This window comes from Gossypium hirsutum, chromosome D08 (genome assembly GCF_007990345.1).
Source record: "Gossypium hirsutum isolate 1008001.06 chromosome D08, Gossypium_hirsutum_v2.1, whole genome shotgun sequence".
NCBI lineage: Eukaryota > Viridiplantae > Streptophyta > Magnoliopsida > Malvales > Malvaceae > Gossypium > Gossypium hirsutum.
In genome coordinates, this window is record NC_053444.1 from 574,046 (window position 1) to 644,768 (window position 70,723).

The 70,723-nt window shown below is 32.8% G+C and overlaps 10 protein-coding genes across 12 annotated transcripts; 2 read left to right on the top strand and 8 right to left on the bottom strand.

The window, feature by feature from the left end:
* Positions 1–5,433: 5,433 nt before the first annotated feature.
* LOC107932497 (arogenate dehydratase/prephenate dehydratase 6, chloroplastic) lies at positions 5,434–7,835 on the bottom strand. Its single transcript, XM_016864516.2, has one exon. It carries the CDS (start codon positions 6,965–6,967, stop codon positions 5,666–5,668), a length of 1,302 nt encoding a protein of 433 aa, XP_016720005.2. The 5' UTR covers positions 6,968–7,835; the 3' UTR covers positions 5,434–5,665.
* A 3,325-nt stretch (positions 7,836–11,160) lies between these two features.
* LOC107932413 (probable 2-carboxy-D-arabinitol-1-phosphatase) lies at positions 11,161–14,361 on the top strand. Its single transcript, XM_016864393.2, has 9 exons — positions 11,161–11,577; positions 12,043–12,148; positions 12,308–12,524; positions 12,645–12,763; positions 13,164–13,259; positions 13,334–13,387; positions 13,464–13,562; positions 13,648–13,755; positions 13,849–14,361. Exons 1-9 carry the CDS (start codon positions 11,222–11,224, stop codon positions 14,221–14,223), a joined length of 1,530 nt encoding a protein of 509 aa, XP_016719882.2. The 5' UTR covers positions 11,161–11,221; the 3' UTR covers positions 14,224–14,361.
* A 1,879-nt stretch (positions 14,362–16,240) lies between these two features.
* LOC107932473 (stress-response A/B barrel domain-containing protein At5g22580) lies at positions 16,241–16,875 on the bottom strand. The gene is made up of 2 exons (XM_016864461.2): positions 16,656–16,875; positions 16,241–16,590 (listed from the first exon to the last, which is right to left on the bottom strand). Exons 1-2 carry the CDS (start codon positions 16,772–16,774, stop codon positions 16,392–16,394), a joined length of 318 nt encoding a protein of 105 aa, XP_016719950.1. The 5' UTR covers positions 16,775–16,875; the 3' UTR covers positions 16,241–16,391.
* Positions 16,876–19,162: 2,287 nt separating this feature from the next.
* On the bottom strand, positions 19,163–20,080 carry LOC107932455 (UPF0481 protein At3g47200). The gene has a single exon (XM_016864443.1). The coding sequence runs from the start codon at positions 20,078–20,080 to the stop codon at positions 19,163–19,165; it is 918 nt and encodes a 305-aa protein (XP_016719932.1).
* Positions 20,081–21,243: 1,163 nt separating this feature from the next.
* On the bottom strand, positions 21,244–23,754 carry LOC107932515 (protein LURP-one-related 8). Its single transcript, XM_016864541.2, has 2 exons — positions 22,506–23,754; positions 21,244–21,703 (listed from the first exon to the last, which is right to left on the bottom strand). Exons 1-2 carry the CDS (start codon positions 22,830–22,832, stop codon positions 21,341–21,343), a joined length of 690 nt encoding a protein of 229 aa, XP_016720030.1. The 5' UTR covers positions 22,833–23,754; the 3' UTR covers positions 21,244–21,340.
* Positions 23,755–24,266: 512 nt separating this feature from the next.
* LOC107932516 (uncharacterized) lies at positions 24,267–25,916 on the bottom strand. 2 transcript variants are annotated; one of them, XM_016864542.2, is made up of 3 exons: positions 25,795–25,916; positions 24,638–24,794; positions 24,267–24,520 (listed from the first exon to the last, which is right to left on the bottom strand). In XM_016864542.2, exons 2-3 carry the CDS (start codon positions 24,791–24,793, stop codon positions 24,473–24,475), a joined length of 204 nt encoding a protein of 67 aa, XP_016720031.1. In that variant the 5' UTR covers position 24,794; positions 25,795–25,916; the 3' UTR covers positions 24,267–24,472. The 2 variants fall into 2 exon arrangements, with proteins under 2 accessions (XP_016720031.1, XP_016720032.1); XM_016864543.2 differs by having other exon boundaries at positions 24,638–24,797.
* Positions 25,917–27,574: 1,658 nt separating this feature from the next.
* LOC107932517 (uncharacterized) lies at positions 27,575–29,253 on the bottom strand. 2 transcript variants are annotated; one of them, XM_016864544.2, is made up of 3 exons: positions 29,099–29,253; positions 27,943–28,099; positions 27,575–27,826 (listed from the first exon to the last, which is right to left on the bottom strand). In XM_016864544.2, exons 2-3 carry the CDS (start codon positions 28,096–28,098, stop codon positions 27,779–27,781), a joined length of 204 nt encoding a protein of 67 aa, XP_016720033.2. In that variant the 5' UTR covers position 28,099; positions 29,099–29,253; the 3' UTR covers positions 27,575–27,778. The 2 variants fall into 2 exon arrangements, with proteins under 2 accessions (XP_016720033.2, XP_016720035.2); XM_016864546.2 differs by having other exon boundaries at positions 27,943–28,102; positions 29,099–29,211.
* A 17,851-nt stretch (positions 29,254–47,104) lies between these two features.
* On the bottom strand, positions 47,105–48,880 carry LOC107932513 (60S acidic ribosomal protein P2B). Its single transcript, XM_016864540.2, has 3 exons — positions 48,641–48,880; positions 47,402–47,631; positions 47,105–47,315 (listed from the first exon to the last, which is right to left on the bottom strand). The coding sequence occupies exons 1-3, from the start codon at positions 48,726–48,728 to the stop codon at positions 47,289–47,291; spliced, it is 345 nt and encodes a 114-aa protein (XP_016720029.1). The 5' UTR covers positions 48,729–48,880; the 3' UTR covers positions 47,105–47,288.
* Positions 48,881–49,978: 1,098 nt separating this feature from the next.
* On the bottom strand, positions 49,979–52,587 carry LOC107932512 (60S acidic ribosomal protein P2-1). The gene is made up of 4 exons (XM_041099330.1): positions 52,335–52,587; positions 51,217–51,446; positions 51,064–51,130; positions 49,979–50,134 (listed from the first exon to the last, which is right to left on the bottom strand). The coding sequence occupies exons 1-3, from the start codon at positions 52,420–52,422 to the stop codon at positions 51,104–51,106; spliced, it is 345 nt and encodes a 114-aa protein (XP_040955264.1). The 5' UTR covers positions 52,423–52,587; the 3' UTR covers positions 49,979–50,134; positions 51,064–51,103.
* A 12,554-nt stretch (positions 52,588–65,141) lies between these two features.
* On the top strand, positions 65,142–66,907 carry LOC107932426 (cytochrome P450 94C1). The gene has a single exon (XM_016864408.2). The coding sequence runs from the start codon at positions 65,179–65,181 to the stop codon at positions 66,730–66,732; it is 1,554 nt and encodes a 517-aa protein (XP_016719897.2). The 5' UTR covers positions 65,142–65,178; the 3' UTR covers positions 66,733–66,907.
* Positions 66,908–70,723: the final 3,816 nt, after the last annotated feature.

Genomic DNA, 70,723 nt, shown 5'->3' on the forward strand with positions numbered 1-70,723 from the left:
TCGGGCTGAGCATAAAATACACTAATATCATGAATAAGCCCGACCTGAACCCACTTTGCCTCGGCCCATGATCATTTATAATTGTCATGAAATTTTTGGACTCGAGAAGAAGAAATGATAGTATTCAAATCCTGCTTATAGAAATAAAAAAGGGTTAAATGTGCCATAAATCCCTATGCTTTTTGAATATTTGTAATTTAGTCACTGCAATTCCATTTTCAAGTATTTAATCCCTCTACTTTTCAAATTTCAAAATTCAGGTCTAACTATTAAACATTGTTAATTATTTTTGTTAAATTTGTTGGTTTGACTTTTTGAAAATAATAATAAAAACTTAGTAACCATGTTATTAAAAAAATAATGTTATAATGAAATTGAATTTAACAAAAAAAAATATTTAATAATATTAACAATTGAACTTGAATTTCGAAATTTTAAAAAGTAAAGGAACTAAATCCTTGTAAATGAAAGTACAAAACTAAATTTCAAATTTTCGAATAATACGAAGACTCATGACATAGTTTAACCTTAAAAAATTTCATTAACAATATACCTGATATTAATAATGTGTATATATAGAGGGGCGAATACATAAATTTTTTAGAAAATTTTCGTCTTTTGGATTTCAAGGCGCTTGCTTGCTTCCTCAAATTCGCCTATGTATATATAAACGGAAGTTTGTGGAGTGGAAGAGCCGACCAAGAGGAAATGCCGACGTACGTAAGCGAGAGAGGAGAGGATCGTCACTGGCTTTCAACCACTAAAACTAAAAGCCACCACAAAGCCTACATCTCCACCTACCACACACACCCCATTTTCCTCCTTTCATCATGGTCTTCTCTTCCCTCACCAAACCTTCTTTTTCCCCTTTTTCATTTTATTATTATTTTATTAAGCACCTAATCTAGATTTAGCCTCCATATATTTATTAATAAAAAATTACTCCAAATCCAATTTTCAATTATCATTTCCTTATTATAGTAGTAAAACTTCTTTTCACCCAACTATTCGTTGAGTGGCAATAGAATTAAATTATATATTTTTACGATTTTATCATTTTAATTGTGTATATGTTTATAGTTTTTAAAGAATTAAAGCAAGATTTTATCGTTTTTGAAAGGACTAAAATATAATTTTACCATTATTAATTTAAATTTTTATAAATTATAAAGAGCCTAAATGAAAAATTTTCATTTTAGGGAGCCACTGCATTTGTTAATATGTTTTTTTATTGTTATAAAAAGACCTTTCAAATCTCTCTTAATTTTGATGTTAAATAAATGGCCTACTTTTAAAAAACTGAAGCGATTTAATTCTTATCAATTTCAAAAGTTAGCAACTAAGGACAATTAATCATAAAAACAATATTTCCGGTTGATTGTGCATAATTTTGATTGGTATAATAACAAATTTATCCTTCAAAATTTTCACATTTTGTCAATTTGGTCCTGATTTAACAAATTTAGCCTGCGACATTTGCGTACATGTGTTGAATTTTTTAAAATCAAGACCAAATTGACAAAAAAAATGTAAACGTCGAGGGCTAAATTTGCTTTTATACCAATCATGATTATGTACAATTTACGAAAGACATTAAAGTCTTGATTAATCGTCCTTAATTGCTCACTTTCAAAATTGAGAAGGGTTAAATTGCTTTGATTTTTTAAGAGGGACCCATTTGCTTAAATTCAAAATAAAAAGCAACTAGAGAGGTCTTTTTATCAATTTTTTTTAAAAAAAAGCAACATTTAGTAATTTTCAAACTTGATTTTTATTTTTTATTTTTTTGTCCATAGTAGTTTTGGAGCTTAGCAAATTTATTTAATTTGATCTTTGAATTTGTATTTTGTTAAAATATGATGATGTGACACACTAAGACTATGTCACATTTATTTAAAATCTAAAAAAATATATAAAATAAAAATAAAATTTTTATTAAAAAAAAGTGACAACATAAAATTTCGTGTGAGACAATCTCAAAATACCACATCATCATACATTAACACAATCCAAGTTCAGGGACTAAATTGAGAAAATTTGTCAAGTTCCAAGACTAAATATTTTTTTACCTTTTTCTAAATCCAACTGATAATATATTTTATTAATTGAATTTCAACTTTTAAAATAAATATTAAATATTAAAATACCACATATTTAAATTTAACATAAATTCATTAATGTTGTTATCACTTGTGCTTTAAATTTTAAAATAGATTAAATGGAGGGACTATATTCTTAAACTTAAAAGCAAATTCACTAAATTTCGAAAAATCGAAGAGTACAAAGATTGATGCATAATTAAACCTTTTAAGACATAATTTCTTTAGTTTTGTTTACACTTTGAACTTGAAGAATACTTTTATCAGAGATTATGTAAAATAGATATATAAATTATGGTATGATTTTATCTTAATTAATTTCACAATTGATTTAACTTTTATTGAGTTTTTATTTTCATAAATAAGGTTAAATTATATCACCATGTATTGTTTTTATATAAGTTTTTTATTTAAAAAGTCGATTGAGTATTAGTTCGATTAGTATGAGTATTGTGCCAATGTAGGAGGATTTAAGTTCGAATGCGTTGATACGCATTATCCTCCTATTTATGGGTTAGGGAGGGGCTATGTATAGTTCTAAGTATTGCATCAGAAAAAAAAAACATATATCGATCAAAACCTATTTATATTACTTTTTGATCCCTTAAACAGTCTCTAGTTGGATATGTTTCCCTTAAAGTAGTTGTTTGGAGTAAATTAAAATTTTCTAACTACATATTGATATAAACAATATTCTAGATTATTTGAGAGATAATCTTCCAGTTTAATTTTGTTTATTTGTTTCAGTCGAACTCTGATTAGTCTAAACTATTTTATTATTATTTGACTTATAAATCTAGCTTATAAATAAGCTTTTTTACAACCTTTAGAACTCATAACACTTTTGGAGAATTTTGTATCTACTGATTCTTTATTTTCAGGTTTTGGAGTTTAGTTTTTATCTCCATCTTTTTTATTTTTCGTTCTTTTGTCATTATAGTAAAATTATCTTTACCCATGGTTGAGTTTTTCCACGTTAAATTTGTGTGTTCAAATTCTCAATTTATTCCGCTATTTTTACTTGTTTATTGCTTAATCAGGTCGATTCCCAACATAGATCGATGTATCAGATTAATTCGAAAAGCTGCATACATGATAAGTGCAATTATATTGATAAATTCAACTGTTTGATTGTTAATATACTAATCGTAAAAAGATTATAAAAGTGTGTAAAACTAACATCTGTAAATGAATCTCTCTACAATAATATAACATTAGAATTTTTTAAATGAAAAGAATTTATTTAATTATGTTGGAAATAGAAAATTTTCAATCAATAATAATTAATATAGATCTAGAATTTTATTTTATTTTAGGTTTGGTATAAGTTACCTAAATAATTGAAGGGAAAGGGGACCAAGCTACATTATTAATTAGTTAAGTCTAGTGTCTAATAATACCATAATGCAATGCAAATCTAGGGGACCAAAGCATCTTTATTAATTAGTTTATTTGTATAATAATGAATCGGACCAGTTAAATTGAGAACCAATTGAGATATTGGTCTGAAGAGCGATATCAGATTGATGGACTCACAAATCTGTACGAATCGACTAAATTGGTGGTTGAAACAATTTTTTATATATTTTATGAATATCTTTAATGATTTATTTAATCGGATCGATAAATTGATGACTTGATCGATTTAATTATCAGTCTAATTTTAAAAACCTTAGTTGTGATGCAATTGTAATGCAAATCTAATTTACAAAGAAATAGCTAAATGGTACCACCTAATAAAAAGTATTTAAAATATATAAAAAAAATTATTATTATTTTAATGTGATTATATCAATTAATCCATTTACATAAATTTATAGATTTTCTTATTAAACCAAATTTAAAATATTTTTTTTATATTGCATTTTAAAATTAACCATGACAAGCCTTCACCTACCCACTTGTTGAAGGCTTTGCTTTCTAACTCATCCTTTGTTCTTGGCTAAAAACTCATTATTATTTTTTTAAAAATATTACTTTTTATAAAGTAAATTAATTTTTTATATAAACTTAGTAAAATCTCACATGGTCGATTGAATATTAATTCGATTGGTATGAACATTGTTACCAATGTAAGAGGACACGGGTTTGAATGCGCTGAAACGCATTATTCTCTTATTTATGGGTTGGGGAGTGACTATGGGTAGTTCTAGACATTGTGTCAAAAAATATATATATAATCAGAACTTATAATGAAACTGTTAAAATAAAATAAAATCTCGAATATAATGAGACTTAAACTTAAAATATTTTAAATTTTAATCCATCAAATTTACAATTTTAATCAAAACTTTATTTAATTTTTACATAATTTTTAATGAATATATTTTTTTTACATAAAATTATTTTTATACTCAAATATTTTTTATCAAAACATAAGTTAATACTTATTCAATTGTGTTGACGGACTGAACATTGTATTCAACGCAGTCATAATTCTCCTTCATGATTTGTTTCCTTAACTTGACCCGTTGACTCAGTGGCTTGTTTTTATTTTTAAAAAAAAATATTTTATATTTATATATATTCTATATTAAGTTTAAAATAAATTATACAATATTGAGTGGAAATACGGTAATACAATTTAAATTCGTGCCAATTTGGATTAAATCTTAATTTAGAGTTAGACGAATAATCCGACCTTTGGATAGGGTAATTTTTTTTATTGTCACTACTTTTTTTTTTATTGTATAAAACTAAACTAGCTTAAGGCATGTTGGATCGAATAATAGGAAGTTTAATGTTTTAAGTAAAAGTTTATGTTTGAATTTTCTAAATGGAGAAAATAGGATTGGAAAAGCTTAATGAAGGACGGAGTATAAGTTTATTAAAATCGACCAATTCGCTTAAATCGATTCCAATTAACTTAATTTTATAGTTGAATCAATTTTAATCTTGGTTAGGATAAAATTATCTGTGGGTTATCAATTATTAAATTTATAATCGAATCGTTTAACTTAACCGGTTTAATATATATTTTAAATTACTTTAAATATATAATATAAAAATTGAAAATAAGTCGATTAGTTGACAGTATTGATAAATGTTAAATTATTTTGATTAGGTCGATCAGGTTGTCTATAGTAGAAAGATGGACGGTTAAGTCAGTTAAATATAAAAAATACAACAAACTGATCGATAATGGCATATGAAAGGGAGATAGGCAATCGTTTTGGCCCTTAAAATGAAAATTTTTAAATAAAAATCACAAGTCAATATAACAGTAAAATACGACTTTAACTGATTGCTCACTTCTGACTTATCCTTTATTTAGGAGTCTAATCAGGCCAAACTCAAGATTTAAAAACAAAATAGAAAAGGAAGAAGAATAGAGTTGGGGGATGAGATGATATTCACATTTCAAACACGAAAGAGAAGAACAAACATTGGAAGGACTTAAATTGACTATATTTACCCAACAATATCAACAACAATAATGTCATTTTTGGTTGTTGTTGAATTAAAAATGATGATGATAATAACAAAAAGAAAAAGAAATAAATTAAAAATTAAGTTCAACATATATTTTGGGCATATTATTTTGTTTTTTTTCTTAATTTTTATTTTCATGGGTTTCCCCTGGATGGGCACCAAGGCGTCATATCCATTGGGTAACTGCCTAATACCCTCAAGAAAGAGGTGAATTCTTGAACCTCCGCCAACGCGTTTTGAGCTCTGACCTCCGCCATTGACGCTTCGAAATCCACGTAAAACATGTATTCGAAATGCTTCGCCGTTCCTACATTGGCGTCGTCGACTAACCGGATCGGCCGGTTACGGTGTGGCCGTGACTCGATCTTCGTCAAACTGATGTTCCTAAACGCGAACGCCGACAACACTTTGAAAAGCACGCTGGTTCCTTCTTCGTGTGCGAAGACGATGCTCGTTTTGAACGGCCGGTCCGTGCGTGGAATGATCGGATCACGAGCTAACATAACGAAGCGCGTGACATTGCTTGAATCGTCTTGGATCCCGTCAGCGAGGACGTTGAGTCCGTAGAGTTCGGCGGCGCGTGCGCTCGCTATGGCTGCTGTGTCACGGAGGTTGTTTGTCGCGATATATTCGGCGGCTCCGGCTGTATCATCGACTGCTTCGCGCGTGACGTTGAGGCCGAGTTTGGTGACAGTGTTTTCACACTGTGACAGAGCTTGTGGATGAGAAATGACGCGCGTCAAATACTCTTTCCTAACTCCCGGGAGAGCTAAAAGACAGTGATGGACAGGTAATTGAACTTCACCGACGATATGGAGTCGGTGACGGAGGAGAAGATCATAGTTCCGATGAATCGAACCGCCGAGTGAATTTTCCACCGGTAAAACAGCTCGATCAGCAATCCAAAGCTCAACCGCTTGAAACGCAACTTCAAACTGGTCACAAGGAATAGCTTCACAATTCGGATAAGCTTTTCCCGCCGCAGCTTCCGAGTAAGCACCGGGAACTCCTTGATAAGCCACACGCAACTGTGAACCGTGCATCGGAGCAGGAGACAAATCGGTAATAGTTAACGGCTTCTGTGGAGGCTGTTTAGCAGGTGGCTGAGGCTTGTTCTTCTTATCTAGCGGAACTAAGTTCAGATCCAAGGAAGTTTTATGGCCGTTAACAGCCGCCGCCAGGTGATCGGAGGCGGAGGAAGTGTTCGATTTGTCACCGGAATCTTGATCCTGAGAGAAGACTTTGCTAGACAAAATAGCACACGAGCTTTGCCAATCCACCCGGCTTGAACCGACTCCATTGGGGAATTGAACCGAATCAGAGTGATACACACAACGTACAGGTACAGCTAACCGAACCGGCTTATCAAACCGAGGCTTCGACCGGCGAATTATAAGGTACGAATTAAGATTTTGCACGTGAGAAATTGCCTGCATTTTTTCTTCTCGTTTCCCTTTTATTAAAAATCACACAGAGGAAAGCAAAGGAAAGACGAAGGAAAGGAAAGCGTTAAAATTTTAGTATTAAAAAAAGCTTGTTGTTCTCTTTGGAAGAAGGGAACGTCAAGCTGAGAAGAAAGAAAGGGGGAGAAGGGAATTTATATTAAGAAAAGGGCCTGCCAAGTTGGTTCGGTCAAATCTCACACCTACCCCCTGGCACCTTCTCTTTTTTTATTTTTTTATTTTTCATATTAAAACAAATATGTAAAAAAAATTGTGTCAATATTGGAGTTACGAATGCATAATTGTAAGGTTAAATTTTTTCATAACTCCTTATACTCTTTACAAATTTGAAATTTAGTCCTTGTCCTTTTATTTCCAAGAATTTAATCTTTTAGATTTCAAAATTTAGGTCCAATTATTAATACCGTTAATTTTTTTTGTTGGTATAACATTTTGAAATAAAAATATTATTAACGTGGTAATGAACTTGAATTTAACAAAATAATTTTAACGATATTAACAGTTGGACCTGAATTTTGAAATTTGAAAAGTATAGGGACTAAATTTCAAATTTATGAAGAGTATAAGGACTTATGACATATTTTAACCTTATTGTATTCATATTTGATTTTTATATTTAGAGTTAATTGCATCAGATATCCCTAAATTATGACCATCATTTTAAATTAGTCCTCAAACTTCAGAACGTTCTAATTACATCCCCAAACTATCAAGACTATATCAATCCTGGCATGCCAAATCTTATGTAACTAAATTTAAAATGATAACTTTTTTAAAAAATAAGACATTGCAACATAACTTTTAAAAGTAAAAGCTAATAATAAACTAAAACTGGAAAAATAGAAAATGAATAATAAAACATCCATAAATGCTTTGAAAACCTCAAAACTAATATTTTTACAAAATTCATTTTAACAATATTAATTTTTTCTTAAAATTTTCATTTTAGATTAACAGTTAAATTAATGATTCTGGTAACAGAAGGATTTGATCGAATTAATGTTAGTAATTTGAGGATGTAATTAGAATGATTTTAAATTTGAGGACTAATTTAGAATAAAAATCATAAAAGATTTTGCTAACAAAATATTTCGTATAATAATTTTATTAAAATAATAAATACCTTAAACACAAACCTTTCAAGAAAAAAAAACTCCTTTCTTTAAATATCAATAATATTTTCTTTTGATGTAAGTGTACGTATTTATTGTTTTTACTCAATTCACTTCTTCCGTATATTAGGGTTAATTACATAAAAAGTCTTCAAATTGCGGTTCAACTTCTAAATTAATTCTTGCATCCACCAAGGCATGGATTCGAATCCTGCTATGCATAAACTCTTCCCTTTTTATAGTTTCTCTTGTGGCTCTCGGCCCAATTATGTGGATTTCCCCTAATTTGTAGCTCTTAACACAATCGTATCAACCCTTTCGACTTTCGACACCTCCATGTAAACTCTTCCCTAGAGACACCTCTTTTTCGAGGGACGTCTCTGGACCTTCCCTTGGGAAACACAATACCTTATTTGATGACGATAGTACTGACAACTATTTAAAGGGTTGCATGGTAACATACTCAATATCAATATCGATATCGTACATTTAACTCATTCATCCGCTTAACCATTGCATGGGCAGGGGTGAATATAAGAAGGGCATGCAAGGGTCCTGCCTCCCTCCCCCAAATGCCCAAATGGAATATTGTAATTTAGCCCATTCAAAAATGATAAATTTATGAGTTAATGTATAATAAAATTGCATCTTATTATATGATTATAATAATAATAACCCGACCTGGAATCCGACCTAGGGTTCGACCCTTATTATATAATAAGATTCTACAGATATCTCAATAGGAAATCGGTTTCTTCTTCTCTTCTGCTAGACCAGAATCTTCTCCATCTCAAGGGGGGATCGACTTCTTCTTCTCTATTGCTGGACTAGAATCTCCTCCATCTTCAGATCCGTTGATCCAATATATCAACACACCTCGACAAATAAAAGAAAAAATTGTTCCCTTTAAAAATGATGAAATCATAAACTAACACATGATAAAATTATATTTTGACCTCTAAAAAATTTACAATTCAATTTTGACCCCTAAAAGAACTTCTAGATTCACCCATGATCATAGGCCTTTTACAAGTCTATCCAAATATATTTAAAATATATATGGATTAAAGCGTAAAAATTTGTACCCACTATACAAACATAAAACATATTTAGAATATATGAATCAGATCGTAAATATTTGTATTCTTATTGTATAAGTAACTTGAATCCGACCATTATTCATATGATAAACATACACGTATTCAATTTTTTATTCATATGTTTTAATTATTTAATAATTGAATATATTTTATTATTTAAATAATAATTTGGGTCGAATAAATATTAAAAAAAATTTGGACTTTACATTGTGGTGGGAGACAAGTCCATGTATTGTCTGCCCAAAGATGGGCCAACAGTACTAAGGACCATTCGGGCATCACGTGAGGAGAGGTCCCAACTCCCAAGGCAAAGGCCTACGGATGGGAGAGCCTTTTGTTTTGTTTTTGATTTAATTTGAAAAAAAAAAGAGAATTATTTATTTTATTTATAGTTTAAGGGAATTTGTTTGTTTTTGTTTTCAATTTTTCCTTTAATTTTCATATTTTTATCTTATTATTTTATCGGGTTATGAAAATGTAATTTTACACTTAATTATGTTCACCAATATTTACATAATAACTTATTTAAAAAAATACATATTTATGTATTTTTATAGAAATAAATATTCTTGTTATACGCTATTCAATGTTCAATAGACTATTTTATCAATGCAAAATCGTTGAGCTTCATCGTATCTTTAAGGTTTATTTGTCAATAACTTTTTTGTGCACCAAGATTCGAGCTTGGGTCAAAGCTCGACATTATCTTAAAGATACCAATATTGTTGAACTGAACATAGGGCTTTAAGCTTAGAACTTTGTAACATTTTAATTGAGTCTTTAAAACATCAATATTTTATTAATCGGATCTGTTTATTAGCCTGATCATTAGCTTGAATGTTAAACGCTAACTCAATCTGACATAAATAATATTTAAAACTTGCAAATCAATATATATGTGTATACATATTTAATGAATAATTTGCATATGACGTGTTAAACATTATCAATCTTAAATTCTATTGATACCAACGTAGTTAGTATCATATTGATGGATGTATTGTTTTTATTTTAATACCGATACGTATTGGTATATGTGTGCTTTGATGTATTGTTTTGAGTTTTTTTTAATAATTTTTAAAATTTTTTAATATATACATATAAATATATTTATATTCAAATATGAGTTTTAAATCATTAATTAAGTTTAAGTAAATGATTATATTTTATTTTTAAATGTTACATTAAAAATATTAAAATCTTGCACCCACCATATTGTTTGGTACACTGATGCAAATCGGTATTAGTTCACATTGAAACAATATTAATGGTTACAAAAAAAAACTATTTATTTTTTTTATATGTCAGATTCAAATTATCTAGATAGTAGATACATTCAGATTTACAATCTCATCCATATGATTTAAACATACTCCAAGTCAAAGTCGAATTGGCATTTAATACTAAATTGGCAAAAGAATTGATTGATGAAATATTGATGCTTTGAGGACTCAATTCAGAATGTTCTGAAGTTTAAAGATTAATTTTGAAACTAAAAGGATAGTTTGAGGAATCTTTGATGAAATTCACCTAAGAAAAATTAACTTTATGTTTTTGGTTTAATATACAATTTGGTACATAAATTTGGTTTCAATGTTCAATTTGGTATATATGTCTTTTTTTAGTCTCAAATTGGTACCTAAGTTTGACTTCAATGTTCAATTTAGTATCGAGACCGAATTGAGACAAAAAAAACTCAAGTACCATATTGAACATTGGAGCCAATTTTATGTATTTAACCAAGACAAAAAAAAACTCAAGTATCAAATTGAAAAAAAATCAAGTACCAAAGCGGATATTAAATCCAAACTCAAGTACCAAATTGGACATTTAATCTAAACTCATATACCAAATAATATATTAACTCTTTTTAATCTTTAATAAAAAAAATCTAGGTGGCGGTTTAGCTCGTGAACTCGATAGAAACAACGGTAACCATACAATAAAAAAAAAACTGAAAATCGTAATATAAAAACCAAAATTCTCCAATAATTAAAAATAATAATAAATCCAAAATGATATCCCTCGCAAATGCTCCTCTGCTTCTCAACGGCCGAGACCACCATCTCCCTACAAAGCGTCGAACTCCGTTCACCGTTCGGTCATCGTCGAGCCTCCAAGAGATCGACAAATCGCCGACGACGGCGGAAGATAGTAAGCTGAGATCGGAGCTTTGCGCGTTGGTTCCGTTTCCGCCGATAAAAGCAGCGAAGAGAGTGGTGCTGGTTAGACACGGGCAGAGCACGTGGAACGAGGAAGGTAGGATCCAAGGGAGCTCTAATTTCTCTGTTTTGACTAAGAAAGGTGAAGCTCAGGCTGAGACTTCCCGCCAAATGCTCATCGACGATTCCTTTGATATTTGCTTCTCCAGGTATTTCTTTTCAGTTTCCTTAGATTTAGTGTTCGTGTACTGTTTAAAGTAATAATATAATTTTTATTTAATTTAAAAGTTGACAAATTATTTTAAAATTTACAATGCATAGTAAAACTCTTTGGTCACTTGGGATACTTAAGCAAAATCTAATTTAAATATTTACATTTTATTTGAAATTTATTTTTAAATAATATAAAAAAAGAATGGTAAATGGATGCAGAAAAAAGTGAAGTTCATACATATTTTTGGGCAATTAGGATCATAATCTTCTGAAGAATTAAAATATGAAATTTTATTTTATATGAACACGAAATGTATGATTAGTAAATAGGTAAAAATCAGGATAATTAATTACTGTGTTAATTCAATTGTATAAAAGATTTAATGCATGTTGAGTTCAAATCATAGGATTTCTTTTCTTATGAACTCTTAAAAGGGTTGATTTTCTTTCATATATTTCAGCCCTCTGATTCGGTCAAAAAGAACAGCTGAAATCATATGGGGGACACGAGAAGACGAGATAATAACAGACTCTGATTTAAGAGAAATCGATCTTTATTCATTTCAAGTATGTTTTTTTCTTTTCTTTTTCTTTTTTTGCTTTCAATCATCAAAGTGTGTTTTGTGTTAATTGAAACTCATAATACCAAGTATATAAATATTTGGTTAGGAAAGTTTAATGTCTTGTGATGATAATTTTTTATCTCAGTTTATTGGCGGATTTTAGGGCCTTTTAAAGCATGAAGGGAAAGCCAAGTTCGGCCCGGCTTTTCGGCAATGGCAAGTCGATGCTGCGAATTTCAACATCGATGGTCATTATCCCGTAAGAGAGTTATGGGGGCGTGCTAGGAATTGTTGGACTAAAATCCTTGCTCATGAAAGCAAATCTGTTCTTGTGGTTGCTCACAATGCTGTTAATCAAGCTCTTGTTGCTACAGCAATTGGTAATAGTTACATATATCTGTTACGTAGAGTGGGAGGGAATGTTGGTTCAAATTGGTGTAGACGTAACCGAAGAGAACGGTCGGTTTTTACTTATGTTTTCACCTTTGTTGATGTATCAGGATTGGGAACCGAGTACTTTAGGATTTTACTTCAGAGCAATTGCGGCGTAAGTGTGCTCGATTTCATCCCACATCCCGATGGAGGGTCTCCGCTTATCTGTCTCAATCGTTTAAACCAGGTACAGTACGAAATTACCGATGAATGGCAACTCTATAGCTGTTTTCATGCATATTGTTGGCCACCAAATAGTACTCGGTACCTTTGGCATTCTGATCTCAACATGTATATATCATGATCAATATGTTATGAGCTGAATTTCCGAATTTCCGGGAAGTTTTTTTCGCTTATGTAACTGGATTGGTCTCATTTTACCGGTACTAACTTAAAATTTTATAAATTTTGAAGTCTAAAGCAAATTTTCTCATTTTAGAGGGGGCTAAGGCCCTTGCTTTCCCCCTGCCTTCTCCCCTGATATCATGATCAATAGGTTACGAGCTGAACTTCTGAATTTACGGGAGGTGTTTTTTGTTTATGCAACTGCAATCAGTCTCGTTCTATTTGATTATTATTTGTTGCAGACACCGGGATCACCTGTTGCTACCGGGAGCTCTGCGGGAAGAAGGACCAGTAGACGGATTATACTCGTTTGTCAAGGATCAACACAAGATTCAGAGGTATGCGAACAATAGCTCGGTAGCTTGCCCTTCGGTTCGTACCGAATGAATAGTCTGACTCGATTATTCCACAGGCCACTGTTTCAAAGTTAGGTGATCAACAAATGAACATGCTTGGGGTTATACAGGTATATAAGATTAGTAGCATTTGTCGATTAATTTTCTCGAGTCATATTATTGAACTCGATTCATTGCTCTTAACAGGCCCAGAAAACTGCCGAGCTGCTTCTCGATCTGAAGGTGAGTACCATAATTAGCAGCCCAAACAATGCCAGTGCTCAAACAGCAACTATCATATCCCAAGTAAGCTCTTTGTTTAACTCAGCAAACAAAACAATGCTAGTAAGTTTTCGAGTTCTGTAATTCCGAAAAGCTTTCTACATTGTAGGTACAAGAAGCTGCTGATTGCTTGGGCGCCGATTGTGTTCCTCGGTATGTTGAAATGAAGAATATACCGGACCTTGATGTTGCCGAAATCTTTCAGCCATCGACAAAGGTACGATACTTCGATTTCCATTTACGGAATGAAGAATTAGGAATCTCGATTATCGACTGTTCAATCATTTAATGTCATAGACGATACCTGCAGGACACAACCGATATTTCATATCTACTCCCTGGTTGGTTAAATGGATTAGACGATACAGTCACATCAGCACTACGGGAGCGATCTGGACAAGCCTGGCATTCATTGCTCACCGAACTATCTGACGAATCTGAGGAAGAAAAGATTGTTGTTGCCGTAGCTCACCCCGTAGCGCACATAGCGTTGATAGGACACTGCCTAAACCTTACAGAAGAATGGCTGGGATCATTCCATCTTGATGCAGGGAGTATTAGTGTCGTAGATTTCCCGGACGGTCCAACTGGTAGAGGCATTATCCGGTGCATAAACTACACTGCGCATCTAGGGAGATGGTCTATACCGATTACGAGATCAACGGTGGACGATGATTCATTTTAATTGTCAATATGTACATAGATCCTACATACTTATCTGGTACAAGATACTTTCACTACTGAATTATTGATGATGTATAGGCAGTGTAATTTAAAATAAATATTATAAAATATGAAATATATGACTATTTTAATTTTTTTATATAATTTGTGAATTTCGAAACTTTATCTATAGTATTTTCTTCTAAAATCAAACATAAAATATTCAGGACATAATTAACAAATTTAATTAAGTAATCAACGCTATACAAAGAGATTTACCTTGATTCATATGGGTATTGTTGTTAATGTATGAGAACGTGGGTTTGAATGTATTAAACAACATTATCCTCCTATTTATGGGGTTATTGTGTTAAAAGCATTAGATTTTGTATTTATCTTATTTTATTAAAATAAAACCAGCAACACCTAATCTTTTCATTGTGTAATTGAAGTCTTCTGTTGAAAAAAGAATTTAATTTTTTTAGAAACAAATTAGATGGTTTGGCAAAATTGACATTCTCAAGACTTTGGGGTAATGTTACATTCATACAACCTTCGAATGAAATCCTTCGATCTCTACGCGATGATATTCCTAATGTAGTGTGATCTCGCTTTATATTGATTAGAGTTAACCTCTCTTTTGTATAAAAAAATTTAATCAAGTTGGGTATTAGGTATTTGGTTTTCTTGATTGAAGAAAATGGTCAACCATTTCATTTTTAAAAAATTGGGGTTTTTTTCTGGGTTGATTACAAGTACTCACTTTTTACTCAACAAATAAAAAATTCTATTTTTTTTTAAGAATAAGATGGTTGACCCATTTTTTCAATAAAAAAAAACAAATATTTAATACACAAATTGATTAATCTTAATAACCCTAATATTTTGCTTTCCATTCTGATTTTTTTCTACAAATAAAAAGAAATAAATCTTAAAGTAAGGATTGGGTGTTATTGGTTTTATTTTAATAAGGTAAGATAAATACAAAATCTAAAGCTTAGAACCGTTTATTTTGATTTAATGGCTAAGATCATTTTGGTTCTCATTTTAGAAATGCTCACTATAATTGTCATCATACAAAAATAAGAATAAAAATTTTTCTTTATCAATGTATAAAGAAATTATTCGATTTAAAGCGAACTAAAAAATTTTCTTTATCAATGTATAAAATAATTATTCAATTTAAAACGAACAGAAAGAAATGATGTTTATAAGATTTTTGATGATATTTTTCGATATAAATAATTACATTATAATAGAAAAGGGGGAATGAATTACAAATATAGTGATACATTCTTAAACTCTAATATCAATCTATTTGAACTAAAATGAGTTTTGGCACTAAACTCAAGACATGATCTGCAAATCTCATATTAATCTTACTCAATTTTTAAGTTTATCTCGAAAATCTAACTTAATCAGTTTACAAGTAATTTTCAATTAATTTAAAATTTAAATTTCAATATTCTCTCTAGATTTTGTCGAGAGTCTAAATGCAATGAGTTCACATACCAAGAACCCCTTGTCAAGTAGGGGCGTAACAAAAGGGGGGAGGCAAGGGTCTTTACTCCTATAATTGAAACTTTACATTGATAAGATTTTAATTTAATCATTTAAAAATAGATATTAGCAATTGTATTTTAACTCTTATCAAAATTTATAACATAATTCCAACCCAAAAATTTTCTAACTTTACCTTTGTTGACGGGTGCATGATAAGGTGAATCATGCAAACTTAGTATGGTTGAACACAATCCAATGCTCTAAAGCTTATAGCATTCTCACCCATATATAAGGGCAATTATTGGTGAAAATGAGTACTATGCTTTACGATATAGGTTCAACTCCAATAACGGGCGTTGTGCATGGTTCGCCTTCTCGGACCCTTAATGAGACACTCTCATTTTGCATAGTTATTACCTCTTTGGCACTTGAGATTTTGACAGAGTCAAAAGAAAAAATTCCCACAGAAACAACTTGTTAAGGGATTCACTAGCTTCAAACTGACAAAAAGTAAAAAATCCCTCGACAAATTCAAGAGCCTTGAATACAAATACATGCTCAATTTATATATATATAGGATTAGTTGTATAAATGTCGAATCCATTCATACAAGCCATACACATAGATGCATAGAGAGATATACAATAAGAAATTAAAAACAGTCGTTTACTAATTTCTTCATAAAAATCATGTTGCAGCCTTTACAACAACAGATGGGAAATCAAGCAACACGATCTTGTCAATGGCCGTAGAAAACGTTGCAGAGAATTCAACATGACAGGGGTGACCGACAAACGCAGTGTAACCTTGTTTGTCTTCGAATGTCATTAAAAAAGCATGAGTAAATCCTTGCCCAAGCATCTCTTCACCTTCAATGTCTTGTCCCCTGCAAGAAAAATCAGTAAAAATCATAATGAACCAAAAAAAACCAAAAAAAATTTCTTTCTTTACCATTCAAAGGACTTGACAGCATCAATCTCTGAAACAAGTTTTTGCATCCCGTTAAGTATGTCTTCCACGACCACATCTTCCTTAAACTTAACGATAACAAGATGCTTGAACCCTGCCATTAATTATTTACATACCCTATTAGCCTCATGAATTTATATATACATGTACATATACACACACCAGCACCAATTATTTGTGTGTCAACTTCCACAGTTCACTCTATTCAGTGTGTACCTCGTTACTTTTGTCAAGAGAAATGTCGAGTGAACTTTATGTATGGATAAGGTCTGAGATTTCATTAAGTTGGCTCAAGTCTAATCGTTATATGGTTGTCAGCTTTATCAATCCAATTGTTGGCGAAGGGACTATCTTACCCCTAAGGGGCATAAGACACCTTGACACGTGACCAACCTTTGCCTACTGATGATGGAAGAATGATTCTTTTTAGAGAAGTCTTTAAAGTATTGTTTGTCCGAAGTTGACGAATCCCTCAATGGGTTGATGTTCATTTGTCTGAAGCAAATGGGCGGCTCAACAGGTTCATATTATCTTTAAGTCAGGTTGAGATTTTGTCTCCCGACTTTGTGGAGACTAAAGAGATTGCTTGAGATGCAGGTTCATAGAGTTGGGGAGTATCGTCAAGTCAGATCGTAAATGGTGCATGGTCACGAAATGGTGGTCATTTTGTCTATGGTAGGGTTTGGACCTCTAGGCAAAATGGGCATCATTTCCTTTGGTGATCGTGTGCCACAATGGTCTAACTTTGTGAGGTGTTCTAACTCTGTGAAAACTTCAGTTCAACTTTGATGGTGTGGTAATTGGCATAATGGCAACCATGACCGGAAGGGCCAAAAAGGCAAAGTCTTTTTACCTCTAGTCTCGTCTTTGTTGGACACGATCTTCAGCTCAATATATGGCCTCACCTCATCACAGTGAAATTGTCGTCAACCATAGTCGGATTCCTTTGGCTCTTTTTGCACATCAAATGGGGTAATAGGTACGTTTATAGCTCAGTGTCGGCTTTATATTCAATAAAAATTAATCTTTTGGGTTCTATATTATATCAATCAAATCTTAATTAGTTTAGTATAGCAATCAATCTATGTATTGAAATTGAAATATTTGCTCTTTTTTTGGACACAATATTAAAACTACCCATAGTCTTTCCCCAGTCCATAAATAAAAGGATAATGCGCTTCGGTGCACTTGTACCCACATTCTCTTGAATTGGTAACAATACACATGTCAATTAAACTAAAACTTAATTGACAATTTATTATGTACTTTTATATACTTTAAAAAATTATATTTCTTTAAAACATTGCATATACAAAATTTTGAATATATTTAATTAATATATACAATTAATCTATGCATCGAGTAAAAAAAACTAATTCATAAAATATCTAACACTTAAATTAACAAAATCCTTTATTTAATTTAATTACTTTTTTAATATGGTCTTCACACATGCACTCATGAATCAATGCAATTTGACAGATTTCAATTAATTAACAAATTAATGGTTAGTCAAAGTTAAATGTTTTAGCTTCTAAGCAACAATTTCTTCTCTCTTTTGAATTTCCAAATGGAGTCCAAATTAATCTAAACTCTTCTTTATTTTATTGCTTCATAATTTTTAGGATCAATTCCACCAAACATCTTAAACTATAACTCAGATTTTAAATTAGTCCCCAGATTAAATATTCTAATCGAGTCCTCAAAATATTAATAATGTATCAATCATAAATTTAAAACACGTGAATTAAATTGTAAATGCATGTACCTATTGTATGAGCAACTTGGATTTAATGTGTTAAAAAACATATCGTTAATAAAATTATAACGCCAATTTCTTTTTTTTTAATATGTTAGATTAAAGCTATCTATGCAGTTAATACACATAAATTTGCAATTTGATCCATATATTTTAAATATGTTCCACCTTAGACTTAAGTTGGCATTCAAAGCCCAAATTAATGTAGTTAGGCTTACGAAAGGACCAAATTGATATGATACGAATACTTTGAGAAGTTAATAACATTTTTTTGAAACTTGGAATCAATTTAGAACAACAAATCCTAGAGATGAACTCAGAAAACCAAGGACAATGTGCCCATCTTTGTCTTATTGTTTGCAACATTATGTTGATTCTTATCATCGTTAAGGATGAAATAACAAAAAAGAAAATTATTATTTTTAAAATGTCAAAGTGCAATTTTATTATTGTATTACATTACAATTTTATAACTTTAAAAGGGACTTTTATATAATTTTACCATTTTTGGGACAACTTTATTTCGGACTCTTTCGAGGAAAAATGTAAGGATACATACCAAAGAAGGCTTGAATCAAGGTCAATATTAAGAGTATAAGGGCAGCCATGGCCGACATGAAAGACCATGGCGTGTCAAAGTACGTGTGCTTGAATCCGGCCCATCGGACATGCCAATCGTTCCGATAATACTCATTAACGTCCTCAAAAAGTTTAGATAGGTAACTCTTCTCTATGTCGAATGCCACGTCCTTGCTATGTTATTAAAGAAGCGAGCGATTTCTTCGTCGGTCCCGAAGTAGTTCTCGATGATTTTGTGGTCACATAAGAACCTGGCGTCACTCGGCTTGTTGATTAAACATCCCATGAAGGTCGCGTACGTCGTTACATGGTTCGTTATGTAGTGGTAACATTGCTCAAAAGCGACGCAATTGAGGAAGACCAAGCTCAAGAAATCATCAATGGTGAGGAGTGGGATTTGAAGCACGCCGTTGTTGAATTTAACGTCTAAGAAGCTATCGCTTTTCCCCGGCTTGAATTGAATCCCGGCTAGGTGAAGCTTTTTGGCCGACGGGATCAATTGAAGGAATGTCGATGGTTCTTCGGTTGAACTAGTACTCATTTTCGATGTTTCTTCGGACAGGCAAGTACTAATCGTTGATGTTCTCTCGGTAGAACTAGTGTTCCTAGACAGTTCTCCGGAAGAAGAAGTAGTACGATTTCTTGGTGTTACTTGAGAAGAAGATGGGAGAAAACTCATACGAAATAGATCGAGTAAATGTTTTCCGATAAGATCAGCATGATTCTCGATGACTTCGACGGGTCTTTGTACCATGTAATTAAAAAATTCGAGGCTAAGCTGAGTTAACGAACGAACATTTTTTCGATCTGAACCCGAAATCGATAGTTTGAACAATGTTTCGAGTATGAAAAAGGGGATTTGATTTTCTAGCCTAAGAAGATCACGCATTATAAACGTCAAAATCCATTGCATATTAAAGATTGGATCATCAATATTAGTATCCGATAACCCTCCAACAATACAAAAGAGTTCCACAACGAAACATCCGTCGAGAACCATCATCTTGACGAGACTGTTTTTGTCGATTTCGATCATTTCTGAGTAGCATTCCCTCATCCTTTCTTCCATCTGTTCCACAGCTCGAAATAGGCGAACGAGGTCAACATTGTGTCACCGTGTTCGATGAAGGAACGATCCCAAGAACCTCCATTTATGCTCTTGCATCATCTCGAGATGATCTTTCCCGTAATGGTAAGGACCGATGGAAACAATGTGCGGTTGATAAGCCTTTTTATTGATCCCAACAAAGCTTTCGGGGACTCGAAAAATGCAACAAAACTCGTTACCGGCATTTTCACTCAACCGTCTAGGCGGTTGATTGATTTTTTCTTCCATGATTGTGATAACATGATGGAAGATCTCTCCATGGCTAGTGCCTTCCATTTCTACACTCTTTTCTTTTTCGATTGACACCATTTGTATGCCCATTTGCTTGAATTGCATGAAGCAACTGCAATAAACTTAGGGTTTTTAAAGACGAATGTAAATAAAAATTATGGGAGTCAACATCTTTACAGTGACGCAATGAAGGAAGGAACTAAGAACTTGATTCATATGTAAACTACTTGACATTTTCCATTTTTTATTTTATTCATAGCATTGAAACTACAAAAATTTTCTTACACCTTTCACTTAGTGCCAACCATTATCCTTGAGGATTACGAGATAACAAAATTTGTCTTCTGCCTTTTAACACCGTGGGAAACTAGGAAGAAACTATGAGAAATTATTTTATCAATCCTTCCCGTTACATCATTTATGATTATTTTTCAATTATTTAATAACATTTCAATAAATTTTTTCATGTAATTGACACATAATTTTGATAACTTTTTACCCCAAACCTAAAACATTGAATTCTGACCTTGTACCTCAAACCTTAAACCCCAAATATTAAACTCCAAACATGAACCTTGACCCTTGAACTTGATTTAAGGTTTAAGATTCAATATTTGAGGTTTTGGTTTGGTGCTTAAAGTTTAAAATTTGGGGTTAAGGTTTAAAATTTAAAGTTCAAGATTCAAGATATAGGGTAAAGATTTACTAAAATTATGTGTCGATAACATAGAATTTTTTTTTAAAATGTCATTAAATAATTGAAAAGAAACTATGGATGCATACATAAAATAATTTCTCCTAATGTATAGTTCAAAATGCAAGTTTTTGTCTACACTTGTTAATTTGTTTAATTTATTTTTTTGTGTAACAATCATTTTTCGAGATTTCAAGAATTTTGTATGTAATTTTTTTTATTTAATAAAAAGAGCAAAATATAATTTTACAATTAATAGAGAGATACATGTGTATATATATGTATGAATCTAAAGTTTAGAACATTTGATCAAGAAGAATAACTAAAGCCATTGCAAAATCCGTCCTGATATTATTAGGCTGAACAACAAGGCGGAAAATGTCGGTTCCGAAGGCGACCCCTCTGCCACCCTCTTTCCGCTTTATCTCTGCCGCTAACCTCCGCCTGTCATCCAACACGGCGCAACGCCGTCGGGAATAAGACCCCTCGATCTCGTACATTGTTTTGTTATTCCGACCATCACTCTCGCCGGCGGTAACGTAAGCCAAGCACTTGTTGTTAAAGATGTTCAGTGATTTCTTGACTGAAAGTCGAGGAATCGCCATGGTTTCTTCTCCTTCGTAAACTAGCCAATTGTCACCCAGTCCCAGGCTCATTTTCTGACAGAATAGAAAGGTCAAAATATACTGTTAGGCCCTGTACTTTTACCAAAATTAAAATTTAGTCCATATACTTTAAATCTTTCATGCTAGTTTAGCAAATTTTGATAGAAAAATACTAATGATATTACTGTTTGGATGGATATTTCTAAATTGAAAATGTAACATAATTTTTAACCTAATGTAAATGATGAATGACCTAGATTTAAGCTGAAAGTAAAATTCCGATTTTAATCCCTTTAATATTATTAAATTTCAGATTTAGTCTCTATACTTTCATTTAATATAAACTTGATTCATCAATTTTATAATGTCATTAGCTAGACTATTAATTATCTATACTATATTTAAGTCTTTGACTGAGTTAATGTCGCAAGTCAACTAGATAATAACTCAAGTGGAAAATAATTACAAGATCCGTCTATTTAAAAGTAACAAATATTATTATAAGGGTATTTATGTTTTTCTTTTAATTTTATATAAAATCTATAAAAAAAATAATTTAAACATGAAATGAATTCACAAATGAGTAATATTTGTACCTAAGACATCAAGATCTTCAAAGCCTCAATTTTGTCATTTCATCCATCTGTTTCTTAATGTTTTTACACAATTTTCTTTTACTCACACAATCTATGATTTGTCGCAATCTAATATTGGTCTCAAACCAATATTATTTGAAGTAATTATCAAGAGATCAAATTCTGCGAAACTAAAAATATAGACACTAAACCCTAAATTCGAGCATAATAGAAGGACCAAATCAACAATTAAACCAGAAAACGTAAGCTTATAATAATACCTTACGACGGAGAGTGAGTAGTGCTTTGCCATTAGCATCCATAAGAAGGATGGATCCTTTATTCCCTTCCATATAATTATCCACCCTATATAGCAGATCACCTTTACCATCAAACACCGTGAACCCATTACAGTTGAATATCAACGACTTCTTCCACACCGTCATAACCTCCTCCATCTCCGCCTTACACGGCGGCACCCCGCCTGTAAAACTAGCGTTGGGATAAACCTTCGTCATTCGAGTAAACGATTCCAGCCTTCCTTTCTCTCTTCTTTTTAACTCCAAAAAAAGGATCAAAGCAAGTACGAATTGTGTTTGGATATACATATATACATGAGTTAAGAAGAGCTAATATATATATAGTGACAAAAGTTTACCATTGATAAAGACAAGAATCCCAACAATGGATTTGGACGGAGGAAATAGTTGAAGAAAAAAAGGAAAGGGATGTCGGGTACAGTTGACAAGACAAAGAGACAGGGGGCAGGCCCATAGCCATAGCTAAGCTTTACTTCAAAGACAACGAATATTATGAGTACTAAAATAAAGGTTAAATTTTTGTGTGGTTGATAACTGCTTTACGGTGGGAAACAATGGAACACTTGTCGATCAGACAAGGGCTTTGTGTTAGATATTTTGATGAGGATGAAATTACAATTGACCAATTCTTTGATAGTGTTTCCAGTAAAAATGACACGAGCTTGCAGCCGCTTTTTTTAAAAATTTTTACGCGTCTTAGACGTGGACATACCACACACTCATAAATTCACACGTGTAATTTGTGTGTTTTTCATATATTACCTTCAAGTAAAAGCCGAATTAGTCCCTATAGAGTATACGCACAAGGTGAAAACGAAACGAAAAAGGTAGAGGCTTGAAACTCGAACTTTCAAGGCTAGGAACATGAAATGGTTTAATATCGTTGAGGGAATTACCACTTCTTTAGAAGAAATTTTTGAAGTACCATTTACCCAACAATCGACCAATCTCCCCGACTATGATAGATATTATCCCCGGTGGGATTTTATCTCCAACCCCTTCCCTTCTTCCCTTTTTCTTTTCTCAAATCCGACATAACAAGTGTATGTCCAATATGGTCTAATTTCGATAAGGCATTCTTATTGTTTTTTTAGATATGTCTAACTTAGGACTAGTGTTCTTATTTATCAATTTGCTATTTCGTAATGAAAGCTTTATGTTGAACAATTACCCCCCCCCAACTTCATGAATGGATTTTAATTTCATAAATAATTCTACATTATCGGGTCACTGATTTGATTAAAAATTTAGGAAAAAAAACCCCATTCAACCGCTAGTTAAACAAGTCTGTACCAGTTCAGAGTCTAACCAATTCAAACTTTCAAAGACATTTTCCAGACCAATGCCCCGATCAGTTCCCAATCCAGCCGGTCTGACTAACCAGTCTGGTCCAGTTCAAACAACCTTGCTACTAATGGAGTCACCAGAAAAGCATTCTTCAACCAAGACCTACCTCGATTCAATCATTAAATCACTGCAAACTAAGGGTACATTTCATGCGTGCAACCAAAGATTTAAAAAATGGGAAGGCTAATAATAACAAACCCAATGTAGTTCAATTTTAGAACATGTAAATCATCTTTTAACGTAAGTGATTAACGCTAAGACCTTTTTTGTTTAGGAACTTCAATACACTTACCATATTGAGATATATATTCATGTCTACCAAAGATTAACAACTCAAAATCCAAATCCAAATTATGCAATAATAATCATAAAACATCATGTTGAATCCTTGAGTTTCTTATCATTTAGCTTTTCAAGAGAATCCAAAACCAAACTAAAAAACATAACCCCAAAGGGTATCTTTTAAGATCTCCATTTGGCATAAAAACCAAACAATTATTAGAGCAAATAAACAAACAATTTCATGCTAAAATGAAACCCAAAAAAAGAAAAACATGTCTTCTAACCACGAGTGAGAGCTCTCAATCCTTTTTTCCAATCCCATGAGACATGTTATAGATCCCTCGTCCCTGAAAAAAAATAACAAGCACACAACATAAGCAATAGTTTCATTGATCTTTTTATTCGACAAACAGGAGGTTTTAAAATTGTTTTAAGATAGTTTTACAATTACTAATGAAACTCACGATTAAAAACAAGGAACTTGCAGCTAGAGCGGCAGGAATGGCGACAGATGTGATCTTATCGTAAGGACCTTTCAAGTAAGTGTGTTTGTGGATGCCTTGAAAATATTTCTGATACTCGATAAGCTTTTCCCTAGGTCTGAATGGTGCCTCTGACATCCTGCTGTCACAAAGTTAAACATTCGGTTATACATCGAATAAGAGAATAAGATTTTTCCAAAACTCCCTAAACCTCAACCCAACTTAATCTCTTTTCCCAAATCGGCACAATCATGCATAGTATCTATCTTCATCTATTTTAACCAATAAAACAATTGAATTTACATTAACAAGCAGACATCGATAGTACCCACATCAACAAAATACAAGAAACATCTTCCCCCCTGTTTTTCAAAAGCTACATTAAACAAGGGCAGACAATACACTAGAGCAAGGTTTTCAGAATCAGACTGGTGGTAGAACCAGTCAGGACATCGGTTTGCCAGTTCAACCAGTCATTTGCCTTGTTCAACCAGTTATTACCAGTTCCCAGATCAACTGGTTCAATGCCCTTCTCTAGCCCGGTACCTCGGCCAGTCTAGTCCGGTTCAAACAACCTTGCAATATAGCCTAGAAATCAAATTTTGCGTCTCGAGATTTGAGAAGCCCCTACAAAGAAATATTTTCATATTTGCATACATTCTAACTCAAATAAACTTAAAAAACTCTTCGATACTCGGTAACAAACCTCATCGTATCAGTGCCATTTTTCCTAAAGAAATGCAATAAGAACAAACAAAATGGGGATCAATAAACCCAGTTCAAACTCAATTTACAGTCCACCAGGGGGAGAATTTTATGAATATTTGGCTAGAACAAGGATTATTTGGTTTCAATTACTCATAGACTTACAATCTTAAACAATTAATTTGCACTATTTTGAACAAAAAGAAAAAAAGAAAAGAAGCTAGGTTGATTGCTTTGTTCTTGAATCAATACCTTCACAATCCACAAATAGCATAGATCAAATCCAATTCTAATTACCCAAAATCAGGAAAAGCGTTTCCAGTAAATCAAATCAGCAGATTCAAAGATAAGAAAACTAAAAAAAATCAATTACTCAAAATTGAATTAACACACATTTCAATATCGGATTCATAAGAGGAAAAAGAAAAGAATACCTGAGAGAAAACCAAGCTTGATTCTTCCTCTTCTTTCTTAGATTAGGAAAAAAAAGACCCCTAGAATTTCTAGACGACTTTTTTGAGCCTTTAGGGATTTGGATTAAGTTCGGGAAAATGGTGTCTTGTATTATAAAAAAAAATACAAAAGTTTGTATGGGCTGAGAGTGGCAGGCCCAACTCATACGAGGTTTTAATATGACCTTAGTCCCTGTACTCTTCAGAGTTTTGAACTTTAGTCCCTTTACTTGTTTTATTTGAAAATTAAATTCTTATTTATAACACTGGTAATTAATTTTCTTTAAATTTTAAAAGTTAAAATTTAAAAATTAAAAAGCCAACATATATTCAATATAGTAGAAGTTAATTAATTGTGTTATCGATTGAATTTTAAATCTGGAAAAGTAAAGAAATTAAATTCTTGAAAATTAAAGTAAAGTGATTGGATTTAAAATATCCGAAGAACACAAGGACTAAATTAAATACATATGTAGTGATATAATCTTGACAAAGTTCATAAATCTCATAATCTATTAGGAATTTTTTTAAAAATATATAAAACCATATAAATTTGTAATATATAGAGAATCTATTTGTTTTAATAAACCTGTTGAATCAAACAAATCACACATTCTTGATTGAATCGGTCTTACTTAACCTAATGAATTTTTAACACTCATTTACAATACATAAGAATTATTTTTGATATAATTCATAGGAAACGTTTATACATAATATATTGATTTAATTCAATTTTCACAAATTGTTAATTTCAACATTATGCCTTACATATTGCATATATAGATAATTATCCTTATCAAATATAAAAAAAATGAAACCAAAATTCCATGTTATACATTAAACCTCGAATCAAATTTTTATGTGTATAATTACAATAAATTGAAATTTACGTATCAAATTATTATTTGTACGAAAATTCATGTATGTTTTGAAAATAAAATATTGTCATCATTGAATCTAACCTCTGTTTCTTACTCTTTCTTAATTTTCCAATACCCTAGTTTAATAGTAGCCTAGATTTCAATAAGTTTAGGTTCGGGTTTTGATCAATTCAAATTTGAGCTCTTTTTTAAAGATAGTCATTTGTGTTTAGATTGTTTTAGTTTCAAATAGCTTCAAATTTGGATAGTTTTAAATTTGGATAGTTTTAAATTTGCGTCAATTCGGAAAGACAACGACGTGTCGAAATATATGCACTTGAATCCGACCCATCAAACATGCCATCATTCCGATAAGACTTGTTAACGTCCTCAAAAACTTCCGATAGGTAGCTCTTCTTCGTGTCAAATGCCACGTCCTTGCATATGTTGTTAAAGAAGTGAGCAATTTATCCCATGAAGGTCGCGAACATCATTACGTGGTTCGTTATGTGGTGGTAACATTGCCCGAAAGCGACGCAATTGAGGAAGATAGAGCTCGTGAAATTGTCGACGGTGAGGAGCAGGACTTGAAGCACGCTGTTGTTGAATTTAACGTGTAAGAAGCTATTGCTTTTCCACGACTTGAATTGAATCCAGGATAGGTGAAGCATTTTGGCCAATGGGATCTATTGAAAGAATGTCGATGTTTCTTCTGTCGAACTAGATCAATTTTGAAACATGTAAATCATCTTCAAACATAAGTGATAAACACTAAGACCTTTTTTGTTTAGGAACTTCAATTCACTTATCATATTGAGATATATATTCATGTTTACCAAAGATTAAACAACTCAAAATCCAAATCCAAATCCAAATTATGCAATAATAATCATAAAATATCATGTTGAATCCTTGAGCTTCTTATCATTTAGCTTTCAAGAGAATCCAAAACCAAACTAAAAAACATAACCCCAAAGGGTATCTTTTAAGATCTCCATTTGGCATAAAAACCAAACAATTATTAGAGCAAACAAACAAGCAATTTCATGCTATAATGAAACCCAAAAATGAAAAACATGTCTTCTAACCATGAGTGAGAGCTCTCATTCCTTTTTTCCAATCCCATGAGACATGTTATAGATCCCTCGTCCCTGAAAAAAAATAACAAGCACACAACATAAGCTATGGTTTCATTGATCTTTTATTCGGCAAACAGGAGGTTTTAAAATTGTTGTAAGATAGTTTTACGATTACGAATGAAACTCACGATTAAAAACAGGGAACTTGCTGCTAGAGCGGCGGGAATGGCGACAGATGTGATCTTATCGTAAGGACCTTTCAAGTAAGTGTGTTTATGGATGCCTTGAAAATATTTCTGATACTCGATAAGCTTTTCCCTAGGTCTGAATGGTACCTCTGACATCCTGCTGTCACAAAGTTAAACATTCGGTTATACATCGAATAAGAGAATAAGATTTCCCCAAAACTCCCTAAGCCTCAACCCAACTTATTCTCTTTCCCCAAATCAGCACATTCAAGCATAGCATCTATCTTCATCTATTTTAACCAATAAAACAATTGGATTTACATTAACAAGCAGACATCCATAGTACTCGCATCAACAAAATACAAGATAAAACAGCAGCGACCCGTCTTCCCCCCTATTTTACAAAAGCTACATTAAACAAGGGCAAACAATACACTATAGCAAGGTTTTAAGAACCAGACTGGTGGTCAAACCAGTCAGGACACTGGTTTGCCGGTTCAACCGGTCCGTACCAGTTCCCGGGTCAACTGGTTAAATACCCTTCTCTGGACCAGTACCCCGGTCAGTCCAGTCTGCTTCAAACAACCTTGCAATATAGCCTAAAAGCCCCTACAAAGAAATGTTTTCATATATGCATACATTCTAACTCGAATAAGCTTAAAAACCTCTTCAATACTCGGTAACAAACCACATTGTATCAGTGCCCTTTTTCCTAAAGAAACGCAATAAGAACAGACAAAATGGGGATCAATAAACCTAGTTCAAACTCAATTTACAGTGCACCAGGGGGAGAATTTTATGAATATTTTGCTAGAACAAGGATGATATGGTTTCAATTACTCATGGATTTACAATCTTAAAAAATTAATTTACACTATTTTGAACCAAAAAAAAGAAAAGAAGCTAGGTTGATTGCTTTGTTCTTGAATCAATACATTACATTCACAAGCCACGAATACCATAGACCGAATCCAATAAACCCAATTCTAATTACCAAAAAGAAACCCAAAATCAGGGAAAGCGTTTCCAGTAAATCAAATCAGCAGATTCAAAGATAAGAAAACTAAAAAAAAAAAATCAATTCCTCATAATTGAATTAAAGCGCATTTCGATACCAGATTCATGAGAAGAAGAAAAATAATAATAAAAAGAATACCTGAGAGAAAATCAAGCTTGATTCTTCCTCTTCTTTCTTAGATTAGGGAAAAAACCCCTAGAATTTCTAAACGACTTTTTTGAGCCTTTAGGGATTGGGATTAAGTTCGGGAAAATGGTGTCTTATATTATAAAAATATACAAAAGTTTGTATGGGCTGAGAGTGGCAGGCCCAATTCATAAAAGGTTTTAATATGATCCTAGTCCATGTAGTCTTCCGATTTTTGAACTTTAGTCCCTTTACTTGTTTGATTTGAAAATTAAAATCCTATTAATAACACCGGTAATTAATAGTGTTATCGATTGAATTTTAAATCTAAAAAAAATAAAAAATATTAAATTCTTGAAAATTAAAGTAGAATAATTGAATTTGAAGAGTCCGAATAGCACAAGTAATAATATCTTGTTAAAGTACATAAATAGAGAAAATCTAATTTTAAAAAAAAAATCAAAGTCTAGCAAAAAGAATTGTTTCAATAAACTTACGGAATCAAATAAACCACATATTCTCGATTCAATCCGCCTTATTTAATTTAATGAATTTAACATAAAATCCACATGCAAATTAAAGTCTTGGTACAATTCATATAATTTTATAGCTTTTAACTCTGTTAATACACTTTTTAATACTCATTTACAATGTGTATGAATTACATCTCGATTTAATCCATATGTAATTTTCACATACCCTTAATATCATTATTGGTATAACATTATGCTTTACATGTCCCACATGTATATAATTATTGTTATCAAATATAAAAAGAAAAATGAAACCAATAAAATTTCATATTACATATTTAAACTATAAATCAAATTTTTACATGTATAATCACAATAAATCAAAATTCGCTTATTAAATTACTCATATTCTTCCTCTTTCTTAATTTTCAAATACCTTAAAACAAATATACCCTAATAATAGCTTAGATTTCGAGTAGCAAACTTTGATCAATTCAAGTTTGAGTTATTTAGGACTTTTTTTTCTTCAAAATATTAGGTTACGTGTTTAAAGTCATTCGTGTTTAGATTATTTTAGTTTCAAATCAATTCAAGTTCACATTCTCAAGATTTACGTTGAATCGGATTCAGATCATTTCAAGTTCACATTCTTAAAATTTACGCTTAAGATTTACGTTGAGTCGGATTCAAATCAATTCAAGTTCAGTTGCTGAAAGCACTTTCCCTTCACATTCCGAACCCAATAACTTTCAACTATTACCTCCACATTCTTAAGATTTGTGTTGTCATTTTCAGACATGATATTTGTGTTGAAATCATTTTTTTGACAAAACGGGGTCGACTTGAATTTTGAAAACGAAAACGAAAACGGGAGTCGCCACCAATCCTTTTCGATGAGGTGTGATCGGATCACCTCGAAAAGTTGTTGTTTTTAATAAACGATTTGATTTCATTAAAACAACGATTTTGATCCACGAGATTCAAAAAAACAGTTTCGGGAGTCGATTATGTACGAGGAAGGATTAGCACCCTCGTAACGCCCAAAAATTGGTACTTAATCGATTAGTTAAAGTCTTAATGTCGAAAATTGAAAATTTTGAAGAGATTTAAAATATGATCCTTTATTTTAAAAAACTTGTATAAATTAAGTTACTCGTGAAGACCCTCTCATTTCAGAAAGAAAAAATGTCACACCCAATGAGCTAGGGTACGATATTTTACCTCTTCAGAAATGAGCTTGTCTAAAAACTCGTGCAATAAAGTTAAAAGGGTATTCAATTGTTTAAGTCATATAAAAAAATTGTAACCCAATATGTTAGGATACGATTTCTCGTAATACTAAACATTGAACATTGCCTTTATTTATTTTGTTATTATTATTTTTGAAAATCCTCGTCTTAAGAGAACAACACGTCATATCCAATGCATTAGGATACAATGTATTGAATCCTCGATCATGAGTTTTTATTTACGTTTTTATTTTAAAGAGCAACCTCGATTACTTAGATTCAACGAAGAAAATTGGAACCCAATACGTCAGGGCTCAATTCTCTCGAAGATTCCAAATACCGAGTATTGCTTTTATTTTGAATTTTTTTCGTTTTTTGACAAATCCCAATAAAAATGGATGTAACGTAATGATAATGATGATAATGTAAATAAAATAATACAAGCAAGGGCTATAAAATAAAATAAAATAAAAGACAAACTAATATAGTACACCATAGCAAGCATATAAGCAATAAAATTAAAACATTCATTCTAAATATAGTGAATACGAATAAAGAAATGAACAAAGAAAATGAATAAGATTATGGAAATGTAAAAAAGATATATACATATGTATATGCACAAAATCATAGGAATAAAAAAATATATATGTACATACTTTATCATTATATATGAAAAAGTAAGTAAATAAATGCGTATATATATATGCGTAGAAATATGCATACATGCAGGCCTATATATATAAATTATAAAAGGTATATAAAAGTATGTTTTTGTCTACATGTATTTAAAAATAAGTATACGTATATAGACATATATATATATATGAATATGCATACATAAATTACAAGCTATATAAATATGCACGTAGACATATATGTATATAAAAACATAGAATACAAATATATATAAGTACACATGAGTTATAAAACGAAAAAAATATCCACAAGAAAATATATATTTTAAAAGCATAAAGAATATATAAGCGTAAATACTTATGGAAATAGGACATGAGTATAGATATATAAGTATACAAGTTATAAAATATGAAGAATATATAAGTATATACATTGTAAAAAATATAGAGTACAAATATACATATAGGTACGTGCATGTATGTAAAAAAAAGATTATAAAACATATACATGCATACATATATATATATAAGAAACATGTATGTGTATACATATGATTACAAGGAATATAAAGAATGTATATATATGATAAAAAAAATTGCAAGCATATATCTATATAAAAAATGAAATAAAATAATATATATAAGCATTTATGTGAACTAAAAATATAAAATAGCCATGATGATAAATAACAGAGAGAGTTAGACTAAATCGAATAAAAAAATAAAACTTGGGGTTGACTTGCAAATAAAATCGAAGGGGAGGGACCATATCGAACGCGCGAATAACATAGAGGGGCTGGAAGGGAAATTTTCCCTTATCCTCTAAACGGCGTCGTTATAATAGGACCAAAATGCAATCGCGAAAAAAGTCATGGGGTAAAACTAAAAAATGAAAACACTTAATTGGAAAGCATAAAAGAGCAGAAGGACCTGGCGCATAAATATCCCCTTCACAGCAGAAACACGCAGATCCTGAGGGTGGACGGGCCAGGTCGGTTCGGCCTCCCTAAAACGACACCGTTTTGGCGCCTGGGGAGACAACTTGAACGACGCCGTTTCTCACGGGCTATTAAGGCCCAAATTTTTTCAAAATATTCCATTTTAACCTAGCTTTAAAAAAAACCTAACAAATCCTCTCCCCTCCCCTTAAAACAAACGGCTCTTAGACCCTAGCCTCCGCCGCGTCGCCTCTACGGCCATTGGTCGGAGTTGAGTGAAACGGGCCTTTCAGCCTACACTTCACAGTCCCCGAAGGCCAGGCCTCCTCGACCGTGAGACCGAAGGATAAGGGAAAGGGCTCCTCTCCCTGTTCGACGCTGGCAACAGCGAAGACGGGTTCCGGCACCGGTTTTCGAAAAGTAGGTATTCCTTTTTCCTTTTCGTCTCGTTTTTGTTTAAAAGGGTTGTAAAAAAATAAATGAAAAAATAAACAAACATAAAAATAAAAAAGAAATAAAGAAAAAGTATACATGAACAGAAAAACAAAAGCAGTTAAATTGGAGTCAACCTTTTTAAAAGCTTTTGCTCTGTTCTTTTTTTATTAATCAGTCGTTGTAAAAAAAGAAGCCAATACAAAGTGGTGCTCGGCTTTTTATAGCCGATTGGTTGCTATTTTTTATTATTTTTACTGTTTACGTGTGTTTTCCATTTTGCAGGGTTGATGGGCGACGATCGACGTGACAGCGACGGTGGCAAACTCGCGGCGGCCAGGAGACTAAAGATCCAAAGTATGTAGCGGTACTTAGGGTTTCAGGCTGACTTTGGTTTTCGAGTCTGGGCCTCGGTTTGGGTTAGACTAGTTGGGCTTCAGGTTAATTTGATTTGGGCTTAAGGAATTTAGGGTTTGGGGTTAATTAATTTTGGGTCTGTTTGTAATTAGGTTTAAGTTGGGTTAAAATGTAATTGGGTTGTTTTATTTTATTTTTTTGTATGGTTTGGCCTATTTGGTACGGGCCCGGCTAAATTGGGCTTATACAGTTGCCCCTCTTTGTTCGTTATCGTGTAACGAGAACAAAGTAAAGACTAAGAAAGACCAATTTTTCCCGGTCTCGCCGAGTCTTGACTTCTTGGTGCTCATATTCTCTTTCGATGTAGCTTTGTTCCAGTTCACTGTGTCTTGTTGCTTCGATCCACTTCACTGCACTTCAGAGAGATCTGATTTGTAGCTTTAATCTTCTTCACAGCAACTTCAGAGGTACGATATTCGTGGTTTTAGTCTGCTCCAGTATAACGTCAAGGAGATAAGACTTGTTATGGTGTGATCCGCTCTACTGCAACTTCAGAGAGATAAGATCCATCATTTTAATCCGCTTCACTGCAACTTCAGGAAGATAGGATTGGATGCGATCTGCTCTACTGTAACTTTAAAGAGATAAGATATGTGGTTTTAATCCGCTCTACTGCAACTTTAGAGAGATAAGATTTATAGCTTCTGTCCGTTCGCCAGGGAAGTAAGATTCGCTATTGTAGCTTTAATCTGTTCCACTATACCGCTAGGGAAATAAGATTCGCTGTTGTAGCTTCAATCTATTCCACTGTAATGTCAAAGAGATAGGACTGGTGTCTTCAATCTGCTTCACTGCCAGTACATAAAGATAAGATTTGTTGTTTTTAGTTTGCTCTGCTGCAAACTCAGAGAGGCAAGGCTGGTGTTTTCGATCTGCTTCACTGCCAGTACAGGAAGATAAGATCTGTTGTTTTTAGTCTTCGACTTACTCCGCTGCTGCTTAGGGAGATAAGGCTAATGGCTTAAATCTGCTTCCCTACTACTTTGAAAAGATAAGATTCACCGTCTTTGATCTGCTTCACTACTGCCTAAGGAGACAGGATCTGCAATCTTCAACCTACTCCACTGCTACTCAGGGAGATAGGACTAATGGCTTCACCGATTTGTTCTCTGGAGAATATGACCCGTATAATGAACCTAATTATACCTAATGATTAAGATGTCATGATAAAAAATGAATCAAATGCTCCTAACTAGACGTGTATGTATAAATACAAAATGTCATGAAAATGATCCCTCAATGTTTGAGTTGTTATTGCCCATTGTTCATCAAGGTTTTAATCACTGACGCCTTTTTGTTTAGCTAGTATCTTCAACAGAAAAAGCCAAAGAAATAGTCGCAACTTAGACTAATATTTCTCAAATGCTTCCACTGGGGTACGTTGATGAAGCGGTTACAAATTTGTTTGATCGACTGGACAAAAGAGTCACGCCTGTCCCAGTAATTTTGGTCGAGACATTTAGATCCTTGAGTGCGTGTCGAAGCACGGGTGAGGGAAGATTCATTGGATGCGCACAGTTGTTACTAGTTTGGTTCCATAGTCATTTCTGGAAAGTGGATAAAGTCTCCTATCGAGTATTTTTAGAAAACTACTCTCCGTTGAAAGAACTAACAACGACACCGAGATGTGACAACATTACTGTGGAAAAATAGATCACAATTTTTCAAAATCTTAAAGACGAAGATGTTGAATGAAAAGCCCCGTGGTTAGTGCCCGACGAGATCTTGTATCGATGTGGGGACTTCGATTGGGTCCCTTTACTCGGGATATGGGGAGCCATTGGCTATGCGCCATTATTGGTACTAAAATAGTATAGGTCGAGACAATTTGTACCTACAACCCAAGGACTATCCTAGAGTGAGTTTTCGTATAAAGATGATGGTTACAAGAAGAAGATTCGAGAAGTGACCAATGCTTTGAAGTAAATCCACAGAATGAAGAGACTTGCCGTTGGACCGATGGTGACCTCCGAATATAAGGAGTGGTGGAGTAAGAGGGTTAATGACAATATACCCAGGCTGAGAGAAGAAGATGTTCGACCGATAGATGAGTATTTGCAAGTGGTCTCATCTGAGATAGAAATCATAAAACAGGATTTTGAAAAAAGGAATTTGGAGTTGCGAAAGAAAATAGAGTAATTAGAGGAAGAAAAAATGCAACTAAGACTGGATGTCGACGTTCAAAAGTTAGAGACCGACAAATGTAGAAAAGAAAGAATAAGGCTAAAGAAGATTTGGACAGCCTGAAGGTGGACTACAAAAAGTTACGTAGGTCAATAAGAACGGCCGGTTTGGGTAAGACGTGGAGCAATGGCGACAGAAAATCCAATAGAAAAAGACTAAAGCTAATCAATGGGAAAAGAAGTTCCAAGATGCTCAGGCTCAAGAAGTTGCTTTGGAAAAGAGTCTATTAGAGTGCCAAAATAAGAAAATAGGATTGAAAACTCGAGTAACCGAGTTAGAAAAGTCGCTCCACCAGTATCGTAGTTGTAATTCTACGATCGAGTTAAAAATAAGCTTAGGCAAAATCGAAAAATTGAAGGGACGGGTAGGAGAGCTTGAGGACGCATTGCAAAACAGTAAACTCCGAATAAAACTTATTGAGAGAAGTAATGAACAGTGGTAAGAGTAATTCCATCGGTCTCAAGATCAGATTAGAGAAAGAAATTATATTATGGGCGAGGCGGTGGCTCAAGTACGCGAAGTAGCCGATCATCTACAAACCCTAGCAGTTCAGGCTGATAAATTAAATTTGAAGTATGAATCAAAATCGGACCGAGGCCGAGAATTAGCTTTACTTATTAGGAAGGTCAAGGCTTTGAATATAAGGGCGAAGCCATATATGTAATCTATTTTATGTAAAGAAATTTCTTTTCTAGTAAAGTTTTTCTAATGAAATTGAATCAGAGTCAATACATCTTTTTTGCATTCATTCATCTGCGTTATATTTCATTATATACATCAAGTATAATAAAAAGACCCTAATAAACTAAAATTATAACAGTTATCCTGGAATATCCTTACGGCACAAGAAAGAAAACAAAAGCAATGGATCAACGGTTAGAAAGATTGGAACAAATGTAGAAAGAAATGCAAGATAAGATGCAAGAATAATTAGATAAAATCTAACAAGATGCGCTGGAATCTCAAAGAACCATAATGAGCTAACTGTCACAATTATTGGTTGATAAAGGAAAGAGCCCTGCAATCAATTCGGGAGTTGATCAGGAGGACTTTGTTTATCCTCCAGGTTTTGTCCCAACGAACACTCAGGCACAACCGGATATGTGTCAACAAGGAGTGCGTGTTCACATTAGACCTCAATGCCAAGTTGGCGTTTTGGCACCAATGAACTTTCAGACAGGCTCGGGTTCTAACCCGAGAGATAATCCAGCAAACCCCGTTGTCCTTGATCTGGACAATGTAGCTGAAGTAGAGAAAGCAATAGTGGATTTACCAAAGCAACTTTAAGATAGGTGTAGGTGGCTAGAGGAAAAGTTCAAAGCAATGGAAAGTGCTGATTACCGTTGCAAGCTTAACGCTAAAGACCTAAGTTTGGTCCCTGACTTAGTTCTCCCGCCTAAGTTTAAAATGCCAGAATTCGAAAAGTATAACGGGACTAGTTGTCCTGAAGCCCATATTACCATGTTCTGTAGAAGGATGACGGGATATATCGACAATGATCAATTGTTAATCCACTGTTTCCAGGACAGTTTGATTAGAGCGGCTGCCAAATGGTATAACCAACTGAATCGTGGTCAAATTAACTCATAGAAAGATTTAGCGCAAGCCTTCATGAAAAAATATAGCCATACAACGGACATGACGCCCGATAGGATCACACTACAAAACAAGGAGAAGAAACAAAATGAAACTTTAAACAGTATGCCTAGAGATAGAGAGAGGTGGCAATCCAAGTCTAGCCGCCTCTTCTGGAAAAAGAAACCACAATGCTTTTCATTAATACTCTAAAAGCCTTGTTCATCAAACATATTTTGGGAAGTGCCACTAAGAGCTTCTCAGACATAGTGATGACCGGTGAAATAATCGAAAATACAGTAAGAAGTGGTAAAATAGATGCGGGGGAAAACTCTAAAAGACCAGCCTCGAGGAAGAAAGAAGGCGAGGTAAATAATATGAGTGCATACAACAAGGGATACTCAAAGCCAATTACCGTTGACCCACCAAGGACGGTAGGTACTAGTCATCAATGCCCCCGAGGCAGGAGCCCAACTCGAGGTCAGAAAAACCCCAATTTACGCCTATCCCGATAACTTATAGGGAGCTATATCAAAATCTATTTAATGCACATGTGGTAACCCCTTTCTATCTGAAACTCATGCAACCTCCGTTCCCTAAGTGGTATGACACGAACGCCTAGTGCGAATATCATATAGGGATAATGGGGCATTCGATAAAAAATTGCATCGCATTTAAGAAGTTGTTCGAAAGGTTCGTTAAAATAGGTATCGTAAAGTTCGATGAGCCCTCTGGACCTACGTAGCAGGAAACCCGTTACCTAATCATTCTGACAAATGGGTAAATGCGGTAGCCGAGGGTGGAAGTAAGAGAATCAAGGTAGACGTAATGGAGGTAAGAACCCCAATGAAATGTGTTTAGGAGCAGATGGTACGTAGGGGTCTAATCGAGCGAGATTCAGTTGAAATGCCTAAAAGGACGGGAACATACTATGAGTTTCATGCTATAGAGGGTCATAATTTCCAGGAATGTGTAAAGTTCAGGACCATAGTACAAAATCTGATAGATAATAAGGAGATAGAAATTTATAAAGAGAGTAAAGAATTTGAAGAACGAGAGGTCTGCGCCTTAGAAGAGAGACCCGCTGAAAGGGTCCAAAAGGTCAATCAGTCAATGAGTGATTATTTCACAGCCAATGAGCGATGAAGCAGGGATTCAAATGCCACCAAAAGTCATAATCCAAAGACATGTACCATTTTCTTATGAGGATAACAAAAAGGTTTCTTAGAATTATGACTGTAATGTGACAATTCTAGGAGAGAAGAACCCGATAAATACTTCAGAAGAGAGCAATGATGATGGCTGTTACACACGTAGTGGAAAGCATTACAATCCAGCAATTTCGAAAGTAGAGCTTGTAAAAGGAAAAGCCTTAGTGGTCAAACAGAAAAAGGAAAAGGCGGTCCGATTTGAATCACTTGTCAATGAGCCAATAACAGAGAATGAAGCTAGAGAGTTTTAAAAAATTTTAAAGCAGAGCAAAAAAAGTGTTGTAGAGCAGTTACATAAGCAGCCAGCTCGTATCTCGGTGCTAGCGTTACTCTTAAGCTCAGAGGTACATCGCAGCGCGTTAATGAAGGTATTGAATGAAACCTATGTTGCTGATGACATCTCTGTGAACAAGTTAGACCGTCTGGTTAGTAACATAAGTGCTGATAACTTCATTTTCTATAACGACGATGAAATACCACTGAGAGGCATGGGATCGACCAAAACTCTGCACATTACAACCCGCTGCAAAGGGTACACATTACCTGGAGTATTAATTTATAACGGATCAGCACTAAATGTCTTACCTTTATCCACCCTGAATAGGTTGCCCGTGGATAGCTCACATATGAAAACGTGTCAGAACATAGTGAGAGCGTTCGATGGTACTGAAAGAAGAGTAATGAGAAGAATTAAAATTCCCCTTTTAATCATCCCGAGCACATACGAGGTATATTTCCTGGTAATGGACATCAAACCTTCTTATAATTGTTTATTAGGAAGGCATTGGGTTCATTCAGCAGGAGCAGTACCCTCATCGCTGCATCAAAAGTTAAAGTTGATAACAGAGGGTCGGCTGGTGACGATCAATGCAGAGGAGGATATCATTGCGACTGTAACTAGTGACGCACCGTATATAAGGGCAGAAGAAGAAGCAATTGAATGTTCATTCTGATCTCTGGAATTTGTAAATGCAACATTCATTATGGAAAGGAGTAAGATCCCCATACCCAGAATATCCAAAACAACGAGAATGAGTCTACAAATGATGGTTGGAAAATGGGCTCTACCTGGAAAAGGACTCGGAAAGCACCTTCAAAGGAGGGTGGAAGTACCTGGATTAATGGATAAATAAGACTGTTTCAGCTTAGGGTATAAGCCAGATGCAAAACAAAAGAAGAAAGAGTTGGAGAAGAAGCGGGAAAGGAGAAAAGCGCACTTGGATAGAAAAGAGATTAAATGGGAACTCATGATAATCCCTCACATGTCCAGAACCTTCGTTTTAGGGGAAACCATTCACTCCGAACGGATGACGATGAGAAAGGGAACTGCAAAAGAAATATTGAGGAATCTGAGTATCAATGCAATATGCGAGGAAGAGATAGAAGAAATGAATTTATCAAGCATTCGCCCTTATGAGCCAGGAAGTGTTATAAATAATTGGACTGCCGAGGAGATCCCCTATAACTTTTAAAGTCGATTTACAGTAATATTCAGAACACGCTTGTTCCTCTTAGCCTGGGAGCAACAAAAATATTTTGTAAAAGGTATATGTCTAAAATCTTATTTCAATGAAATATAATTCAGACTCATTTTGAGCAAATATTCTTTTATTCTTTCCAATCAATTCATAAACATACTGTGCATATAATTATTCTTCTTTGAATGTCCTTTCATTTCAATAACAAGTCACCAGATATTAATGATATGAGCGACACTGCTATTGACTCAGAGTCCCCCTTCTGAGCAAGACATGCGTATAGAGGATTCTCAGGACTTTGAAGATGATCGAGGCTGTAACTTATCTCATGATTCGCTAAGAATGGTAGAATAAGAAGAAAAATAGATCCTACCTTATAAAGAGTCGATAGAAGTTAGAAGCTTAAGGGAGGGAAAAGAAGTGAAAATTAGAGTTTGCATTGACACAAAGACGAAACGAGATCTTATTGAGTTGCTCCAAGAATTCAAAGATGTCTTTGCATGGTCTTATCAAGACATGCCTGGATTAAATACTGATATAGTGGTGCACCGACTCCCCATAAAGAAAGAATGTAAACCAGTTCAGCAAAAACTCCGAAGGATGAGACCTGATGTCTTGTTGAAAATAAAAGAAGTTAAGAAATAGTTTGATGCTGGTTTCTTACAGATGGTCAAGTATTCAGAATGAGTAGCCAACATGGTTCTTTTTCCTAAGAAAGATGAGAAAGTGCGAATGTATGTGGATTACAGAGATCTAAACAAAGCCAAACTCAAGGATAATTTCTCGTTGCCCCATATTGATACATTAGTGGACAACACGGCCGGTTACTCATTGTTCTCCTTCATGGATAGTTTCTCTGGGTACAACCAAATTAGAATGCATCCTGGGGTTCGTGGTCAATGAGAGAGGAATTGAAATCGATCTAGACAAAGTAAAGGCTATACAAGAGCTACCCCCGCCACGTATTCAAAACGGAGTTCGAGGTTTTCTAGGGAGACTAAACTAAATCGCTCGGTTCATTTCACAGTTAACTGAGAAATATGACTCCATATTTCGTCTCCTTAAGAAACACAATCTAGGTGAATAGGATGAAGAGTGTCAAAAAACTTCTGAAAAAGTCAAACATTACTTGTCCAACGCCTCAGTGTTAATGCAGCCTAGCCCAGACAAGCCACTGATACTGTATTTGGCAATATTTAAAAATTCTATAGGCTGCGTGCTCAGCCAACATGATGAGTCAGGATGAAAAGAAAGAGCGATCTACTACCTCAGTAAGAAGTTCGCTAAATGTAAGACAAAATATTCGCCAATTAAGAAGTTGTGTTGCGCTCTGATCTGGACAACTCGGAGATTGAGACAATGTATGTTGTACCATACGACCTGGTTAATCACTAAACTGGACTCTCTGAAATAAATGATGGAGTCGACTGCTCTGAATGGAAGAATGTCCCGATGGCAAATTTTTCTGTCGAAATTTAATATAGTCTATGTGAACCAGAAAGCAGTAAAAAGGAATGCAATTGCGGACTTTCTGGCCAGTAGAGCTTTGGAAAATTACGAGCCACTAAACTTCAATTTCCTGAATGAGGATTTAATGTATGTTGCAACCGCAGAAAAAGACTTTCAAGAAGACGGTCTTTGGAAGCTGAATTTTGACAGAGCCTCAAATGTTGTGGGTAATGGGATCGGAGCAGTCTTGGTATCTCCCGTTGGTGAGCATTACCCATTCACTAGCAAACTGGATTTTGATTGTACCAAAAACATGGCAGAGTATGAAGCATGCATCATAGGAATTCGTGCAGCTATTGAACGCAAAATCAAAGTGTTAGAAGTGTATGGAGATTCTGCATTGGTAATTTATCAGCTTAAAGGTGAATGGGAGACAACGGACTCCAAATTGATTAATTATCGAAAGCTGGTCCTCGAATTAATTGAGGAGTTCGAAGACATTACCTTCTCTTATCTCCCTCGGGATAAACAAGAAGATGTGATATCCAAATAAGCATTTATGAGGCCGCAGCCCATTGTTACAACATTGACGATGAATAAGAAAAGGATGATCACTACTGGTATTATGACATACTGCGATATGTAAAGAATCACGAGTATCCTGGCCAGACGACTGAGAATGAAAAGAAGACATTGAGAAGACTGACCAATGACTACGTATTAGATGTAGAGATCTCATATAAAAGAGGAAAAGATCAAGAGCTGCTAATATGCGTAGACGCTGTAAAGGCCAGACGAATTTTAGAAGACGTCCATAAAGGAGTTTGTGGAACGCATGCTAATGGTTTCACAGTGGCGAAACAAATCATGAGATTCGGATATTATTGGTACATCATGAAAGAAAATTGCATCAAATATGCCAAGAAATGTCAAATTTATAGAGATAAAATTCACGTGCCCCCTTCACCTCTCCATGTCATGACAACCATGCCCCACATAGAGAAAGGCCACGGAGAAGTCATAACATGGAGAAGTGAAGGGGGCACGTGAATGTTGTCTCTATAAATTTGGCACTTATGGCATTTCTTGGCATATTTGATGCAATCTCCTTACATGGTGTACCAATAATATCCGAATATCATGATTTGTTTGGCCATTGTGAAACCATTAGCATGCGTTCCACAAATTCCTTTATGGACCTCTTCCAAAATTTGTCTGGCCTCTACAGCGTCTACGCATCTTAGCAGCTTTTGATCTTTTCCTCTTTTATATAATATCTCTACATCTAAGACATAGTCATTGGTCAATCTTCTCAATGTCTTTTTTTCATTCTCAGTCGCCTGGCCAGGATACTCGTGATTCTTTACATATCGCAGTATGTCATAATACCAGTGATGATCATCCTTTTCTTCTTCATCGTCAATGTTGTAACAATGGGCTGCGGCCTCATAAATGCTTATTTGGATAGACTTCACATATTCTTGTTTATTTACCTTAATCATAAAGGCTAATGTAGCCAATACATCGGCCATCTAATTTTTATCCCGAACTCCTCAATTAATTTCAGGACCAGCTTTCGATAATTAATCAATTTGGAGTCCCTTGTCTCCCATTTACCTTTAAGCTGATAAATTACCAATGCAGAATCTCTATACACTTCTAACACTTTGATTTTGCGTTCAATAGCTGCACGAATTCCTATAATGCATGCTTCATACTCTGCCATGTTATTAGTGCAATCAAAATCCAGTTTGCTAGTGAATGGGTAATGATCACCAACGGGAGATACCAAAACTGCTCTGATCCCATTACCCACATCATTCGAGGCTCTATCAAAATTCAGCTTCCAAGGACCGTCTTCTTGAAAGTCTTTTTCTACGGTTGCAACATACATTAAATCCTCATTCAGGAAATTGAAATTTAGTGGCTCGTAATCTTCCAAAGCTCTACTGGCCAGAAAGTCCGCAATTGCATTCCTTTTTACTGCTTTCTGGTTCACATAGACTATATTAAATTCCAACAGAAGAATTTGCCATCGGGACATTCTTCCATTCAGAGCAATCGACTCCATCATTTATTTCAGAGAGTCCAGTTTAGAGATTAACCAGGTCGTATGGTACAACATATATTGTCTCAATCTCTGAGTTGTCCAGATCAGAGCGCAACACTTCTCAATTGGAGAATATTTTGTCTTACATTCAGCAACCTTCTTACTAAGGTAGTAGATCGCTCTTTCTTTTTGTCCTGACTCATCATGTTGGCCGAGCACGCAGCCTATAGAATTTTTAAATATTGCCAAATACAGTATCAGTGGCTTGTCTAGGCTAGGCTGCATTAACACTGGGGCGTTGAACAAGTAATGTTTGACTTTTTCAAAAGTTTTCTGACACTCTTCATCCTATTCACCTAGATTGTGTTTCTTAATGAGACGAAATATGGGGTCACATTTCTCAATTAACTGTGAAATGAACCGAGCGATATAGTTTAGTCTCCCTAGAAAACCTCGAACTCCGTTTTGAATACGCGACGGGGGTAGCTCTTGTATAACCTTTACTTTGTCTGAATCGATCTCAATTCCTCTCTCACTGACCACGAACCCCAGTAATTTTTCTAATCTGGCCCCGAATGTGGATTTCGCTGGATTTAACTTTAGCTGGAATTTTCTTAACCTTATGAACAATTTTCTAAGGACTTGCACATGTTCGCCTTCTGTTCTAGACTTTGCAATCATGTCATCGACATAGACTTCTATCTCTTTATGCATCATGTCATGGAACAAAGTTACCATTGCTTTCTAATACGTTGCTTCTGCATTTTTTAGTCCAAACGACGTCATTTTGTAGCAGAAAGTCCCCCACATCGTTATGAATGTGGTTTTCTCCATGTCTTCAGGATGTATTCTAATTTGGTAGTACCTAGAGAAACCATTCATGAATGAGAACAATGGGTAACCGGCCGTATTGTCCACTAAAATATCAATATGGGGCAACGAGAAATTATCCTTGGGACTGGCTTTGTTCAGATCTTTGTAGTCCACACACGTTCGCACTTTCCCATCTTTCTTAGAAATAAGAACTATGTTGGCTACCCATTCTGAATACTTGACCACCTGTAAGAAACCAGCATCAAACTATTTCTTAACTTCTTTTATTTTCAACAAGACATCAGGTCTCATCCTTCGGAGTTTTTGTTGAACTGGTTTACATTCTTTCTTTATGGGAAGTCGGTGCACCACTATATCAGTATTTAACCCGGACATGTCTTGATAAGACCATGCAAAGACATCCTTGAATTCTTAGAGCAACTCATTAAGATCTTGTTTCATCTCTGCGTCAATGCAAGCTCCAATTTTCACTTCTTTTCCCTCCCCTAAGCTTACAACTTCTATCGACTCTTTATAAGGTAGGATCTGTTTTTCTTCTTGTTCTACCATTCTTGGCAAACCGGGAGATAAGTTACAGCATCGATCATCTTCAAAGTCCTGAAAATCCTCTATACCCATGTCTTGCTCAAAAGGGGACTCTAAGTCAATAGCAGTGTCGCTTATATCATTAATATTTGGTGACCTATTATTGAAATGAAAGGAGATTCAAATAAGAAGAATCTAAGAATAATTATATGCACAATATGTTTATGAATGGAATTGAAAGAATAAAAGAATATTTGCTCAAAATAAGACTGAATTATATTTTATTCAAATAAGATTTTAGACATATGCATTTTACAAAAGATTCTTGTTGCTCTCAAGCTAGAGCAACAAGCGTGTTCCGAATATTACTCTGAATCAACTTTAAAAGTTATAGGGATCTCCTCGACAGTCCAATTATTTAAAACGCTTACTGATTTATAAGGGCGAATACCTGATAAATTCCTTTCTTCTATCTCTTCCTCACATATTGCATTGATGCTTAGATTCCCCAATATTTCTTTTGCATTTCCCTTTCTCGGCGTCATCCGCTCAGAGTGAATGGTTCCCCCTGATACGAAGGTTCTAAATATGTGAGGGATTATCATGGGCTCTCATTTAATCTCTTCTCCATCCAAGCGCGCTTTTCTCCTTTCCCGCTTCTTCTCCAACTCTTTCTTATTTTGTTTTGCATCTGGCTTATACCCTAAGTCGAAACGGTCTTGTTTATCCATTAATCTGGGTACCTCCACCCTCTCTTGGAGGTACTTCAGAGCCCTTTTACAGGTAAAACCTCTTTTCCAGCCATCATTTGTAGACCCATTCTCGTTGTTTTAGATATTCTGGGTTTAGGGATCTTACTTCCTTCCATAATGAAGGTTGCATTTACAAATTCCAGATATCGGAATGAACATTCAATTGCTTCTTCTTCTGTCCCTATATACGGTGCGTCACTAGTTACAGTCGCAATGATATCCTCCTCTGCATTGATCGTCACCAGCTGACTCTCTGTTACCAACTTTAACTTTTGGTGAAGCGATGAGGGTACTGCTCCTGCTGAATGAATCCAATGCCTTCCTAATAAACAATTATAAGAAGGCTTGATGTCCATTACCAGGATCATTATTTGGAATCTTCGAGAGAATTGAGCCCTAACGTATTGGGTTCCAATTTTCTTCGTTGAATCTAAGTAATCGAGATTGCTCTTTAAAATAAAAACATAAATAAAAACTCATAATCGAGGATTCAATACATTGTATCCTAATGCATTGGATATGACGTGTTGTTCTCTTGAGACGAGGATTTTCAAAAATAATAATAATAAAATAAATAAAGGCAATGTTCAATGTTTAGTATTACAAGAAATCGTACCCTAACGTATTGAGTTGTAATTTTTTATATGACTTAAACAATTGAATACCTTTTAACTTTATTATGCAAGTTTTTAGACAAGCTCACTTTTGAAGAGGTAAAATATTGTACCCTAGCTCATTAGGTGTGACATTTTCTCTTTCTAAAATAAGAGGGTCTTCACGAGTAACTTAATTTATATAAATTTTTTTAAAAATGATCATATTTTAAATCTCTTCAAAATTTTTAATTTTCAACATTAAGACTTTAACTAATCGATTAGATACCAATTTTTTGACATTACGAGAGTGCTAATCTTTTCTCGTACGTAATCGACTTCCAAACCTATTTTTTAAAATCTCCTAGACCAAAATCGTTGTTTTAATAAAATCAAATCGTTTATTAAAAACAACTATTTTTCGAGGTGATCTAATCACACCTCATCAAAAAAGATTAGTGGCGACTCCCGTTTTCGTTTTCGTTTTCAAAATTCGAGTCAACCTCTTTTTGTCAAAAAAATAATGTCAACAATTTAGGTGTAAAAAACACTTTTCCACCACAATTTTGATCCCAAAAGCTTTTGTGGTGAAAAAGCACTTTTAGCTTCTCAAAAGCAATGAAGAACATAGCCTCAATCTCGAAAGTAAAACAGCCTGAACAAGTAACCAATGTTGGAACTGGATAGGACAAACCAATTGAACTGAAGAGTGGAGTGTTGAATTTTCCATTAGTTAATGTTGAACTAGAAACCAGAAGCTTGACTGGTTTGAGCTCCAACATTGCAAGTAACCAGAAATTACCAAAATCCGAAATGACCCAACCGCCTAATTGATAGTACTTTTGGCTCTTGCGGTGAAAAGGCACTTTTGACTTCTCAAAAGCAATGAAGAACAGGGCCTCAATCTCGAAAGTAAAACAACCTGAACAAGTAACCAATGTTGGAACTGGATAGGACAAACCAATTGAACTGAAGAGTGGAGTGTTGAATTTTCCATTAGTTAATGTTGAACTAGAAACCAGAAGCTTGACTAGTTTGAGCTCCAACATTGCAAGTAACCAAAAATTACCAAAACCCGAAATGACCCAACCCGCCTAATTGATAGTACTAATGACAAGAATATCTAAAATCTAGAACATGTGTTTAGCTTAATAAAAACGACTACCATAGAATTATCGAACCACCGGCAGATCGCCACCGTATTATCATAGCTAGAACACGATAATAGAATCAACAATCATTCAACAAAACTCAACCATGTATTCCAGAAAGCCGCAATTATAACCAAAATGTTAATGTCATTAACTAAAACTTTCTCAAACAAAATCCGAGAAGAGTTAACACCATATCCACCTACAAAATCCAAAACATTGAAAACTTACATACGAGGGACCCTAAAAAGCCTTGATATTTGCTTTGCTTGCTTAGTCGAAGAGGCTGAAACCCATATCCTGCATTGAAACGAAATCGGATTAGTGAATAACAAGCCAATTAAGAATCAATACAAATCGTAAAAATTCTAAGTACACGAGATTACATCGTCGGATTCTTCCTTCTCCTCGACCTTCTCTTCTTTCTTGGCCTCAGCTGCAGGTGCAGCATCGCCGCCTCCGCCACCAGCTGCAGGAGCGGCAACCGCAACAGCACCACCACCGGAAGGAACGGAAGCTAACTTCTCCCTTCCACTAGCAATTAGCTCAGTAATATCTTTGCCCTTAACTTCGGATAATAACAACTCTATCCTATCATCATCAGCCTCAGCTCCAACTGCAACATTTAAAAAAAAATCATTCGAGTAATTCACCAAGAAATTAATTCCTAATTTGCCACTTTTCCTACTATTCGATAAAGTTTACGATCCCAAATTATCACAATAAGCAACAAAGTTTGAGATTTAATCCTTATAATTAAAAAAAATATTTATTTTTTTTATTTAAAAATCCTAATTAAATTGATAGACAAACATATGTAATTTTAATTAAAATTTACCATCAATACAGTCATGTAATGGTACAAAATACAGAAACGAATCATTATGAAGTATAAACTCAATATGCATACCTGATAATAAGCAAATTCTGATGGAAAAATACGAAAAATGGGACTAGAATTTTAAAAATAAAAAATAATAGTAGAGAAGATTTAATTTTTACTTTTAAATACAAAGAACTTAATCTTAAATTTTGCTAGAATTAAGTACAATTAAAAATGTGCTTAAACTAAAATAAAAAAGTTAAATTCTGCAAACAGTCCCTGTATTTTTAAATATTAAAATTTTAGTGCTCAACAAACTATAACTGTTAAATTATTCCATTTCTAAAATCTAATGCTATAAGGATATTATCATATGTGTAATGACATAGGTCTTGTTATAAAGAATTACAATGGTCTAATTAAAAAAATGAACAAATCTACGATTGTACGCAAAATAGAAGACTAACAATCGAATTTAACTAAACAAATTTAACTATTACCGTTTGGGAGAGAGCTAGAATTTCGAATTAGAAAAATACAACAACTAAACTAGATCAAACAGAAGTATAGGGGCTAAATCCAAAATTTTTGAGAAGTACAGAAACTAATAGAAGAATTTAATCAAATAAAAATAAAGAATAGCGTTAGATCAGAGAGATTTCAAATCGAAAAATAAAGCATAAAAATGAAAATAAAATAACATAGCTAAGTTTACCATAAATCATCCAAGAAAAATACCTCAGATCAAAGACGTTCCAAATATAAAATAAACTGATTAAAGAAAAAGAATGAGAAAATTTACCTGATCCGAGAATAACCTTCAAGTCATCGGCGGAAGGGGAAGCGTTTCCTCCGAGTACGGCGAGCAAGTAAGCGGCGACCACCTTCATTTTTACTTTGATATTGAGGGAACGAGAAATGGAGCCGCGGAGGAAAACGAAGAAGCTAGGGTTTGCACTTTGCTGTAAGAAAGGATGAAATAGTGTGTTGCTAGGGTTTTTGTTTTTGTTTTTTTTTATTTTTCTATTGTGGCCGTCTGATTTAATTTCGGCCGTTGAATTTAAAGGCCCGACTTTACGGTTTGATGGGCTCTCTTTGAGCCCATCTTTGAAGTTTCTACCTGCGTAAATGGGCTCAAGCCCATATTTTTTATTTAAAGTCTATAGAAATTGAATTATAAAATTTGAGGTACAACACAAAATGTAACGATTCAATAATTAATACGACGGATCAGTATTCATCGACGAGTAAAAGAACATATATATATTCTAATCAATTTGACAAATAATTTTCGGGATCGAAGAAAAAAGTTGTTTAAATTATAATTTACAGATTTATTATGGTGAAAACTTTTTAATGAAAAACTGAATAATAGAAGAGAAGGAAAATGAGAGTTTTCGATTAATCTAGATGATGTGAACATAGAATGTCATACAACAAGAACAACAATTTTAACAAACTAATGATTTAAATGAAAACTTTCGAATAATTCAATAACTATTTTATAACTTTTTAAAATTAACTAACCAAAATGTAATCTAATAATTTAGTGGCATCAGATGCAGATTATAGTATAAATTTTTTAGTTGAATTTGGTGTTAGAATCAATTTAATTAAGAAAATTCTTATTAAGCACAAATATGGATAAAAATATCACGAAGACCTGTACATTAAAAGTTAAATTGTGTGATCTCTTTACTCAAAAAATAAATAAATTAATCTCTAAATGATTGATCAAGACTAGATTAATCATTTTGTTAAAATTTTTATCAATTTTTCTTCTAAAAATCAATTTTTATATGTTAACATGTAACACATGAAACACGCCATATGTAACTGTCTGATTATTGAACCACACTAATTTTTAAATGAAATAAACTACTTTACTCTTTGATTTAATACAAAAATTAATTTACTCATTTTTTAATAAAAAACCAAAATACAATTTAACTCTTAATACAAAAACCTTTCATAAACACATTCGATATTAATATAACTTTTTATATCAATATCATATAATTTTATAAATTTCCTCTATAATATAAATTCATATCATACTTTGTCTGATATTATTTTTTATATCTTATTTAAAATTATTTCAAATAAACCCTAAAATCAAAATACCATTAAAATTTGAAGATGCATGAAATTTGCAGTGCATTCAAAAAGAAAATCCAAAACATAAAGAAAAAACAATCTTAAATTCTCAACTTATATCATTATCATAACAAATAAAAATAAAAAGTGACAAAACATTGCCCAAAAAGAAGTTGGTTTAGATCAGCTGTTCCTCAACCTGCAAGCATACATATATATATAAATCAGCAGAGGAGAACAATGGGAGAATTAATATTATTATAATTATATAAATTATATCACTGGAGAAAAGCATATAGTTGCTTTAATGTCTTATGGTTTTTTGTCGATGAATCGGAAGTTTGACTGGTTTGAGCAGGTAAAAATATTATGAAGACCCCTGAATTGGGAGTTGGAATCATTTTGCTCCCTCTATTTAAAACATGAGCAAATTAGTTTCTGTACGTTAGAGCAAAGAGAAAAATTAATCTTTCTGTTAAAAATTTCATCCATTTCTACGGTTAAAACTTGATCCATGTACATCAACACACATATCGTTGTCTAGTTATTCCGTCAATCACACTAATTTTTAATTGTACGCATTGATAAAATTATTAATAGAAATGACCAATTTGCTCTTTGATCAAACATATACGGATTAATTTGCTCATTCTTTGGGTAGTGAGGACAAAATGCAATCGAACTTCTAGGGCCTCTATGATACTTTTACCAGTTTGAGCTCTGGTTCGTTATTAAAATATTGCAAGGAGCCAAAAGTTACCAAAACATGAAATGACCAGACTAAATAAAACCATACCCCAAACCCAAAAAATGAAACTAACCCAACACAAATAATTCACAACGCTATTGACACGAAATATATAAGGCCTAGAATATGTTAGTTTAGCTTAATGAAAAAAAGACTACCAGAGATTTGTTCAGCCACCGGAGGGTCAAAACCGCATTATCTATAGCTAGAACATGATATAAGTATCAACAGTCATTCAGCAAAACTCAAAATGTAATCCAGAAATCCACAATTATAACCGAGATGTTAATGTCATTAACCACACATTCTCAAAGAAAAAAGATCCGAGCCAAGACCAAGTTCAACTACAAAGCCAAAACATCAACAATAAAGGAACTTACGTATGAGGGATCTTTAAGCATTGATATTTGCTTTGCTTGCTTAGTCAAAGAGGCTGAAACCCATATCCTGCATCGAAACGAAATTGCATTAGTGAAGAACAGGCCAATTTAAGAATCAATGCAGGTTTTAACTTCTAAGTAGGAAGTGATTACGTCGTCAGATTCTTCCTTCTCCTCGACCTTCTCCTCTTTCTTGGCCTCAGCGGCAGGTGCGGCAGCACCGCCGCCACCACCAGCTGTAGGAGCGGCAACCGCAACAGCACCACCACCAGAAGGAACAGAAGCCAACTTCTCCCTTCCACTTGCAATTAGCTCGGTGATATCTTTGCCTTTAACTTCAGACAATAGCAACTCTATCCTATCATCATCAGCCTCAGCTCCAACTGCAGAATTTAGAACACACACAATCACACATTTATTTGACTTCATAATGCTAAAGAATTCGCCAAGAACTTAATTCCCAATTCATCATTTTGCCTACTATATGATAAAGTTTACGATTCCAAATGGTTAAATATGCAGTTGAATTTAATCCTTATACTTAAAAATCTATAACTAAATCCTCCTTTTTTTAAAATTTAGAATCCTAATCCAATTGTCGACAGCAGTTTGTAATATCAATCAAAATTTTCCATCAATACACATGTAATCATACAAACTTTAGAATCAAATTATTATTAAATCAATAAGCATATTTGAAAGTAAGGTTTTTAACAGGAAAATACTATCAATGTCATCTATTGAACTAGAATTTTTAATTTGAAAAAAAACATTTAAGAACAAGGACAGATTCTTAAAATTTGCTAAAATACAAGGACCAACGACATATTTAAACCGTTCCAAATTAATATAACCAAGTACAACGAAAAATGAACACAAACTAAAAAATTAAGAATCCAAAATTACATGGAAAATTTCCCTAAATTCCGTTCAAATCCAACTAAGGCGTGAAAATGAAAATACTTTTAAAGTCATCGACTAGACTAGAATTTTTAAATTGAAAATAAAAGACTATGTACAGGGACTGATTCTTAAATAATGCTAAAACACAATGACCGACGACATATTTTGACCATTCCAAATTAATGTAAACAAGTACAACGAAAAATGAACATAAACTAAAAAGATTGAGAATACAAAAATTACAACATGGAAAATTTCCCTAAATTCCGTAGCTAAATTGACCATAAAATCATCCAAAACAAGCACCGTCAGATTTCAAAAACAGAGAGAGCAAATAGAGTAAAAGAGAAAAGAGTGAGAAAAATGACCTGATCCGAGAATAACCTTCAAGTCATCGGCGGAAGGAGAAGCGTTTCCTCCGAGCACGGCAAGCAAGTAGGCGGCGACCACCTTCATTTTACTTTGATATCTCGGGAACGAGAGTGGAAATGTAGCCGCGGAGGAAAAAGAAGAAGGCTAGGGTTTGCAGTGAAAGGATGAAAATGTGTGTTCTAGCTAGGGTTTTTGTTTTTCAGATCGTGGCCGTTTGATTTAATTTCAGCCGTTGATTTTAAAATTAAAGGCCCGATTTTACGGGTTGATGGGTGCTCTTTGAGCCCATCTTAGAAGCTTCAACCAGTATATTTGGGCTGAAGCTCATATTTTGAGAGTAAACTATATTATTAATCGCTCAACTATTAATAAATTTATTTTTTATCACCTAATAATAAAAAATTATAAAATAATCACTAAACTATCAAAATTTTCTTTTTTCATCGCCAACTATTCAAAAATTTTTTTTGGTCATTAGTCGTTAAATTACTATTAGAAAAATAACTTGGCAACTTTAAAATTAGTATAATAATAACAACTTTAACCTTCAACATTTACACATTGTCTCAATTTAGTCTTGATTCCAACAAAATTAACCCACAACATTCACACATTGTGAAATTTAGTCCTTTTTTTTGCATATTTACTTTTATTTGTAACATTAAGGGTTAATTTTTCAAAAAATGATAAAAGATGAAAATTATTATGGATTTTTAGGTATTTCCATCTTTGGTATATTTCCAATCAAATTTAGTTGATAGATTTTTTTAGGTGAAAATGTCACAAAGAAAAGTAAAATTGAAGAAAAAGACTAAATTACACAATGTGTAAATGTTGGGGGTTAATTTTTTTAGAATCAATATTAAATTAACACAACGTTTAAATGTTGAGGGTTAAAGTTGATATTATGTCAAATTTAAAAGATATCACGTCATCTTTATTGGCCATTTAAAAGTTGTTGACCAAAAAATAAAAAATCGAATAGTTGGGTGATCATTTTGTAACTTTTCATAGTTGGGTGACCAAAAACAAAACAAACAAATAGTTGAGTGACTACATGTGTAGTTTACCCTATTTATAATTTAGCCTCTATAATTAAGAGGGGTGAAACGAGAAAAAATTTATATTAAAGGGTCAATATCAAATTAGAGGTAAATGTGTTTATGGGCCAGGGCTAAGTATGAGATTAACATAATTTATACTTACCCAAGCCCAACCCAGTTCAAAATGTGGGATTAAATTTTTACTCAAATCCGTCCATATTTGTATATAGCTAACTCAAACCCATTTTAAGTATACTCATATTATTTTTTTAAATATATTTATATTATTTTTAATTTAATATTTAATAGTTTTATTTATTAAAAATTTATATACAATCATCTTAACATTTTTTTTAATGTTTACATTATACTAGTATTATATACCACAATAGATTTAATTTTTGTGTGTTATAAATTACATAATATAAAACATTACAAACTTAAAAAGAGTCAGGCAGGGCTCGGGCCTTGAATGTTCAGCCTGAGCCTTACTCATATTTTAAATGGGCTTTCTTTTTGCCCAAGCCAATTTTCAGACCTAATATTTTTATGCAAACCCTCGCAAATTTTGGTCAGGTCTTTAAGCTCGAGTCGATAGTCCGGCTCATGAACAGGTCTAATTAGAGGTGTTCATAATCATAGGTCAGGTGACCCCAACCCACTTTGGGTCGGGATTGAGTTTAGTATTTTCAAGCTCAACTTGGCTTGTTTTATTGTTTAAAAATAATATATATTATATTAATATTTATATATATCTTTATAATTATATTTAAATAAAAATATTTTTTATTTTTAAAAAAGAGTAATTTGGGTGAAATCAGCTCAAAATTTTCTTTAAAATCGAGTCTAACACAACCATTAGCACCTCTAGATTAAATTATAATTTTTAAAAGGAAAACTATATAAGTTTATCATTTTATTAACAAAAAATGATAAATGTTCGAAAGAACCAACGAAAAACCAAGCTCCCAACCTATTCTCTTTAGTACTGCCCTTAAATATACGAAAATATTTATTCAAAAGTGTTATAATTTAATATCATAAAATTGCAAGTTGAATTTGGTGTGACAACTAACCGCGTCTCGGGGTGCGTGCACTGAGATTGAGAATCAACACTATAAAACAATCTAATATAGGCGGTATGCTGCAAGACAGAGTAGTTGTAATATTTATAATGTTAATCGAGCACTCGAGTATTTTAAGGATCGAACCTAAGAGAGTCAACGATTTATTGATTTCTGCTCGACAAGCATGCAATAAATGACTCTAACTAGTTACTCTCTAATTTCTATATTACGACAACACATAATTTAAAGGTTAATTAATCTAATCAACTACTTAGCATTGAAAATGACTAAATTATAAAATAGATAAAATTAAGCATATAGCAATTAAATTAAAAACAACGATTGGTTGACTTTCATGTTGCTAACTAACCTTTGGATTAGAGATCTAAATCACTTAAATCCTAATTTGGCTTAATTTTACTTTTCGGTCTCTACTTTACTAAATTAGACAAATTAATTTGGTTTATTTCTTGATCTTACTAAACTAATTCGGGACTATCGAATTGGTATTAAATAAGATCTCCTCTTGGTCTCACTTGTCTAATTTTTTCTTTAGGGACGTCAATCCTAAGTTTTGAAGTTTATTCAATTTAGTCTAATTTTTATGATTTAGTCCCTGTACCAAAAAAACTAACCAGACAACGCTTCCATCAACCAACCACCTCAGATTTAGCCACTCGTCCTCATTTCTAAACAAACAACTGTTAAATAAACACCCAAAGCATGTATTAAGTTAAGTGCAAGTGATAGGGTTAAGAAAGCTTAGGGCTTTCGTGAAAGATGCTTGAAGAAGATGACAATGACAACAAAGCTAATGCACAGGAACACTAAAAATTAGATTTTTATCTAAAAAACTATAACAGTCCATTTTCAGTGAAATCAGAACAGTGGTTTCGAGACCACAAATCTGAGTTCGAAAAGAAAAAATATTTTAATATTATTTTATGGTCTAAATTATGATAAAAATATCGTATGAAAATTTCTTTAGGAAAATTTTACCAATTACATGTTTAATTGATAAAATAACCAAATTGCATGAACTGCAAAAGTTGAGTTCTAGTAGCTATAGGGATCAAATAGCTATGGAATTCAAAATTTGAGGTCCTTATATGACAAATAGACCAATTAGTGGAGTTAGTAGATAAGTATGCTTAGTCATCCATGGAAAATTAAATAAAGAAAAGGATGAGATTGAAAAGTGAATAAAATAAAATATGATAAATAAAAAAAATCTAAAATCATCATTTATCATCATCTTTCCCAATTAAAAAAGATGGAAACCCTAGCTATGGAGAATTGAAGAAAGAGAAATTTATTTGGCCTAATTAGGTAAGCATTCTTGTCCCGTTTTTAGTAATTTTTATATTTTCGAGATCGTAATAACTTAATCTAGCTATCTCGTGGGTTAATTTGCAAAGTTATCAAAGTATTAAAATTTTTCTATGGATGAGTATGCATGAATTATGAAGCTTTATGGTAGAAAATGAAAGGTTGTTGGTAGATAAACAACTTTTGCAAAGAGAACTTTGAAGAAATTGTGATTTAGGGACTAAATTGTAAAGATGAAAATTTTATGGAAAAATTCTAAATTTTTTGAAATACATGGATTGCTATTGTGATATGTAAAAATCAACTAGGCTTGGAATGAGGATTAAATTGCATGAATTTCATTTTCCGAGCCTAGGGATGAAATCGTAATTAAATAAAAGTATATGGGCAAAATAGTAATTTTTCCTAAGATATGAATTGGATTGAGTTGAATATAAATTGTATTAAATTGAGCTAAATTTACTCGTATAGGTCCGAATAGACCAAATACGAAATTGGATCAAGGAAAAGAAAAAGTGTCGGATTAGTAGACAACAAATCAACGAACACTTGTCAAGGTAAGTTCGTGTAACTAAATTGTGTATATTTATATGTTTAAATTGAATGTTATGTATGTGTATTGTATAATTTACATGTATGAAAATCGGTCACATATTCGATAATGCTTGATAAGTATTAAGTCCTGATTGAATAAATGAAATTCGATGGATACAGGGTTCCTGAATTGGTTGTGATCCTGCATATGTTGTGGACACACCATAGCTCGAAAGAGCGTCCCATTATTAGCTCTCATGAGCATCCCGGTATGGCTCGCTTGAACTTCCCGATATATGGCTATCCATAACTTCCTGATTAATGACTCTTCGAAGCTACCCGTTATTGGCTCACATGAGCTTCCTAATTATGGCTCTTATGAGCTTCTCGTTATACAGCCCATATAAGCTTCCCGTTACATGGATCACATAGCTTCTCGTTATATGGCTCGAGAGAGAGCTTCCCGTTTATGTGCTCGTATGAGCTTTCCCGAATATGAATTGACGGATTATAGTTTTGTACACTTTGTGTGTACTACCCTTGTATCCATCGAAATTTCAAATGGTTTGACGGACAAAGTTCTGATATGAGATAATATGGATTCGAAATGGATTATTATTGAATATATCTGAAATACATGGAAATGGTTTGTACATGTTATATGAATCCATGATATGGAAAGTATATGTATATGACAATTTTATTGTTATGAGCTCATATATGTCCCTTGATATTTCTATGAAATACATGACTAACATGTTTATGAGGATATATGTTTAGGCTTTTGGCCAAGTTGTTTGGAATATGTTTTGTGTGCATACCTTTAATGTGATCAAATGGTAAGCTAAATTTCATGTTATATAGACTTATTAAGCATTATATGCTTATTCTGTTTTATTTTCCTTGTTTTATAGTACTCGGAAGCTTGTAAAGGTTGGAGGTTGGTCGGAGCATCATCACACTATCCCTCTGCTCATTTCAGTATAAATAGTAAACTTATTTTGGTTATAATGGCATGTATAGGTTAATTAGCCAAAATGTTGGCATATAAATGTTTGATTGATAATAACCATTTGAATGGCTTATGTTTGATATGTTTTGATGTATATATATATGTGGATTTATCATGTTAAAAGTATTGAGCTTGATTTTGCATATATGCATTTGGTTATTTAGTAAATATGAAGACTAAGTAGACATGATAATAAGTTGTCATTTGATGTGCCTAAGAGCACATTGGTTGTGTGTGGTAATATGTTATGTTTAAGGCATGATTTTGGCTTGAATTGAATGTCTTGAATTGGTTGGTGAATGTGTTTAAGTGTTAATGTAGGTGAAAGACAAATTAGGTGAGAAATAAGGCTTGGAAATGACCTTATTTTGTCCATACAGGCAAAGACACGGGTGTGTGTCTCAGCCGTGTGTCACATGGGCGTGTGACTTGGCCGTGTGTCCCCTATATCTTAAAATTTTCAAAATAGAATGCTCAAAACTGATCACACGGCCTGGCACACGGGTGTGTGGCTTGGCCATGTGACCCCTGCACCTACACACGGCCTAGCACACGGGCGTGTGACTTGGCCGTGTGACCCAAGTCAGAGAGTTACACGGGTACAAACGCAGGCTGGGACATGACCGTGTGCCCCATTTCGAATGCCCACATGGCCTGGCCAATCGGGCGTATATATCCTGCACCTAGGAAAAATTTAGAAATTTCGTGAAAAATTCTCTAAGTACCCGGTTTTGTTCTGACTTGTTTCTAACGTATGTTTTGGGCCTTGAGAGCTCATATAAGGGACTTTATGAATAATATCTGACATGAATGTTAAATAATATGAAATGTTTGTATTTGATCTGTTTATTCCGGTGATGCTCTGTAACCCTGTTTCGACGACAAATGCAGGTTAAGGGTGTTACAAAAACTAAAACCAGAACTAGGCTATAATAATGGCTAAGGATGAAACTGAAATTACAAAAGAGTTTAGAGTACCAAATAACAATTAAAACCAAGCTACATTGTTAACTAATTAACTATCTAAAACACTAAAAATAACCAGAAAAACACAAAACCTTAAGGAACTTTAGAGAATAAGAGAAAAGAACTAAGTTAAAAGATGATAAGCAAAAGGAATAAAAGATCCTCCTTTTTCATCCAACCAAAAGTGGCTTTAAACATCAGATTACAACCTATATTTTTGGACCAAAATGTCCTTAGACGTCTATTTTTTATTGGGGCTAAGGTTGGACAAGAACTACCCTTGCAGTTATTTTTTGTCTCTTCAAACAGTGGTGTCGTGAGACCCATGACTCGATGTTGTAATACCAAGGGTAGTAAGCAACTTGGGCTCGTAGGGGTTCTTCATTGTCGCGACATCACTTCTCCTGTGTCGTGACACCCAACTTTTGGCTCCACTTCTAGAGATATCACGACCTTGGTGCTTTGGTATCATGATTTTGGCTAGGTGTCGCAAGACTATCGACAATTTGCTCTATGTTGATTGCTTGTTGAAGTTTGGCATCCTCGAGGTGTCTGTGCTCGGCATCACGACTTTCAGAAGATCAATGTCGAGACACCCACTTTAATTGGCCATTATTAACGTCCTACATCCACTCAACAACCTCATTAGGTCCCCCGGGTCTCAAAAAGGTATAAAACACATATAAATACTATTTATTAAAGATGAAAACCAAAACTAAAATCGAAGTAACAAACGACACTCAAATTGCTCAAGAATAAGCTCTTCAAATATAGTGAAGAGTCGAATTTGCTACATCAAATTACGACAAATCAATAACTAAACTTAATTAAGAAGATTATATAAAATTTAAAGTATGATAGAAATAATAAAACAAAGTGAAAATTATTTAAATGTTTTGATTTTAAATAAATAAATAATTATTTAAAATTGTCTTAATAATGATTTACCAACTTCTTTTTTTTTTTTATAATAAACATGTGTAAAAGCTTTTTTTAAAAAAAATCATGTGTAAAAGCTAGAAAGTATTTTATCCTAATTTTCAATTAAAATAAATAAATAAATAGTGGATCAAACTATTCAGCTAATGTAACTATATGGTCAAGTTTGTTTTGTTTTTCCTTTTAAGCTATTCAGATATTTTCTGTCGTTTCTATCAGCTGTTTAGTTCTATTTCTTCAAGTTTGGTATTTAATGCACCGACCCACTTTGTCAATCAGATTTGAGGTGGGTGGAGTGGTGTAACCGGAAGGGTGAAAGCACAAAAATTTGTAGGGGTCAAAATTAAAATTTAATTTTTACGATAGTAAAAATATAATTTTATTATTTTAATAATTTATATTTTTATAATTTTTAAAAAATTAAATTAAATTTTTATTATTTTTAAGGGGGTTAAAGTGTAATTATACTTTTATTAATTTAAAATTTTAAAAAATTTAAATGAAAATTTTTTTATTTTAACGGGTAGGTTACTGCCAGTCCTTGACTATGGCCCTGTATAACGATCACTTCTCTCTATATTAATATCATCAGCTGATTTTTGTTTTAAAAAAGAACCTTAAGAAAAACTCATGAAAAAAATAGTGACTCAGCTCATAAATAATATCATCAGCTCATAAATCTTGTGTAACATAAGTAAAATATGTAAATTCATATAATACTTATTATTATTTTTTATCTTATTTTAAAAATTATTTTCAAATAAACCCTAAAATCAAGACACCATGACAAAAATTCAAACAAGAAGTTGCATGAAATTTGCAGTTCCTGTCTCTTAAAAAAAACGATATCTAAAACATAAAAATAAATCTTAAATTACTAACTTATTTCATTATCTTAATAAAAAAATTTATAAAGGTAAACTACACCCAAGATCATTAAACTATTAATAAATTTACATTTTAATCGCTTAATTTTAAAAAGTTACAAAATGGTCACTAAACTATTTGAAAGTTTTCATTTAAGTTTTTTTTTTAAGTTCGACTAGCGAACTCCATGCGATGACTCGACGATTGGTATAGTAGATCAGTATTCATCGATGAGTAGAAGAACATATCTTAGATCCAAGACAATTTGACGATCAGTATCAGAGATGGAAGAAAAAAACTGATTAGATTTTAGTTTGCAGATTCATGACATTCAAAATTGTTTCATGAAAAGAAAAACTGAATCATAGAAGAGAAGATGATGCAAGCGGCGTGAATAGAGAAAGCTATACAACAATGATTTTAACAGTCCGATGACTTAAATAAAAACTTTTAAATAGTTCAGTAACCATTTTATAACTTTTTAAAGTCAAATAATTAAAACGTAAACTTACTAATAGTTCCGTAACTTTAATCGTAATTTACCTTAAAAGAAAGACATGGGCGAAAAAGAAGTTTGGTTTAGACCAACTGCTCCAGAACCTGCAAGCATACATATGAGAGAATACTATTGCATAAAGGGGAACAATGTGAGAAATGACATGTATTACATGCATTAAGAAAACGTGGCAAACATGTTAAAAGCAATCCATTACATGACATGTTTTTATAGATGAAGTCGGCAGCAAAGGGACAAGTTCAAAGCTAACATCAAATACTAGTCTAAAGTATTTATTTATTCGAATTAAATATTATAGAGTAGAATTCAGATATATATAATTTATCCTGAATCAAGATAATTTTGGACAATGATTGTTAGAAGTGAACCGAGTCACGGGTGAAGTAAGAAAATTATTGTAAGGGTAAAAATTAAATTTTAAATTTTAATAGTTTATATTTTTATAATTTTTAAAAGATTAAATTAATTTTTTATTATTTTAAAGGTTAAAGTGCAACTTTAACTTTACTGATTTAAAATTTTAAAATTTTTAAAGGACTTAAATAGACAATTTTTCAATTTAGGGGCAGACCCTACCAGCCCCTAGATACACCAGTGGACTAAGCAACGAATTTAGAACATTTTTTAAGAGGGTTGGAATCAAAATTATAAATTTTTGAGAGGTTAAAATATTATTTTATTGTGTATTAGTTTATGGTTTCGTCATTTTTTGAAAGAACTAAATAGAATTTTTTTCATTTCGGGGCTAAGTATAATTTTACTATATATAAAATTATAATTTAATGAATTTTAAGGAGATTGAATTGTAATTTTTTTTTATTTTTTGATCGGTTTTTGCATGAATCACTCGAAATCATTGAATTTAGACAATAAATCGATTGAATCGGTTTATAACTTATAATTTATAATAATTTATTTAATTGAAAATAAAACAATAATCGAAACCTATCAAATCAATGGTTTGTTAGGCTCGACCACCAATTCGGTTTTTAAAATAACATTTTAGGTAAGACTTATATGTGGAGGGATTTAAATCATATATAATTTTAGATAAAACTCGAACATAATTTTACGCATGAATAAATTTTGAACCCAAACACTCAACATCTAGTGTTTGGGCCTTTCCCAACTAAAATTTAAAAGGCATAATAATTTATTTAATTCTCCAACTTTACAAAAAAGTCATTTTAGTTTTCTATTTAATTTTTCGTCTTTCTTTTTTTTTTTGGTCTTTTTTTGTCAAATCACTCAAAAATAGATGAAAAAATTAATGCTTTTTTAAACTTTGCTGAAATGACATACACGTGGATGACATGTCATCTAGGGGTGAGGGCTCAACTGAATCGAATCGAATGAAAAATTTTGAGTTAATTGAGTTGACAAATCCTATTTTTTCATCTTAAATTGATTTGAAAATTTTCCCGAATTGAGTTAAGTGAGATAAAATCTGAATCAAATCAAATATATTTGTTCGAGTTAAATTTTAAAAAAATGAATTTGGGTTCTTGTAGCCACTGTCACCCATCGTAATCAATGCTCATGTCTATCGAGCTAAGACTCGAAAAATTAAGTGTAGAAATTTTTTTTGAATAATCTTATTATATGTTCTAATCATATATACTCTTTTTGAAAGAATGCCTAGAACTACTCATAGTCCCTTCTCCAACTCATAAATAAGAGGATAATGCGGTTCAACACACTTGAACCCACATCCTCTTGCATTGGCAACAATGCCCATGCCAATCGAGCTAAGACTCAATCGGCAATTTGAATAAGTTTTTTAAAATAATTATTAATTGAATATTATCTAATTATATTTTGAATCAAATTAATTAAAATTATCCCTAATCATTTATATTCACAATGTAAATGAATTTTTAATTTTTTTAATTTTAAAAAAACTTAAGAAAATTAGTTTAAAGTGTTTTTTCAGGTTAGTTTAAACATTTTTAAATGAATATATTTAATTATTACGAGATAGAGAAAGTCATGGAAATAGCATATCAAATATATATGATACGTATATTCTTTTATTTTTATATATTGGTGTATACATTATTTTTTATATATACAATAAATTTGTGCACCGTATGGAATAAAAACTAGTAATAAATAAGATTGACTTTCCCAATTGTCAATTTATGGTAGTACTTGGAACATTGAACCCCCAAATCAAATTAATAAGAATAAACTACACCAACAAATTATAAAATGGTTATTGAATTATTCAAAAGTTTTTATTTAAATAATTAGATTATTACCTTTTTTTTGAAAGGTTTGACTATCAAGCTCTAAGTGACGGTCTCAATTCCCGGGCAATCGCACCAAAAATTCGAGTTCCTTTTGGATTTCCTTTTTGATCAATGACAACGGCAGCATTGTCATCATATCGTATTATCATCCCGTTATCACGTTTGAGTTCTTTACGAGTACGTACAATTACAGCTTGATCACTTCTAATATTTCTAGAGGTGTATTTGGTACTGCGTCCTTGATCACATCAACAATAACGTCACCAATATGAGCATATCGGTGATTACTGGCTCCTATGACTCGAATACACATCAATTCTCGGGCCCCACTGTTATCTGCTACATTCAAATGGGTTTGAGGTTGAATCATTTTTTAAATCTCTTTTTTCAATGTAACAAAGGACGAAGAAAAAAAAAGACATATTGTTTGTCAAAAAAAAAAACTCGCAATTGTTTTTTTTATTCCCAAGACAAAACTTCTTTCCTTTGGTTCTATATTCCTATCCTCAAATAATGAATTGAGTTTTTATAGGCATTTTTTATGCCGCTATTGAAATAGCCTTTTTGGCTATATTTTAGGCTACTCCGCTCATTTCATAAAGTATTCTGCCTGGTTTAGCAACGACTACCCAATACTCAGTAGATCCTTTCCCCGAACCCATACGTGTTTCTGTAGGTCTTACCGTAACGGTTTTGTCTGGAAATATACGTACCCATATTTTTCCACCACGGCGAACATTTTGTGTCATTGCGCTGTGCCCCGCTTCTATTTGTCTAGATGTAATCCAAGCGGGTTCAAGTGCTTGAAGAGCATATCTACCGAAACAAATCCGATTACCTCGATAAGATATCCCCTTCATTCTTCCTCTATGTTGTTTACAAAATCGGGTTCTTTTGGGGTTATATTAATGGTTGTTGTTTATGAATTCCATCTCTACTACAGAATTGGACATGAGAGTTTCTTCTCATCCAGCTCCTCGCGAAAAGAAAAATGACTAAAAAAATATTTAATTCTTAGTCTTAAGATATACAGGTAGTTAATGAATAATTGAAATTTGGGATTCTTTGCTTTGTGATTTTATCTGATCTATTTGAAATTTGTATATCTTGTTTGGATCTATTGGATATATATATACGAATATAAGGAATTAAACACGGATTCTATTTCTAGATAATGTCTTATCTTGGTTTTGTTATAATGTTATGACGAATCTTTATTTTGTTTTTTTATCATATTCATATTAGATTCAGATCGAAAAAATTGAACAATCAAACAAAATTAAACTCAAATTTTCGCTGGCAAATATTTACTCTTTTTCTAGTTCAATTGTCGGGTTAACCCATGGCCTCTCAGAATTAAAATAAAAAGAAACAATCGATACGACAGATTGGTATCCATCAACGAGTAGAAGAACATATCTTATATTCAAATCGATTCGACGATCAATGTCAACGATCAAAGAAGAAAATTATTTGGATTTTGACTCGCAGATTCATAACATTCAAAGTTATTTCATGAAAAAAGAGTTGAACTGTAAAAGAGAAAGAGAATGAGAGTTTTCGATTGGTGCAAGCAGTGCGGAAAAAAAAATCATACAACAATGATTTTAACAATTTAATAACTTAAATAAAATTTTTTGAATAATTCAATAACTATTTTGAAAATTTTTAAAATTAAATCACTAAAACATAAATTTACTAATAATTTAATCAGTGTAGTGAAATTAACCTAAATAAAATACCGCTCATAAAGAAATTCAGTGAAAAGAAAAAGAAAATTCAATTTTAAGGCTTGGTTGGTGGTAGGCAACGCAACCAAGCACGTGGTTGAATCACAGCAAGCTTCAAAATAAAATCAGCCTAAAAATGATAAACTAAACATTTAGTCCTTAAATTTAATAATTTTTATTAATTTGATCCCTAAATTTTTTTATTCACGGTAACTTCGTATTTTTTAACTTGTTACATAAACTAGAATTCGGCTAAATTTTAAGAGATGAATTGATATAATTTTCAAGTGTTACATTTTTATATTTATGTCACTAAGAATTAGTGAAAGTGAACTAAATTTGAATTGAGAATCAATTGGAATAACGTGATTCCCACTTATCACCCATCGAAAGACCGTCGTTTTCTAGTTTTGGGCACGCGTTTTTCATGCAACAATGAAAATCAATTTTCTCGCGTGCCAAACAACAATCTCCCCCGTGCCAAACAACAATCTCCCCCACAAGAAAAACTACATATAAATAACCTCATCATTTTCTCTTTCAAATCCCATAAATCTCTTCTTATTTTCTTTCCATCAATCAAAATGAATCATTCAATTTCAAACCTTTCTTCTTCTTCTTCTTCTTCTTCTTCTTCTTTATGGTTCAACTACACATGCACTATTTTCTCCTTCATCTTCTTCACTTTCACGTTCTCATTTTCCCTCTTTTCATTATCAATCTTCATTTTAAGATTAAAACTATGGTGTAAATGTTCAACTTGCCAATCATTCCTCACTTCAAGTTGGTCCAAAGATTTCAATAACCTGTGTGATTGGTATACTCACCTTCTTTCAAAATCGCCGACGGGAACAATCCATATTCATATCCTCGGCAATATCATCACCGCCGATCCTAAAAACGTCGAACACATATTAAAAACAAAGTTCGAAAATTACCCAAAAGGAAAACCATTCTCGATTCTCCTCGGTGATTTACTCGGCAAAGGTATATTTAACGTCGATGGTGATTCATGGAAATTTCAAAGAAAAATGGCTAGTCTTGAACTTGGTAGTGTTTCCATTAGAATGCATGCTTTTAATATCGTTAAATCGGAGATTCAAACTAGACTTATCCCTCTTTTAAACTCAGTTTCCGGTCAGGTTTTAGATATACAGGATGTGTTTAGAAGATTTTCTTTTGATAATATTTGTAAATTTTCATTCGGGTTTGATCCTTGCTGCCTTGAATTATCGTTGCCGATGCCGGCGTCGGAGTTTGCGGAGGCTTTTGATTTGGCGTCGAAGTTATCGGCACAAAGAGGGTTGTCGTCGTCGTCTTTGATATGGAAAGTTAAAAGGGTATTGAATTTAGGGTCTGAAAAAGAGCTTAAAAGCGCCATTAAAATGGTGGATCAATTTGCTCAACGTATGATTAATCAACGACGGGAACTTGGTTTTTCCGACAAGAGTGATCTTTTGTCGAGATTTATGGCGACAATGATCGACGACGACCAGTATCTTCGTGACATTGTCGTTAGTTTCCTTTTGGCTGGTCGTGATACGGTTGCTTCCGGTCTAACTAGTTTCTTCTGGTTATTATCTCAAAACCCGAAAGTCGAGTTCGCCATTAGAGACGAACTCGAAAAGGTCACTGCCGGGATTTCGCCGAGCGACGATCAAGATTTCGTAATGTTCGATCAAATGCGTGAAATGCATTATTTGCACGCGGCATTATGCGAGAGCTTACGGTTGTTTCCGCCGGTTCAATTGGACTCGAAGTTCGCTCAACACGACGACGTTTTGCCTGATTTTACTTTTGTAAGGAAAGGTACTAGGGTCACTTACCATCCCTACGCGATGGGTCGGATGGAACGGGTTTGGGGCTCCGATTGTCTTGAATTCAAACCGGAAAGATGGTTGAAAAACGCTAGATATGTACCCGAAAACCCATACAAGTACCCGGTTTTCCAAGCCGGGTTAAGGGTTTGTTTAGGGAAGGAAATGGCATTAGTGGAGATGAAATGTGTGGTTCTAGCCATAATCAAACGGTTCAACATTCAGGTTGCTGATCCGAATCAAGCACCAACGTTCGCCCCGGGTCTCACTGCCACCGTGAGAGGCGGCTTACCAGTTCTAGTCCAACGAAGGGAAGCTTAATTGCTAAGAGAATTCCTTCACAAACTGTTAGAATTGAATTTGGTCTGAACTCAGTAAATTTAGATTAATTTCATACAAATGTTTGATGCGAGTTGACCTATTAAATTCCAAAAAAAGAAAAAAAAATTTAATATCAGTCAAATTTATTAATTCAATAGATTTAAATTCGAATCTTCCCATTATTATAAAATATTATATTATATGAAATTATAATTTCACGTTATCTTTTATCTCTTTTCAATAGAAGAATGATAAATTAAATTTTTTTATTATTTTTAATAATTTTAATTAAAATTAAAATTTTAAAAAAATTGACATAAACTCCTCAGCTCGCAAAGCAATAGAGAAGGTTCACATGTTAATTCATGAGAAAATAGTAAATTAATTTGTAGACCAAGAATAATATGGGCAACCGCCCCTGATTCGATGTGTACTTTTTAATTATTAGTATTTATTTTTCTGTGACAAGGGGTAACATGCATGCTTTACCGACAAGTTCATTAAAATAAACACAACAAGAAGCAAGAAAATGAATATACAAAAGCTTAAATAAAAGGTCAATAATTAATTAATTCTTCAATTAAATTAAATATTTAATTAAATCATCAAAAAAATCAATTTTTGTGTAAGTCCTTCAGGTCGTGCCACATGGTAAATTTTGGTATTTTCTAAATATTATTAAAAAAATATAAAATTATAAAAAGTCTAGAATTTTGAAAAAAAAATTAAAATTTTAAAAAATATCATTCCGATATAGCAACTTCATATTTACACTTAAAAATTTAGACCATAAAATCAAGCAACATATATGTTTTACAGTCTTAAGTGCATTCTTAGAAAAATGTTTCTCAACTCCATACCCTTTTAATTTACACATATTTCTAATATATAAGAAATAAAAGATAAATTATAATCAAGATTATATTAAAATATTCTCACAAAGCCCAGAATAAATCAAAGATCTTTAAGATAAATTTTTAAATTGACCAAATTAATTTTCACGAAATAAGGGATCCAGTTTATTTGATTCGAAATAATTCGATCTTTAACGATTTGTTGCTTCACAAAATATATATATCTTCAAATATAAGCCCGCACATATCCATAAAATAACAAGTAATATTAGTCGATATCTCAGCATATAAGATAAACAAATCATATAAAATTTTCTGAAAAGTAATATTAATTAATGACTCCTTTTTAATAATAAATACGAGATTAATTATACAAAATCAAAATGTAAGCAAATGGTCCCAATAATAGTTTTACAATTACATACATTTTTGTACATTTAATAAAAGACAAAAAGAGACCAAACTTTAGACATTATATTTATGGTCTAGACTTAGACACGTCAATATACATAATATTTTCTATAAAGATACAAATTTGATTTTTTTCCCTAAACCCATGTGCATAGTGGCAATATTTAATTTTGTTGCAAACTATAAGGTTTTGTTTATTTGTATATTTAAATAAATTAACCTATGAAAAGGTGAGACTAATAATTTTTATAATCATATTTTATTTTTAATTAATCACGAGGCATATGGAAACATGAAATATCATGGAATTACGTGCATGGCAGCAAGGAATTTAAGATTCTTTAGCAGTTGACTCGTAAGATTAATGTATGTGCACAGAAAATTTTTAGGTGCGTCGAAATAAAATTTTAATTTTTAATAATTTACATATTTATAATTTTAAAGGATTAAATTAAATTTTTATAATTTTAGGAGGTTAAAGTGTAATTTTATTTTTACTAATTTAAAATTTTAAATGTTTCTAAAGGACCTAAATAATAATTTTTTATTTTAGGGGGGCCGAGGCCCCTGCCAGACCCCCTAGATTCACCTCAGTGTATGTGTAGTATTATTTATAGATATATTTAAAATATTATATATAAAAATTATTAAGATGATAATATGTGTCTATTTATTTATTTTAATGTTGTCTCAATTAGTTCATTTTGTCAATCTAGTTATCACTTCTAAGTACTAAATGAGAGTCCACATATAATGTGGAACATGTTTGAAGCACATGGATCAATTTATGAACTTATCAGTATTTATCTCATGGATAAATTGAATTTTATGTGTTATAGGAAATAGACAATTTCAGTAAACTTTTGAAGGTTTTTTTTTAACACGTAAGATTTAAGCTATCCATGTAATATGCAATGACAAAGTTAGGGGTAAGTAGGGGCCTTGGTCCCTTGATTGAATGGTGTTATTTCAATTATAGCCTATTCTAGTAATTATTTTTAAGCCCCTAGATAGTTTACAATGAAAATTATGCATTTTAAGCCCTTCCAAAAGAATAATATTTTTATTTCGTCCCTCTTAAAAAATTACTATCTTTACCTTTGGTAGTAGATATACACATGTTCTAAATACAATCCATATGAGATTTAAGCTAGCATTTGACACCTAACCTAACAATTAGGTTTATCAATAGAGGCATGTCACAACCCCAAAATGGAAAATTGTTGCTCTAGACCCTCAAAATTAAAAAACCCCCTAACTTAATCTATGATAAAATTACAATTTGCTCCTCCCAAAAATATATAACTTAATCTGGTTTCTTAAAAGAATTTATGATTTCACCCATGTTTATCAAAGACCATATTAATACGACACCAATACTTAATCACTCAATTAAAACATTTTAATTCAAAATCATTTTTTTTGTGAAAAAGACAAACAAAACATATTAAACAATTATAATCGGAAAGTTTGAAACTCTAGCAACTTCAACAATCACTGCTATCTCTTTTGGAATTTTTGCAAATACTTGTTAAAGCTAAATTTTTCTCTGAAGTCATTTTTACAAGATTGTTCATAACTTGATTTCTCTCTTTGGGGGATATGCTTGATTTCTCATTACTCCATAGTTTGTAAGATCATATGAATTCTTCTAACCAAGGCTGAAGTTAATTTAGTCATATGGATGTCTTGTTGAGCTTTGACCACCTCCAAATTGTCAATGTGAATGGAAACTTTCTTGCATCCTTCCCTTTAAACAAAGGTTAGACTATCTAAGATTCCCCACAATTCGGCATCAAACACTGAACAAAAACCCAAATACCAATTATACCTAGCAATCCACAGGCCATCTAAGGTTAGCCCATCTTGCTTATACGCCACCCCTTCGACAGCAACCCATTCTGCATTCAACTTAACAGCGCTATTAGTAAATAAGTGAAACCAAGTACCTGTTGAATCAGAAATGTGATCAAACTTGCCCGGTCCAAAAAGGTCTTGTTTGAGTGTTTCAAATTATTGTTTAGCCCAACTTATCGAAGATTTGATGGTTTCAGAGTTCCAAGAATTTTTTAAAAAAATTATAGAGATAAATTTAAAATCTAAAAATGTATGAATGAGATTAACCCAAAACAAAATCCCAAAAGTGGAATCTCACCATCTTTGTAGATCATTAATTCACACGACTCATGCTTTACTTAATTTTGACAAAAATGGTTCTTTTTAATCAATCTTTTAGACTTAATTTTGATTAAGGCTATACCTTTTTTACATATGAAAATGGACCATTGGATCAATTCCCACCCGAAAAAAGAAATTATATGCAAACTATATAATAGAAGAGACATTTAATAAACGTTTTCTTACCTTCAAACTAAAATACCTGCCTAACGCTACCAAAACAACAGGCGGTTTTATTTTTGAACAAGCAAAAACTAGTCATGATTACAGATGGTTGTCGGTTTTAATATTTATATATTAGGGTGAGTTTAGAAAAAATACATTTATATATTTAGGTTAAATTACTATTTGGGAGTCAACTCGGTAACAACTTTCATATTGGGGTTTGAATTTATTTTTGTTTAAGTTAGTCCTTAAACTTGGTAATTGTTTCTGAACTGAACTAGGCAATTGTTCTCACATTGGGGTTGAACATTTTTTTATCCAAGTTAATTTGGCAATTGTTCCTATATTAGGGGGTTTGGACTTGACAATTATTCTCAAATAAG

Excerpts from the sequence above, each read along its gene's own strand:
- LOC107932497 (XM_016864516.2), bottom strand. The coding sequence starts at position 6,967 with ATGCAGGCAATTTCTCACGTGCAAAATCTTAATTCGTACCTTATAATT.
- LOC107932413 (XM_016864393.2), top strand. The coding sequence starts at position 11,222 with ATGATATCCCTCGCAAATGCTCCTCTGCTTCTCAACGGCCGAGACCAC. Across the intron at positions 12,764-13,163 it reads GTCTCAATCGTTTAAACCAG|ACACCGGGATCACCTGTTGC; the intron begins GTACAGTACGAA and ends TATTTGTTGCAG. Across the intron at positions 13,260-13,333 it reads GATCAACACAAGATTCAGAG|GCCACTGTTTCAAAGTTAGG; the intron begins GTATGCGAACAA and ends ATTATTCCACAG.
- LOC107932473 (XM_016864461.2), bottom strand. The coding sequence starts at position 16,774 with ATGGCAGGGTTCAAGCATCTTGTTATCGTTAAGTTTAAGGAAGATGTG. Across the intron at positions 16,591-16,655 it reads GCTGTCAAGTCCTTTGAATG|GGGACAAGACATTGAAGGTG; the intron begins GTAAAGAAAGAA and ends TTTTTCTTGCAG.
- LOC107932455 (XM_016864443.1), bottom strand. The coding sequence starts at position 20,080 with ATGGAAGAAAGGATGAGGGAATGCTACTCAGAAATGATCGAAATCGAC.
- LOC107932515 (XM_016864541.2), bottom strand. The coding sequence starts at position 22,832 with ATGTATATCCAAACACAATTCGTACTTGCTTTGATCCTTTTTTTGGAG. Across the intron at positions 21,704-22,505 it reads TACTCACTCTCCGTCGTAAG|AAAATGAGCCTGGGACTGGG; the intron begins GTATTATTATAA and ends CTATTCTGTCAG.
- LOC107932516 (XM_016864542.2), bottom strand. The coding sequence starts at position 24,793 with ATGTCAGAGGCACCATTCAGACCTAGGGAAAAGCTTATCGAGTATCAG. Across the intron at positions 24,521-24,637 it reads CAAGTTCCTTGTTTTTAATC|GGACGAGGGATCTATAACAT; the intron begins GTGAGTTTCATT and ends ATTTTTTTTCAG.
- LOC107932517 (XM_016864544.2), bottom strand. The coding sequence starts at position 28,098 with ATGTCAGAGGTACCATTCAGACCTAGGGAAAAGCTTATCGAGTATCAG. Across the intron at positions 27,827-27,942 it reads CAAGTTCCCTGTTTTTAATC|GGACGAGGGATCTATAACAT; the intron begins GTGAGTTTCATT and ends ATTTTTTTTCAG.
- LOC107932513 (XM_016864540.2), bottom strand. The coding sequence starts at position 48,728 with ATGAAGGTGGTCGCCGCTTACTTGCTCGCCGTACTCGGAGGAAACGCT. Across the intron at positions 47,632-48,640 it reads GAAGGTTATTCTCGGATCAG|TTGGAGCTGAGGCTGATGAT; the intron begins GTAAATTTTCTC and ends TAAATGTTGCAG. Across the intron at positions 47,316-47,401 it reads AGAAGGAAGAATCCGACGAT|GATATGGGTTTCAGCCTCTT; the intron begins GTAATCTCGTGT and ends GTTTCAATGCAG.
- LOC107932512 (XM_041099330.1), bottom strand. The coding sequence starts at position 52,422 with ATGAAGGTGGTCGCCGCCTACTTGCTTGCCGTGCTCGGAGGAAACGCT. Across the intron at positions 51,447-52,334 it reads GAAGGTTATTCTCGGATCAG|TTGGAGCTGAGGCTGATGAT; the intron begins GTCATTTTTCTC and ends TAAATTCTGCAG. Across the intron at positions 51,131-51,216 it reads AGAAGGAAGAATCTGACGAC|GATATGGGTTTCAGCCTCTT; the intron begins GTAATCACTTCC and ends GTTTCGATGCAG.
- LOC107932426 (XM_016864408.2), top strand. The coding sequence starts at position 65,179 with ATGAATCATTCAATTTCAAACCTTTCTTCTTCTTCTTCTTCTTCTTCT.